The sequence below is a fragment of the Zingiber officinale genome, chromosome 3B, assembly GCF_018446385.1.
Source record: "Zingiber officinale cultivar Zhangliang chromosome 3B, Zo_v1.1, whole genome shotgun sequence".
In the NCBI taxonomy this organism is placed as follows: Eukaryota; Viridiplantae; Streptophyta; class Magnoliopsida; order Zingiberales; family Zingiberaceae; genus Zingiber; species Zingiber officinale.
The window spans coordinates 2007847-2078814 of record NC_055991.1 but is presented as its reverse complement, the minus strand read 5'-3'; the positions used below and the strand labels follow the sequence as shown (position 1 = coordinate 2078814).

Sequence of the window (70968 nt, the reverse complement as noted above, 5' to 3'; positions counted from 1 at the left end):
ATCTCACACATTGATAAATTAAAGAAATAAATATCAAATATATGTGCTTGTTATTATATTAGGATTAAGAGCACACACTTCCATAATAACCGAGGTCTTTGTTCCTTTATAAAGTCAGTATAAAAGAAACGACCTCAAATGGTCCTACTCAATACACTCTGAGTGTACTAGTGTAATTATATAGTCAAGATAAACTAATACCTAATTACACTACGACCTTCTAATGGTTTGTTCCTTTCCATTCTGGTCGTGAGCTATTGTTTATAATTTATAAGGTACTGATAACATCATCTTCTGTATGTGACACCACATACTATGTTATCTACAATATAAATTAAATGAACAACTACAAACAAATGTAGATAATTAGACCAAATGTGATTCTTTATTCATAATGAATGTTTACAAAGCTTAGGCTTTCAGTATACACTCCAACAAAATGATCTTTTTTTCTCTTTCTAAGATTTATTTCTTATATAACGTTTTCTTTATTAATTTGTCTATAGAAGTCATAAAACTCTAAAGAATAAAGTATGAATTCTGAATGTTAATTTCCTCCTTTCTTCTCCTTTGAATCTATTTTAATTAAATAGAAAAGTTTATTGTCCAATTAAAATTTTAATTTTATCAATATCATCATTCATCAATATATAAACTTACAACATAAGTTACGTACTTATCTATACTTTTTCTTAGTGGCAATATTCAATATTGATTTTTAATATTGTATTGGAGTCAATATTTTAAGATTTTTCTTATAGATTTGAAAGAGTTTAAATAAATTATCCTAATTTTAATCATCATAGAATAGATTATATCGATTGTTTCAAGCACAAACCGATCGAGCTTTATTGTTCTTTAACTATTATTTTCACTGCTTGTATTTGTTTCATTGTTAGCTTTGTTGCTGGTTTTGTTTATTTTATTTTTATACTTAAAATTTGCAGTATAAACATGTTTTTAAAAAAAATATCAATCTTGGGTTCAAAAAAATAAAAGAAAAAGAGTGGAACAGATTATTAAAACTCACAAAGGTGTTCTTCGTAAGTTTTTTAAAGCTAACCCTTCAATTAAAGATTCAATTGATGAATTATAAGAAAAAAGTCAAAAAGAACTAAATGATTATGCAACAAATGAGCAACAATCGAGTAATCAATAAAAATTAAATGATCATGCAATCAATGAGAGGGAAGAATTGAGAGAAAATGATGATTATAATCATGCAATGAATGAGCAAGAAGAATTGAGAGAAAATAATGATAATGATTTGAATGTAAATGACTTGATAATTTTATGTATCAAAAAAATAAGGTGTTAGAAAAACTTGATTTTGAAGACCTTATTGATAATTTTACTTCTCAAAATACTAGAAAATATAGATTTTTTTAATAATTATTTCATACTTTTTTTGTATTTGTAGGTATTACACCTTTTGGAGAAACTTATGAAACATATTTTGTATAGTGTTGTACTTTTTGAAGAATCTTGAGAAATATATTTTGTCTGAAGTTTATCATATTTTAAATGAAATATATTGATGTTCAAGTTTTTCTATTAAATTATATGTTAGTAATTTTTTTTCCTATGGAGGTCTCTTTTCTCTTTTTGTCCAAGAGCCCCTAAAAGTTATGGTCGGCCCTGAACAAAGTAAAGGTGGAGATACTGATAATCACATGTACGAGCTGATAAAACTTCCTAAGGGTAGGAAAGTCTTGAAAAACAAGTGGATGTATAAGTTGAAAGCTCAAGAAAATAGAACTCAACCTAGGTATAAAACTCGGTTGGTTGTGAAAGGATTTGCTAAGAAGAAAGGAGTTGATTTTGAAGAGATATTTTTTCCCGTTGTAAAGTTTTCTTTGATCCGAGTTATGCTTGGGCTTGCTTCTAACTTAGATTTAAACGTAGAGCAACTTGATGTTAAACACTATCTTTCTTCATGAAAAATTAGAATAAGAAGTTTATATAGAACAACAGGATTCATAGTTCCAGACAAAAGAAATATGGTATGCAAATTAAAGAATAGTCTTTATGATTTAAAGCAGACCCCTGACGGTGGTACAAAAAGTTTGATTCATTCATGGGTGAACATTATGGCAAAAAGGCGAATATGCTCGCTCCCAGCGCCCCCGCCAACCCCTCTCAAGGTCAACACGGAGGAGGTAAATCACAGGCGACTACTAGCCTTTGGAATAGTGACTAGCACATAAGAGAGATATTTACTTCGGTTTTGCTGAGATTCGAACCCCATACCTCATTGGGGTAACATCTTATGCGCTAGCCACTAGACCCATCCGAGGGGACACTATGTTTTCATAAATAAATATGAAGATCAGGTGATGATGTCCTTGTACTTCTACTATATCGATGATATGTTGATAGTGAGAAAGAGCTCCGACAGAATAATTGGGTTGAAAAATGGTTTAAGCGAGTCTTTTGCAATGAAAGATTTAGGACCAACAAATTAAGAAGATTCTTGGCATGCAAATCAGTTGAAATAGGTTAAAGTAGTTAATATGGTTATCTCAAGAGAAATATCCTGAAAAGGTACTTTAAAGATTCAACATTCATGAGGCAACGCTTGTTAGAACACCACTTGGCGGACATTTCAAATTGAATGTCAAGCGGAGTCCGAAAACCAAGGAGGAATGTGAGCAAATGAAGAGCGTTCAATATCAATTGACCGTCGGAAGCTTTATGTATGTAATGATTTGTACCAGACCTAATCTTGCATATGATGTTGGTGCTGTTAGTAAATTCTCGTCGAATCTAGGATGAGAGCATTGGGCTACAGTGAAGTGGATACTAAGAGACCTTCGCGGGACAACAAAATCATGTTTATGTTTTAGTGAAGGAAAATCCGTGTTGAATGGATACACAAACATTGATCTAGCTAGAGTTGTTATCAGAATAAAATCAGAATTTTCTTTTTCTCTAAAGAATTTTTTTGCTTGTAGACTTTATTCCTCTTCTTTAATTTTTTTTGTTTGTGTTGGTATTAGACTTGTTCATCATTAATCTGTTCAGTTTGTGATAGGGTTGATACCAATGTGGATAGGAGGATAACAAGGCAGGAGCTCCAAGAGGTGAGCTAATTGTATCTTCTTCAATATCATTGTTCCGACGTGATTTCAAAGAAATACCAATTTCTTTGTTTGTGTTCGATTGCAGTTGGTAGTTTTGAGTGATTCAGCTAACTGGCTCGCGATGCTCATTATGGAAGAATTGGATCCTAAAAACCTTAGCTACATCGAGGTGAACATCACACCATAATTTTGTTTTCTAATTATGGGTCGATCAATTGGAAGTCGAAGACTCTATTAATTTTGACTAGCTGCGACTATGACAATCGGAAGCTCTGCTGCTACAACGGGACAATTACATGAACTACAACCAGCCGCCGAGCTCTGCGAGCACTGTGGCGTGGAGCTAGAACATCACTGCTGGCGGTGGAAGTGGACCTAATTACAACAACATCAGCAGAAACGGACCCAAACCACCAATGACATACAAGACTTCATCAGCCATTTCTACTGATGTCTAGATCATCAATGCAGTGGAGACATAGACTCGTTTTTAGTTTATATACTAAAATTGTAGGAGCGGTATACGTGAGAGGGGTGGCGAATTACATAAATTATAAAAACTTGTTTTTTTATGATTTATAAAATATGAGTGCACAGCAGAAAAGTAAACGAACAGAAAAAAGATACAAGTATTTTTTTTACTTGGTTCAAAACATTTGTCAACTCTTACTCAAGGACCCATGATCCTTCAAATTATATCGATGGATAATCCACTAAAACCACTTCCGAAATCGTCGGAAGATTAAATCAAGTATAAGAATTAAGAACAATATAACATACTATACTATCTTAGCAATAAAGTAAGTGACAATAATGTAAAGTTACCAACACGTGATTATCGAAGTTAAGAGACCGTGTGTTGGTGTCGGTCGACCGGCAGCGGTCAGATGTAGCAGTAGCATGAAGTAGCACGACAGCAATGCGAAGATGTAGCGACCGAAAGATCGTAATAGCTCATATGGAAGTTGATTCTTGAATTCTAGCCGAAAAGTGCTTTTAAAGAGCGTTGAGGGTGCCTCCAATCTCATTTGAGGCACCTCCAACCTCAAATATGATCCCTTAAGTTTTGGTCGCGATAAGTCAAGAGGATTGCAGCTTCTATGCACTCAAGGGCACTTTCCAGACACTCTGAGGCTCCTCCGCACAGATCCGAAGTGGGACTCATGTTCACTGGATCACTCTCCTCTAGTAACTTACCTCACTTACCATGCAGAATCTCTTGACTCTCCTTTGACCCACTATATTTTTTTACCAATTGTCAGGTCCGCAGAACTAATTGGATTTCGACCAACTGTCAGGTCCCGCAGGCTCAGCTAGATTTCCTGTCAGATATCAGGTCCTCCAGACTTATCTGAACTTCCCACCAGCTATCTGTTGGTGCAACCTTAGGTCAAGGTTGACCTGACTCGAGTTGACCTGACTCGAGTTGTATTTTGATGTTTGACTTAGGAAGATTGTTGGTGCAACCTTAGGTCAAGGTTGACCTAGTTGAGTTGTATTTTGATGTTTGACACTCGTGGAAGAGTTGTATTCTTGATATGGGACAAGAATAGATGTTTGGGAGATTATTGGTGCAACCGTAGGTCAAGGTTGACCTGGTTGACCTGATTCGGGAAAAAGTCCAAGTATGGAGACTTGGCACTGGAAAAGTCCAAGTATGGAGACTTGGCACGGAAAAGTCCTAACTGGGATGTTAGGCAGTGTGGAAAGTCCTGGTGAGTGAAGCCAGGCAGTGGGAAAGTCCTAACTGGGATGTTAGGCAGTTGAAAAGTCCTGGTGAGTGAGGCAGATGGAAATCTGGTAAGTGAATCCAGTGAAAATCCTAGTGAGTGAAGCTAGGTGAAGGTGAAAGTCCCGGTGAGTGAAGCCGGGCATTCGGGAAAATCCTGGTGAGTGAAGCGGTGAAAATCCTAGTGAGTGAAGCTAGGTGAATGAGAAAGTCCTAAGCGGGATGTTAGGCGGTTGGAAAGTCCTGGTGAGTGAAGCCAGGCGGTGGGAAATCCTGGAGAGTGAAAACCCTAGTGAGTGAAGCTAGGTGAAAGTCCCGGTGAGTGAAGCCGGGCAAGGGAAAATCCAGATGGATCAAGGGTGATCGGACATCCGGTGATGGGAAGTCCAAGTAGGTCATAGGAGTGACCGGATACTTGGTACGGAGAGAAAAGTCTAAGTGGGTAAAAGGGATTGACCGGACACTTAGCGGGGAGTCCTAGCAGTCAAGGGAGTGACCGGATGCTAGGCGCAATGTACCAACAGTCAAGATTGACCGGATGTTGGTTTGGACTTGGTTTGGGCGAAAACCATGAGCTGGATCGATGGTGATCGATCCAAAGGATACGAGGTAGTGATTATAAATAAGCAGCTCATCTTCTGGTAAGAAAGTGGAGTGACCAAGGATCAGTCATAGTCCTCGGCTAGCTAGTCCCCCGACCTCTCCGATCCATCACCCAATTCCTTCGATGGGGAGATCGCCCTGCTGCGATGAGAATGGCCTCAAGAAAGGACCATGGACACCCGAGGAGGACCAGAAGCTAATCCAGTGCATTCAGAAGCATGGCCATGGCAGCTGGAGAGCCCTCCCTAAACTTGCCGGTGACAATTCTTTTCTTCCTTCTTTCTTACTTGTTTGTCTGCAAGTCTCGTCTTTGGCACGCTTGGGAGCGGCTGGGTCACCTGTTGTTGTAGGCGCTTGGGAGCGGCTGCTTCTTCCAGTCGAAGAGAAGGCAAGAAAGTTTACATTTGTATTGTACTTTATTTCTTGTTTTCCTTGTACTCTTTTCTTGCTGTTGCAAGAAGTTTCTGTGGCGAGGTTTCTCCACCCAGAAGGAGTGTTTTTATTAGCCGGTTTTCCGGGGACTCATCCACCGACGGATTGATTGGGTTCGTCCACCTTACGGACACGCCGAGGAGTAGGAGCATCATCTCCGAACCTCGTACATCGTTGTGTTAAGGTTTGATATTCTTCCTTTCGTTTCTAGTTTATTTTTCCGCTGCGCTAACGAATTGTAGGAAGAAACGAGCGATTTGGGGCGGCTATTCACACCCCCCCTCTCTAGCCGAGTACGTAGGATCCTAACAAGTGGTATCAGAGCGAGGCCGCTCTTCGACGGATCAACACCCGTGGGAGCAAAGCTAGAGAATGGATCTCTATGGAGAAGACGTCACCATTCCACCCTTCTACGAATGCAGCGACTTCGCGTATTGGAAGGTAAGGATGAAATACTTTCTTATGACTAACATAATGAATTGGTTTTGTGTACAAGAAGGCTTTTCTCCTCCGGTGGATAGGGAAGGAAAACCTCTTGAGAAGAAGGAGTGGACCGGAGAACAAATTCACAAATCCGAAATCAACGAAGAGGTAACGAAAACAATTGAATTTTCATTACCTACTAATATTTTGTGTAAGATAGGTAAATACAACAATGCCAAGGAGTTGTGGGATAACTTGGTCAAGTACCATGAGGAGAGCTCCACTTCAAGCCATGAAGAGGAGCCTAGTGAGTTAAGTAGCTCACATCATGGAGGGAGCGAATTGGGAGTTGAGGGCTACTCAACATCCAAGGAAGAAGAGGAGGAGAGTTCCTCTTGCTCAAGTTCGGAGCAAGAAGAAGAAGTTTCCACCTCCGGAAGGGTTGAAGAAGAAAGCTCATCTCCATCCACAACCCTAGGTAACTCAAACACTGTGATTTCAAGCAAATTACACATAATGTGTTTTGAGTGTAGGGAACATGGACATTACAAGAGTAAGTGTCCAAAGAGGGTAAGAAAGACTCCACCGGCGCCAAAGGTCAAGGAAGCCGGAGTCCCGAAACGCAAGGGCAAGGAGCACATCGTGTGCTTCCAATGCAAGCAAAGGGGACACTATAGGAGTCAATGTCCAAGGGAGAGGCAACCTCACAAGGACAAGAGGCCAAACACATGTAAAGGGGGAGCTAAGGCAAACCCTAAGGTAACCTCTAAGGTTCATTTTTGCAATTCTAATAAAATGCATGCTAGGAATTTTATTGCACTTGTCGATAATAACAAGCATGATAACCTTAGGAATCAATACATGTGCTTAGGAGCTAAACATGTGAATCTAGATAAGGATAATTCTAGAAAGGCTAACCCTAGGATCAACCCATCTAAGGCTAAGGATAACCTAGGTAGGAATCCTAAATCAACTAGACATATGCCTAGGAATACCTCAAGGAAGAGTGATAAATCAAAAATTGAGGTATTAGAGAAGGAGAATCAAGTCTTGAAGTCAAGACTTGATACTTTGGAAAATACTCTTAAGAACATGGAGAAGTCATCTCTAGGGTTTAAGAGTCAAAAACCCAAGTCCAAGGACAAGAAAGGTTTGGGTTACAAATCTAAGTCCCAAATGGTCAAGCCCACTTATCATAATGTTCCATTCGATTATGGAACAAAACCTAGGGCTAGAAAGACCACCACCAAGGTCACAAGGGGAGTCACCCCTAGAGTTGATCTTGATGAGTCCCAAATAACCAAGGCTTTAAAGCCTAAGAGGGTCATTAGGAGGGTTGCTAGGGAAGTTATCCCTAGTGAATATTTAGTGAACCCAATGAGCTCGAATAGGTATTGGGTTCCTAGGAGCATCTTCTCTACCCCATAGATGGGTTAGAGAGTGTCAACTCCGATTAGAAGGGTAGTTAACCCAACTTTGAGGAAATTGACACTCAAGGAGCATTTTCAAGGTTTTGAGAACCTTTGAAAATGAAATGGAATTATTATTTACTCCTTGGAAGAGTAAAATGTGCCATTATGGAAAAGAATGATTTTAATTGGCACAATTTGGGAAAATCTAGAGAACTCTCGAGGAAAAATGAAACATGCCAAGTTTTGAGGATAAATTTGATCTTTAAGTGGCATGAATTAATCTAGAGTTCAAGAAGTGTCAAAATTAGGATTTTGGCATTTTAGGGCAATCAAGGGTTAAATTTTAGGTTAGCAAAGTGGTTAAGGATACTTAGATAGGTAATCTAGGTATATTTATTTATGCTAAATCTTGCCATGATTGTTTGCCCTCACATGTCATGACATCATGTTTAGTTTTATTATCATTTGAAATGTCATGATAATGCTTAGGCTAGTTTATATGTCATGCTCTATTTAAGTTTTCAAACTCTATGCCATGACATCATGACATTGGCACATGTTTTCACTTATGATATCATTATATGCCATGTCATCATCTCTTGCATTATAATCAATTGAATTGATTTAAGGATGAAAAACACATTTTGATATTGAGATCAAATTTGTGTTTAGAAAATGCATGAGAACTTAGTCTAAGATACCTAAACCCATATCTCACATCAAATTGACTTGAATGTGGTTTGATACACCTTAGATGTGTGTGAGATATTAGGATCATGAGTTAGGATCAAGGTGCATTGTCCTTGTACCTAGATGACCCTAATTCAAGAAATTAAGGATCATAGGGAAAACTTGTGTACAAGTCATGTACATCTAGCCCTAAGATTATGGTCCTAAATTCAAATGGTTTTAAAAGCATTTTAAAATTGATTTGAAAAACCTTGATGAAGCTTTCCTAGTGATAGTATTCATCATTGAACATTGTGATACAAAGTTGAGTTAAACTTGAACTATTTCAAAGTTTTTGAACTTTGTATCAAGATTGAAAAATGGAAGTTATTTTCATAGAAAACTATTTTTCCATGATAGTATATGTTATGAGGAATGTATCCTCAAAATCTCACAATTTTTCGAATTTTCTGGAATTTTCTAGGAGTTTCTGAATTTCGGGAAGGAAATTTCAGAAATCTGCCTATCAGAGTCTGGATCGGTCTGGGGACCGATCCAGGTAAGTCCTGATCGGTCTGTGGACCGATCCAGTGAAGCATGGATCGGTCTGCAGACCGATCCAGTAAGAACCAGAGAGCTTGGTGCGATCTGGTGAATGCCTGATCGGTCTGGGGACCGATCCATGGGGTTTCTGATCGGTCTGGGGACCGATCAGGGCGTGCCGAATTTCTGATTTTTCAGCTGTTGTCTGAAATTTCAGTTATGGAAATGGTGTTTTTGGATTTCTAAAGGTTTGGAACTCACAAAGACATTGTTGGTGCAATGGTCAAGGGGGAGTTGACCTTTAGGGGGAGTTTTACCTAATTGTCAAGGGGGAGTTGACTTTTAGGGGGAGTTTTTACTCCTTAAGACTTTTGAGGATTAGTGATATGGGATTATCACTAAGTTGATTGTTGAGTTTAGTATCAAGGGGGAAATTAAGAGTTTCAATGAAAGGTATGGGACTTTCATTAGGAAGAAACTCTTGACCTTGATACCCTCCTTTTTCCTTTTTGATGTGTGTCAAAAAGGGGAGAGTGTTCATTGGAGAATTATTGGAGAACCCAAGTTAGGTTATCGGGTTAACCTAAGCTAGGGGAAGAATGTCAAGGAATGTTCGAGGAAGAACATTGGAATTCTTTTTGATGTGTGTCAAAAAGGGGGAGAATTATTGGAGAACCCAAGTTAGGTTATCGGGTTAACCTAAGGGGAGAATGTCCAGAGAATGTTCAAGGAAAGAACATTGGACATTGGAAGATGATTGGAAAACCTAAGTTAGGTTATCGGGTTAACCTAACTTGATTATGGGTTTTGTCAAACATCAAAAAGGGGGAGATTGTTGGTGCAACCTTAGGTCAAGGTTGACCTGGTTGACCTGACTCGAGTTGACCTGACTCGAGTTGTATTTTGATGTTTGACTTAGGAAGATTGTTGGTGCAACCTTAGGTCAAGGTTGACCTAGTTGAGTTGTATTTTGATGTTTGACACTCGTGGAAGAGTTGTATTCTTGATATGGGACAAGAATAGATGTTTGGGAGATTATTGGTGCAACCGTAGGTCAAGGTTGACCTGGTTGACCTGATTCGGGAAAAAGTCCAAGTATGGAGACTTGGCAACGGAAAAGTCCAAGTATGGAGACTTGGCACTAGAAAAGTCCAAGTATGGAGACTTGGCACGGAAAAGTCCTAACTGGGATGTTAGGCAGTGTGGAAAGTCCTGGTGAGTGAAGCTAGGCAGTGGGAAAGTCCTAACTGGGATGTTAGGCAGTTGAAAAGTCCTGGTGAGTGAAGCCAGGCAGTCGGGAAATACTGGTAAGTGAATCCAGGTGAAAATCCTAGTGAGTGAAGCTAGGTGAAGGTGAAAGTCCTGGTGAGTGAAGCCAGGCATTCGGGAAAATCCTGGTGAGTGAAGCCAGGTGAAAATCCTAGTGAGTGAAGCTAGGTGAATGAGAAAGTCCTAACTGGGATGTTAGGCAGTTGGAAAGTCCTGGCGAGTGAAGCCAGGTGAAAATCCTGGTGAGTAAAGCCGGGCAAGTGAAAAGCTAGGTGAAAGTCCTCGTGAGTGAAGCCGGGCAAGGGAAAATCCAGATGGATCAAGGGTGATCGGACATCTGGTGATGGGAAGTCCAAGTAGGTCATAGGAGTGACCGGATACTTGGTACGGAGAGAAAAGTCTAAGTGGGTCAAAGGGATTGACCGGACACTTAGCGGGGAGTCCTAGCAGGTCAAGGGAGTGACCGGATGCTAGGCGCAATGTACCAACAGGTCAAGATTGACCGGATGTTGGTTTGGACTTGGTTTGGGCGAAAACCATGAGCTGGATCGATCCGATGATCGATCCGGGATAAGAATATTCGATCGGTCGGTGACCGATCAAGAATACATCGATAGCATCGTGTGTTAACTGATCGATGCGGTGACCGATCGAGTCGATCAAGTCGAGCAGAGCGAGGCGCAGAGGGGCTGATCGGTCCGGGACCGATCAAGACTCCCGATCGGTCCCCGGACCGATCAGAGGTTCTGATCGGTCCATGGACCGATCGTGACGAAGGAGGAGGAATGGATCGTGCGTGGACCGATCCATGATGCCCGATCGGTCCACATACCGATTCAGTACTAGCTGCGACGCAACCGCCAGATTTCTTCCGTGTTTCTTCGCTTTCTTCGCAGTTATAAAGGCTGCTGCTGCGAGCCTGCTTCTTGCTTCTTCTTCCTTCTTCCTGTTCTGTTGAGCTTTGTTGAGTTGCTTTGAAGCTTCGCGTGAGCTTCCTATACTTTGTAGGCACTTGGCTGCTGCTTCTTCCAGTCGAAGAGAAGGCAAGAAAGTTTACATTTGTATTGTACTTTATTTCTTGTTTTCCTTGTACTCTTTTCTTGCTGTTGCAAGAAGTTTCTGTGGCGAGGTTTCTCCACCCAGAAGGAGTGTTTTTATTAGCCGGTTTTCCGGGGACTCATCCACCAACGGATTGATTGGGCTCGTCCACCTTACGGACACGCCGAGGAGTAGGAGCATCATCTCCGAACCTCGTATATCGCTGTGTTAAGGTTTGATATTCTTCATTTCGTTTCTAGTTTATTTTTCCGCTGCGCTAACGAATTGTAGGAAGAAACGAGCGATTTGGGGCGGCTATTCACACCCCCCTCTCTAGCCGAGTACGTAGGATCCTAACACTATCAGGTCCGACAAACCTAGTTGGATTTTAGCCTGGTGCCAGGTCCTCAAACCCGTCAAGTCATGTACACTTGGTAATAGATTAGATCACACAGACCTAACTTTAACCATTTATCATTCATCAAAACATAAGTTCAATCATTAGTGCTTACTGTACCAACAAAAACTGCGTCCTCAACTATCTTATCTACTCGCTATAAGCTATGTATAACATGAAGAGAACGACCAAGTAGTTGTGAAAGTCCCTGGACAAGAAGTACAAGACAGAGGATGCAGAGGCTAAGAAATCTATCATGGTCGATTCATGGACTACAAGATGGTTGACTCCAAGATGGTGATTAGCCAAGTCCAGGAGCTTCAAGTTAGGGGTGTAAACGAATCGAATCGAGCCGAATATGCTGGAAAATTTAAGGCTCGAATTCGGTTCGAAATAGGTATATTCGAGTTCGAGCTCGATTCGAAGCTCGAAAAATTTAAAATATTTGGTTCGAGTTCGATTCGAATTAGGGTTCGGGTTCGAATTCGGCTCGAAATATTCGAACATGTTCGCGAACTATTCGAATTATTACTCAAAAATAGGTTCGAAAGGCTCGAAACTTATTTATTTAATATATATTTAACTTATATTAATAAATATTAAGGCTCGTGAGCGGCTCGAACAATATAATTTGGGCTCAAGTTCGGCTCGAAAAAAAGTTCGAACATGTTCGAATTCGGCTCGAATTCGATAAATTCGAATACGAATCGAATATTTTTCGAGCCGGCTCGATTCGTTTGCAGCCCTACTTCAAGTGATCATACACGAGATACACTCGGAAGGCATCGTTATGTTGAAACCCTCCAAGTGTCTACTATCATTGAAAAGTTACTTTCCAGTTAGAAGGACTTCAAGATTTACCGCAACACAAGTGGAAGAAGATGAACGTGTAAGAACTCATTGTTAGACTTCTAATTAAGGAAGACAATAAGAGTTCCAAGAGAACGTTGTACTCTCGGGTTACTTTGAAAGTCAACGTACTTTGAAAGCCAACGTGATCAAGCACAATTAAAATTGGAAACCGAAGAATCCTAAGCTCCCAAAATAGAACCTAGAGGAGGCATAAGCAAAAAGAAGTTATCTAGGAGTTGCTTCAACTGTGACAGAGTCGGTCACGAATCTTCGGAGTATAGAAATCCGAAGACGAAACAAGAGACCAACTTGATTGAGGAACTAAATTTGCTAGGTTCAAATCTGCGACAATGGTGAATCTATATTGGTGTCGCTAGACATATATGCTACAACAAGAAGTTGCTCAACAACTTTGAAGAAATCAAAGATGGGGATATACTATTCACGGGGAACTCATCAACCTCAGATATTATGACCTAAGAAAATAGGGTGTTGAAAATGATCTCAGACAACGAGTTGACTATCAACAATGTGCTGTATGTTTCAGAAATTAAAAAAAAAATCTAATGTCTGGATTACTGTTAAACAAATATAGCTTCTGTATTATTTTTCAGTTAGACAGAATTGTTCTATCTGAAAATGGAGTATTTTTAGAAAATAGTTATGTAACTAATGAGCTAATTAAGCTCAGTGTAATGATTATTAGGGCTAGAGTTAAAAAAAATAAAAATTATTTTATTTATATGTTTGAGTATTCATAATTCATATTTGTAGTATCCAACTTATGTAGATTAATTTTGAGGTGATCGATCTGATCCTACGAAAATTCTATAGACCACAAGTATAAATTAGGAAGTGTTCACAATAGATGATCCATTAGCTTAACATTTTTAGGTCAACTATCCATTAAAAAAAATGAGTCTATGCTTCGTGTGGCGCCTCTAAACATAGCATAACTCACTTTAGTCGAACAAGAGACCCAGCTCTACCTTGCATTGTTACTTCCTGGGGCCGCCGAATCTAATTTATCTCTTCGTGTATGTTGCTGAACCTTTTAGATTTTGCATCTTTATGATTTAGATGTAGGCTATCTAGAAGAACGCAATCTCTTGATTAAAAGGTCTAGCTGAGATAGGTAACTCTGTTGGTCTTTGTTTTGCATTTCTTCATGAAGAAATCTTGTGAGATAATGGATACGTCGAGTATCCTGTTCAAGATTACTCAATAAACAATAATGTTTCTTTCCCATGTTTGTACAACCTTTTTCCTTCTGCCACCGACAACTTCTATCATTCTGTCACATATGTTATAATTCTGAAGTATAGGGAAATTTTACAGATACCAAGAATGTGATGTATGAATATGTTCATTTTGCAGCTGGCTCTCAGTGTATCGGCACTGAGATCTCCACAAGATTCTTCTGAGATTGTAGTGAATCCACCGACTGATACCTCCTCCCTCTGTCTGGAGATGCTACCCCTTCTAAGAAAGATGAACTCGCTGCTCTTAAAGCTGGATTAAGAAAGGTGAAAATTTTAACAGAATTTGTATCTTCTCGAAAATCTAAAAAAACACGTCCAGATGACGATGGTAGTGAAGGAAAGTGCCCTGCTAGGAATGATGATGCAGATTCCCCTGATGATCTTGATGAAAGAAGTTGGAGATAACAAAGAGGATACTAGTGCTAGGAAATCATTCAGTTATGGAACATTAGCTGATGTTAACAAGGTTGGCAACGAGATGATGGTAGATGGAGAATACGAGGATTGGTGCTACTACAATCATCGAAGATCAGATGTGGGTTGTTCTCATGTGGAGGATGGACTGTCTTCTATTCCTGAATTTTCTATGTCGAAGAGGAGTTATCTTCCATGGAAAAAGAGGAAATTGAGTTTTAGATCCCCTACCTGGTGGAGGGGATCACATTGACTATGATGGGCGGATGTTGAGTTCCTCTGACGAATCTCTCTCTGCAAGTGTAAGTTTCACTGAAGTCTGTTTAGTTTGATATCGTCGAGTAGCTATTGCTCTCTTGGTTTACCCTCTATAGATTTATATGTTGTTATTGGATATGAGTTCGAGATAGATAATCAAATATCGACTAAATTCTTTTACTCGATTCTCATTTTATCCCTCGTCCCATCTGCACCACTGTTCTGAATCATGACTGATAGTAAACATTAACTCCACCGGCCAATCAGCTACTTTAGGAGGAAATCAGTCCTTTCGGATGGATCTAGTGGCTAGCGCATGAAGTGTTGATCATGAAATCTGGGATTCAAATCTCAACAAAGTCGAGATAAATGTCTCCCTTATGTAATAGTCAATATTTCAAAGGCTAATAGCCGCTTGTGATTTACCTCCTCCGTGTTGGTCCTGGGACGGATTGACGAGGGCGCTAGAGCGAGTATATTCGCCTTTTTGCCATCAATTTATGAGAAAATCGGCTAATGGGCCTATATCATTTAGAAAATTAAAATTTTTAATATTTTTTTTAAAGGGGAGTCCTAAAATTCATTTATGATATTGGTTAGTGAGTATCGTCGTCGTAACATTTATAATGAGTCTTTAACCGAATTTTTCATGTTGATAACGAGTTTAAAAAATTATCGTTTTCAATATAATATGTCGTATTAATATTTGAAAGTATGAATATATTTAGAAGCCTTGAAAAAATATTTGTTTAGAGTGATTTAAAATTTTCTATATATACTAGCCACTTTTATATATATGAAATCAGTTAATAAATTTATGATATTTAGAAAATCAAAATTTTAATATTATCTAATAAAGTCAAGTATTATTGTGTAATACTTATTTGACATATTTTTTCATATGAAGAACGAATTAATTTTTTTTTTAATCTTAATATAGCATATGACATTGATGTTTGTAGGTGTGTGTATTAAGAAGACTTAGACGAGTATAAAAGTCTTGATTTGGAATTATTTAGAGTTTTTTAAGTCCATTAATCACTTTTAGATGAAACTGACTGATTGATCTATGTCATTAAGAAAATCAAAAATTCGATATTGTCCGAGGAAGGGAAGTTCTATGAACTCATTTATGGTCAGGGTCGTCTCAAAGTTCACGAGACCCTAGGCAAAAAAAATTTAAGCCTTTAATAATATTTTTTTTAAAAAAAAAAAATTCTTTGTCTTTTTTATACAGGCTTGGAATTGACAACGACGGATTTAACTTTTTTTTTTAATAAATCAGATTTAAAAATTCATGTCATGTAATTTTAATTTGATGATATTTCAAAGTTCCACTATTACTGACACAAATATATAAGAAAATTCTCATACAATTGCTAATAATCTGGGTTTGGGTTCATAGTCCATTCCTTCTATAGTTTATCATTTATACAAAATAATAAAAAATATTTCGAGGAAAAGAAAAGAGCGAAAAAAATATTACCGAGTGAGATAGGAGAAGAATGTCTTCTTAGAGAACCAATGATGAGGGAGGAAAAAAAATACATAGAGCACTAATGAAAGAATGAGTAAAAGATCAACTAATTACAAAATGAGATGAAAAAAAAAAGAAATTAGGTGTAACGTCTTATATAGTTATTTTATAGATCTAGATATGATTTTAGGACTAGAGAATATAATAATTATAATTAATATGTAATTAAATGTAGTTGTCATTGTAATTAATTGAAGAGCACTATGGAAATTGAAAGGAGCAAAATTTGAAGCAAAATAGTTGAAAAAGCACTAGAACGAAAGTAAGCTAAATCTGGAGCAAAATCTAAATGAAATCTATTTATTTTTTAAAATAATAATGGACCCTAATAAATTGAGGCCCTAGGCATGAGCCTTAATGGTCTATGCCTTGAGCCAAGTCTATTTATGATGTCAGTTAGTGAGTATTATTATTGTAATACTTGTAATTAGCATTTAACATAGTTTATCATGTCGAAAAATAAATTGAAAAAATCACTGTTTTCAATATTAGTGAGTATCACATTAATGTTTGATCAGGGCATGTGTTTATTAAAGAGACTTAGACAAGTATAAAAGTTTTGATTTGGAGTGATTCGAAAATCTCTAGTTCATCAGTCATTTTTTGACGAAGCCAATTGACGGACTTGTGCTATTAAAAAAAAATCAAAAATTTGATATTGTTAGGCCCTAGGAATGGTGTCAGTTAGTAAATATCGTCATTATAATACTTATAATGAGCATTTGACATAATTTTTCATGTTAAGAATGAGTTGAAAAAAAATCGTTGCTTTAATATAGTATATCACATTAATGTTTGAGAGTATAGATATATTAAGGAAACTTAGATGAATATAATATTTTGAGTGATTTTCTAGATCCATCATGACTTCATGAGCATATCAATCGATGTTATACTGTAGCAATCCATTGATATTCACGACCACAAAACCTTTTCGAATCGATTGGTTGGTTGAGTTATTATTACCAATTCATGGTTGCATTATTGTTTCATATCAATTGATTGGTCGAGTTATTATTACCAATCGATTGCTACATGGAAGAGATGAGGTAAAATAGGAATTGAGTATGTAATTTGATTATTTTAAAATTGATGTATGTGATTTGAATATTCTATGAAGTAAAAAAAGATGATTTCATTTACCCCGAGTGTTCTTATCGTCTGTCGCACAAGGAGATGTAGGATCATAAATTACGTAATGAGCAACCTCCTATGTGGGAGAACATTTAATTCTCATGGAAATGAATTCACCAATTGACCTTTACCTAATGAACTAATTTTGCTATCTGAATATCAACTCGACTATATTGTTAGGGCATATTGCAAAACTCTATAAATTATGATTGTGGCATGTGTTTCAAAATCGACAACAAAATAGAAACTTTAGAGTTTATTTTTTTATATTAATTTAACCTTCGGGAGTATTTAGAAAAAGCAGTAAATTTGATATTAACTTCAATTAGAAGAGCATCCACATCAGTTATCTTATTCAAAGATTTTATCTTAAATTTTGGATAGGTTAACTAAAAATCCTCTACATCAATTACCCTATTTATTTTCTAAATTTTCTATCTATTTTTTAAATTTAGATTTGATGAATAATAATTCTCTAAATTTAGGGATCGAAACCTCTACCCTAAAAATAAAATAATATTTCTTTTTAATGTCTCTCCTTCCACTCAATCTCTCTCCTTTCACTCATTCCATAAATATAATAATAAAAAATAGAAGAAAGAGAAGAAAATAATAAAAAATTAAAAATGATGAAAATTTTAAAATATTTGATGTAGTATGTAGTGATTATTTAAATTTAATAAAATAGATCATTTAGATATAGTAACCAAAAAAATTGACATGGATGCTCATCACTAATTAGTAACAAGCTTATTAAACAAGAATCAGGTAGACGAAGGGTAGGTGAGGTTTTGGTGCCCAACTCTCTCTTTTTCCATCATCATACTTCTCCTTCTCCCTCTCCAAATCCACACTGTCGGGATCTCCAATCTCGGAGATCCGCAGAGGTACAATTTTCGCCATCTCCTCGCTGTTCTTTGTAGCAAAGATCGGATTTTGGAGCGCAAACAGTTAGGTTCGGAATCGGATTCTTCTTCTTTGTCGAAATTTGCGTGTTTTATGTTGGGGTTTTGTTGAAGATTGTTTGTTTTGATTCAGATGGATAAGGGATCTAGGGAGACGAGGGCGAATCATGCCGGAGTAGCTCCAGCGGAGCCCGATTTCCCCTTGCAATGGGGGTGCCGCAAGCGCCTCCGCCGCATCAAGGTCAGGGACAAAGGATCCGCCGCAAAATCTGGCGTCCGGAGGGGAATCGCGTCTCGGAATGTCCGCCGCATCGCAGATCAAGAGTTCCCCCCGCACCCGCCTCTTTATCCCCTCAGGTAATAGATCGGAGGTTGATCCGGAAAAGTTAGGGTTTGATCTAGTTTGAGGCGTCGCCGGTGAGATATGGAAGTAACCACTGCTCGGATTCATCCACAGGAGGTCGGAATCGGCCGGGAGCGAGAACCATAACTCCCGATCCGTCTCGTCGTCGCCGGATAAGGATGACCGTTGCTACACGACCAGGGGATCGGCGGCGTTGGTATGCGAGGGCGAGAACGCCGACGAGAGAGCCTCGGCAGCCTCTCTACCTCGATTCTTCGTTTCGCTGTCGAACAAGGAGAAGGAGGAGGACTTCATGGCGATGAAGGGGTGCAAGCTGCCGCAGCGACCCAAGAAGAGATCCAAGCTCGTCCAAAAATGCATACTCGTACGCTTCCATTCCCTCCAAAAATCCGATTTTTAAGATCAAACAGTCGAAAAAAACTGATTTTTTCCTCTAATTTCTTTGACAAACTCGATCTAGTTGGTGAGTCCTGGAGCATGGCTGTCAGATCTCTCACAGGAGAGGTATGTAGTCAGGGAGAAGAAGGGATCAAGAAAGGTAGAAATTCTCTCTCTACCTTCGACCATTTTGCTCGTCTCGTTCCTGCATCCCATTCACATCTCATTTTCTTTTGTTTCCTGTTCCATAATTCGCAGAGGAGAAGAGGATTGAAGGCCATGTCCATGGAGAGTGATTCAGAATGAAGCAAAAGGGAGAGGTAATACTAATTGCTATCATCTATTATGATCGAATTGGAGTTTTTCAGACTGAAATTTAATGGTTTGACTTCCTGTTCTTACTTCAATCTCATGTAGATGCCCGAGTTGGGAAGCTTTTAGAACAAGTGAAATGAGTTCAGGCTTGTATCAATCAGACTTTGAACAATATTTGTGGATAACTTTCTTGTTGTTGCAAGGATTGCACTCAATCTATATTTAGCATTGAGATAGATAAGGTATTCTAGAGCACCTCAAAATTAATTTTCTTGAAGATAACAATTCTTGATTTATTCATTAATTTTCTTACTAAAAGAGTTGAGTCAATCTTATCCCGATTTAATCCGTCAATTACAAACTGTTGCTGTATTTTTTTTTAATTCGATTAAATCAAGATGATAAATAATATCACGGGCCCCATACTTGAGTACCCAGTATTCATCAGTGAACAGGCAGGTATCTGTGTGGGTAAGCTGTAGCGGGTGTGAATAATGTGATTTCGGTGGAAATCAACGTTGATTCCTTAAATTCCCTCCCCTGTTCTTCTTCCCTACGCAGCATTGTGTCCTTCGCCAACCCAGTTCAGTTCCCAATCCAAATTCTTGGCATTTTCCGATCAGCGTCGACTTCTCGATCTCATCTCCGGTCTCGATTCGATCGAGCATGGAGAGCTCGGGCTGTGTGGGACTCGTGGCGGTCGTCGCCGTCTCTGGCGGAGTCGCCCTCTTCGCCTGCCAGGCCCACAGGCGCCTGGCCTCCGATTTGATCAAGAAGTTCGAATACGAGATCGGTAAGCAAGTGCGCATTTCAATATTCAAAATTTTGGTCCTTTTCCCTGCTCGCGGAATCTGCATTTTGCCCCGCTTTTCCTTGATCAAGGAAAAAAAAAAATCCAATCTTTGGTCAGATCGAGAGAGCAAGAGGGGCAAGAAGAAAGTGAGGTTTGCACCCGACGTGGTGGAGCCGTCGGCTGACAGCGCGGAGCACCGGAGGCAGTCGGCGGCGGCGGACGGATTCCGGTAGAGTTCCCGAGATCGCCTTTAGATCTTCTCCGAGTCTTCTCTTCTAGCTCTTCCCTCTCTTTTCTCCTTTGTAAACAACATTTTTTTTTTAATTTCTGTAAATAGTTCTTGAAATAAAACGGTTCAACAGGACACTTTACGTTCATGATTTCAAGTTGGTCTTTTGATAAAACAGTATGTTTTTCTTTTTTTTTTCACTCAAAATGTTTTTTTTAATTGTTTTATAAGTGTTTGAAGAAGAAGATAATGAAGATGATAAAGATGACTATGATATGCATACTACGTCCACTACTCTTAAGACAAGCCTATTTGAAGTTGCAAAATTTAGCTCTGAAATAAGAATAAAACAAAAATCTAAATTTGATTCTATCCATACAATGATGCATTCGTAGAAAGTGTAGGGATTTAGCTTTGTTTAATTGATAAATATTAAATCAAACCATTATTAAAAAAGGTAATTTAATGATGGGATTAGTAAGTGGCAAGTGCAAGGGACTTGTTTATCTACCAAATTGGAGAATAATCAGTCTAAATAAAGATGCGAATATTTCATTTGATACTTTCATTAATATTATAATATATTGGTGTAAAAAACAAGGACTTATAATTTTTTTTAGTTATTAGAAAATAAAATAAGTACATGATGAACCATGTGCTGCATATAGAAGCATGCAATTGAAATCTTTGATTTCACGCAAAGGCAATGATATCTACAAACGTTTGGTGATTCGATCAACACAAACTCATATATACAACATCCCATCATCATCATTCACTACTACAACCTTTTGAGCATATGCTTTTGTCACCTCATGCATTTTGAGGATTCTTTCTCTTTTTATTAATTTTTTTTTAAAAAAATTTTGGTGAATGTTGCGGGTTTGACTCAAATGCGGTTTGGTTTTTGATTCTAGTGGATATGCTATTGATGTGAGATGATGATGTTTGATGCCACATTGCCAAAGTGTAAGCACCACATGAAAATCCATTAAATGCCTTTTTATAAAAAATATATATATATAAAGTTATTTATAATAAACACAAAAGTAGTTTAAAGATAGCGTATGCATATTTATATATTTTCATTAATTAAGTATTTAATGTTAATGGTTGGATGTGATCAACTAAGTTAGGTTATGTTATGTTATATTTTGATCCCTGTAGTTAAGTGTATAGCAGCTTAGGTGCACAGAAAATCGAGCGGAAGACGCAGCTAGCGAGAAGGACGGTATGAGATAGAGCTGACGAACTCGGTGCGTCTGAGAGACGAGGTACTGTGGAAAAGTACACCGACGAACGAGAAGAACGCGCGCGATGGTCCAAGGGAAGAGAAGTCGGGGAGAAAGGTTGCTCGAGGAGAATGTCGAAAATTGAGTTCGGGTGAGCTCTATTTTATTGGCCGAAATCACCATCGGAGCAACGGAAGAACTAGAATGGAGCTATGGAACTGCTAAAGGTGCCTTCAACAGGAGTTGAAGGCACCTCCGCGACCTTCAAGCAGAAGGTACCTTCAACGGCTAAAGGCGCCTTCAACTAGCCATGGAAGACGCCTTCCATGGCTATGGAAGACGCCTTCCATGGCTATGGAAGACGCATTCGACCATGATAAAGTTTTATCCTTTACCTTGCTGGAGGCGCCTTCCACCCTTATGGAAAGTGCCTTCAGCCTGTGAAAAAGGTTTTCTAGATGCTATAAAAAGACCCATGGATCTAGGAAAGAAAGAACAACTTGCTCCGTCTTCAGTGAAGGAGACTTTTTAAGAATATTCATTTGGGTTGAATTAATAACCATCTAAATTGTAATCAAATAAATTATAATGTCTCTTTCTTTAGCTTCTTATTGTTTAGTTTTAACTTTATACTGTTGTTACTAACCTGAATTGAAAGATCGAGAAATATATTTTAATATTTCAGATAATTCAACCCTCTCTAGCCGGAACAATATTAATTATGTTTCATTTTTGTGCGCAATAATTAATGGCTTTTAAATGTTTAATTTTATCCAATTTCAGGGGCCATAGAATGGGAATTTAGGACAACTATTCAGTTACCGTTAGCCTTGACAACCGTTAGCTTTTTTTTCCCATCGTGAGTAACAAATTATTCACGACAGCGTAACGCCGGCATCCACTTCGGAGAAACCCCTCATTTATTTATATATTTCTTTCGAGGCCAAAAATCCATGGCGAGGGTTGGTGTATTCGCTGCTCTTTTGCTCTGGTCTCTATCCCGTTTACTCGATCTCTCCACTGATTTTTGGCCAAAAGTCTTCCTTTTGTTTCTTTCTTCGTCGATCGATCCACTGGCTCGCCGGTTTTGATACCAAGTCGCCGTTTTGCTCTTGGTCTGGAGGCTCATTTTGGTGGAGATTCGACGTTCCCGTGGCGATCGGGGGTTTCCAAGTGGGATTTGTTGGGTCGTGGGATCTGAAGGTGTCGGATCGGGATGGCGTCGAGGATGATTCGGTGGAGGCCGTGGCCGCCGTTATTGTCGAAGAAGTTTCAGGTGAAGCTGGTGGTGAAGAGAGTTGAGGGGGTCGGTGCTGGGGACGAGGCAGCGGATTCGGGGAGGAAGATTGTTGCGGAGGTGAGGTGGAAGGGGCCGAAGCTGGCTCTGAGCTCGCTGAGGAGGACGGCGAAGAGGAACCGTACGAGGGAGGAGGAGGTGAGCGATGGGGGTATGGTGGAGTGGAATGAGGAATTCGAGACCGTTTGCACCTTGACAGCTCAAAAGGAGAACGCTTTCCATCCCTGGGAGGTCGTTTTTTCTCTGTTCAATGTGAGTCGAAGTCAGTCCTTGAAGCTCTAACTTTCTATTCACGTAGCTTCTTTCTATAGTTCGATTCCTAGTTCGGGCCTATTAGTACTATTGTTTGGGTGCTATGAACCCTAACAATTTACCGATTAGCTTCATCTTGTTAACTGTGCTTCATATTTGCCTGATTTTCTTTGGTTTGGGGTATTATAGTTTCTGATATTTCTCTGATGTCTAGGCTTTTAAAATTCTCTTAGATCTTTCATTTAGTCCTATCAAAGTTTTGATTTGAATTTCTCTAAAAGGATTTTCAGTTTTTTCCTCTTTAGTTTGTTGTCATTTAATTTCATGTATGTTTAGATGTAGGGCGATCTGAGAGACCTGCTGATCCTAATTTGTTTCCTCCGTGTGTGAATTATTCTTACTTTTTTCTCCTTCCAATTATTTAGCTGATTCCTGTTCTCCTTCCAATTATTGATTTATTTCTGCTGCATGTGTTCTTATTGGCTTCCCTTAATTGAGAAATCATGGCTTCACTCTTTTAATTGTGTTTATCATTTCATCTCAATGGCTGTTAATTTATGTAACACATTAGTTAGACAGTAATTCCTATATCGAAACTGATTCTGAAACAATGCGGAATGTCTAACTTCTTCTTAAGTAGCTAGAAAATGCAGTGAAATAAAGTTGTGATAGTTAATTGCCTAAAAGTCAATAATTATCTGAAGGTGTATAACTGACAGAAGTAGCTGAGTAGTTCATGGGATCACAATAGCAACAAGAAGAAGAACAACAACCCTTGTCATACTCGTAATAGTTGGGATAATTTACGTTACCTCTTTCACATACCTTAATCCTTTTCGTCCTTATTTGAGATTAACATTGGCAGTTATTTTACTTGGCCTTTAAGCAAAACCATTTTTAGTGTCTTTTCTTTCCTTGTTTGTATTTGTGAATTTTATGAAGAGATGCTAAACTGATTTTCCTTCTAGGTTTCCAACCAAAACATGAAGACCAAGGAGTCTGTGCTTGGTGTGGCGTCACTGAACATAGCAGAACTCACTTCAGTAGAACAAGAGACTGAGCTCTACCTTCCATTGTTACTTCCTGGGGCTGCTGAGTCTAATTTATCTCTTCATGTATGTTACTGAACCTTTTAGATTTTGATTTTTATGATTTAGATGTAGGCTATCTAGAAGAACACAATCTCTTGACTACAAGTTCTATCTGAGATAGGTAATTCTGGTGATATTTGTTTTACATTTCTTCATGAAGAAATCAAGTGAGATAATGGATGCGTCGAGTATCCTGTTCAAGATTACTCAATAAACAATAATGTTTTTTTCCCAAGTTTGTACAACCTTTTTCCTTCTGCCACCGGCAACTTCTATCATTCTGTCACATATGTTATAATTCTGAAGTATCTCGGTAGGGAAATTTTACAGATACCAAGAATGTGATGTATGAATATGTTCATTTGCAGCTGGCTCTCAGTGTATCAGAACTGAGATCTCCACAAGATTCTTCTGAGATTGTACTGAATCCACCGACTGATACCTCCTCGCCTCTGTCTGGAGATGCTACTCCTTCTGAGAAAGATGAACTCTCTGCTCTTAAAGCTGGATTAAGAAAGGTGAAAATTTTAACAGAATTTGTATCTACTCGGAAATCTAAAAAGACATGTCCAGATGACGATGGTAGTGAAGGAAAGTGCTCTGCTAGGAGTGATGATGCAGAATATACTTATCCATTTGATACAGATTCCCCAGATGATCTTGATGATGAAGTTGGAGATAACAAAGAGGATACTAGTGCTAGGAAATCATTCAGTTATGGAACATTAGCAGATGTTAACAATGTTGGCAACGAGATGATGGTAGACGGAGAATACGAGGATTGGGTCTACTACAATCATCGAAGATCAGATGTGGGTTGTTCTCATGTGGAGGACGGACCGTCCTCCATTCCTGAATTTTCTATGTCGAAGAGGAGTATTCTTCCATGGAAAAAGAGGAAATTGAGTTTCAGATCCCCTAAGCCAAAGGGGGAGCCATTGCTTAATAAAGCAAATGAGGATGGCGGGGATGACATTGACTATGACCGGCGGATGTTGAGTTCCTCTGACGAATCTCTCTCTGCAAGTGTAAGTTTCACTGACTTCGGAAGTCTGTTTAGTTTGATATCGTCGAGTAGTTATTGCTCTCTTGGTTTACCCGCTATAGATTTGTATGTTGTAATTGGATATGAGTTCGTCTTGGCTCAAAGTCCGAGATAGATAATCAAATATTTCGATATCGACTAAATTCTTGTACTTGTTATTCTTGTAGTTTAAAGAATTTGTTTATTTTCTTGCAGAGGCACAAAGGGGATGATGGAAGTGCTCTGAACTCATTATCTGATTTCGGCGATGATCGTTTTGTGATTGGTAACTGGGAATCAAAGGAACTAGTTAGCCGGGATGGCTACATGAAGCTCACCACCCATGTTTTCTTTGCATCCATTGACCAGAGGAGTGAGCAAGCCTCCGGTGAGAGCGCATGCACGGTTCTCGTTGCTGTCATCGCTAATTGGTTTCACACAGACCACAACATCATGCCCATTCAATCTCAGTTTGATAGCCTCATCCGAGAAGGCTCTCTCGAGTGGAGAAACCTTTGCGAGAACCATGTTTATCAGGAGCGGTTCCCCGACAAGCACTTCGACCTGGAAACAGTTCTTCAAGCTAAGATCAGACCACTTGCTGTTGCTCCAACAAAGTCTTTCATTGGATTCTTTCATCCTAAAGGCACTGACGCCGACAGCGACTTTGAATTTTTAAATGAAGCTATGTCCTTCGACAGCATCTGGGATGAAATCAGCCGAGCGGGATCCGACTGCTCCAGTGATGCAAAGCCTCAGCTATATATCGTAAGCTGGAACGACCACTTTTTCATCCTGAAGGTGGAACGCGATGCTTATTACATAATCGACACCCTTGGAGAGTGGCTATACGAGGGGTGCCAACAAGCTTACATCCTCAAATTCGACAACAGCACAATTATTCATTTGGTTTCTAACAACAAGAAGAATGGTAACCCCGAATGCGAGAATACAGACCAGGAAAGGATAAATGTTGCAGTAGAGGGGGATCTGGTATGCCGGGGAAAGGGTTCTTGCAAGGAGTACATTAAGAGCTTCCTCGCAGCGATTCCGATACGCGAACTGCAAGCTGATGTCAAGAAAGGTCGTATGTCATCCACTCTACTGCATCAACGTCTCCAGGTCGAGTTCCACTTCACTGAGTCAGCCGGCGAGCTCAGCTTGGATGCTCATTCCGCATCACCGGAGGAGGCTCTTTGCCAGGTTTCATGGCCTCTTCAGCCGGCTGGAGCATTTGCCCCCGCGCCTGTACTCGTTATTTAGCATCCATGACGTTTCGTAGAACACTGCTTACATGAACTCAAGAGGAGAAGGTGCACGTAGAGCCATCAAACGTTTGTTTCTTCGTCCATCTCTCACTCGAGATTTCAACTAACTATAGGTACTTTGCTGTGAGTTGTGTGTCGAACACACTTTTGTAAAGCTGTGCTCTATTCCTCCGTATCATGTCGTCTGAGTCGTCTGTGTTGTAGTAGTTACGAAATCGAATTTTAGGCATCAATAACTCATGCTCTTACACTAATGAATTGATAAGATCGGGAAATATAAATAAATAAATATGTATTTAAATATGTCATATAATTAATTAGGTAAATCTTAATTGCCAAAGCTTAAGATCCATTTGTAGTTCAATCCAACAAGGATTCGGTCTCTATGCGCGTAAGAGAATTCCTTTTTGCAATAAATTATTTACATAAAGAAGAAGAAGAAGAGATAAACCCGAAGTTGCTTTTTATGGTGGCCGCATAAGAATCAGACCATGAGGGGGATAGGCCCCACTGTTTGTAATTAATAATCTAGTAGTTACCTAGGAAGTGCATTTACTCCCTCTAATTAATAATGCTTTAGTCCTTGGGAAGTGAATCATCTCCCTCTAATTAATGATGACATTTTCAAAATAGCTTTGTGCTCCATTATTAGTATTTTTTTTATTGGGTGTATTAAGTGTGTTAAGGTCATTAACAACTGAGCATACAAATTATCATTGTCTAACTTAAGTGACAAGAGTAGGAAGATTCAAATAGGGAGAATATTTCGAGATTGATTTAGGCTAAATAACTTTCAACCCCCTGTATTTTTCATTCAAAAGTAGTTTGCCCCCTATATTAAAAAAAATGACACTTAGCTCACCTATGTTTTAAAGAAAAAAGAAAAAATAATAATAAATTATCAAAATAACCCTTACTTTTATTTAAATGTTAAAATTATGGTTAAATAATTTTAAGCCCCTTTTATTTTTCATCCAAAAGTAATTTCTCTCCTATATTGAAAAAAATGACATTTAGCCTCCTATGTTTTTTTTAAAAAAGAAAAAAATAGTAAATGACCAAAATAATTCCTTTACTATTCTAAATGTTAAAATTATTCTAATTAAAACATCCTTATTTAAGGTAACCTTAGATTTTTAGACAAAAAGACAAGTAAAAAATAAAAAATCAAAGCTTAATCTTAATCAATTCTGATTTATATATAGGTAAAAGATTTCACTTGTTCCTAAAAAAAACTCTCATAAAATTTAGTCATAATTTAACATTTAAATAGCAAAGTAAAGGTTATTTTGATCATTTATTATTTTTTGTCTTTTTTTCTTTAAAACATAGGGGGATTAAGTGTCATTTTTTAAATATAGGGGGGCAAATTGCTTTTGGAAGGAAAACATAAGGGGTTTAAAGTTATAAAAATAAATAATTTATTTAATGATTTTGTTAATAGTGTTTTTATCCTCACGGGTGTGATAATATGGTAAAATATTAAGCGGAGCAAAATATTTTGGAAGTCCATTATTGAGTATATATAAATAATAAATAAATTTTTTATATCCATTAAGATTTGAAAATGTTTTTTTTCCCTATGTTTTCTAAAAATGAAATCTTGATGATGCTCAAGATCATCTTTCATTAAACAAAATCCTCAAGTAAATTGTCTTTACAAGGTCCCTGAACTAAATGGTGGGCCTCTTCAATAATTTAGATATGTAGACCAGGTCTTCTATGAGGTCACATAATTGTTCAAAAGGCTAACAGTCCATTGAAACATATTTATAATTAATTAAATTTTATGTGACAAATTGTCTATCCTTTACATTCTAAGTTCTAGAAATTAAAAATATGATTAGTTAATGTTTATCAAAATTTAGTCAACTTGGTTTAATTAATTAAAATCAATCAATTTGCATAATCAAATATTAGCAGTAGTTAATTTGCCATGTTTCTAATTGAGAAGTAGCTATTTTCTTTACAAAAGAAATATTTAAATAAATTAATTAAATACTCACAGACAGAAAATAAATAAATAAATTATAGTCAAATAATCTCAACAACAGTAGAAGTTAGAAATATAGTCATGAGAAAGAGATGCAAAATTAGGTGTAACTGTAAGTTATAAATAAATTCGTTGAATTGTTCATATTTATTTAATTTTATATATTTGAGACAAATATAAATAATCTCTTACCAATTAAACATCATTTATAATCCAACTTGGAATTTAATCATTAAATCATGCTCAAAATCATCTTTTTTGATATTATTGACTTAAATAAACAAAATAAAATAAAATTTCATTTTTTTTGGTGGGAGAGGGAAATGGGGTTGCTTTCTCTTGTCGTTTAATTAGCTCACTAATTAATTAATATTAAACAAAGTACACTGCACTAACCTAATCCAAGTTGCCTTTAAAGAAAACCGAACACTGCTAAAAATAGAAGAAAAAGGTGATTGAAAAGATAAGAAAAAAAGATGTTTAGTGGACAGTGGTGGGTAATCCATGCGATAATCCACCATTAAATATTGATTAATCCCTAAAGCTTCTTGTTAGGACACGAAGCGTTGGTTCTTCTATATATCCGTGTAACATGCTTCCTTTTGACGCCCCCCCTCTCTCTCTCTCTCGCTCGCTCATCTCCTGCTTCTGCTATTGGCCGCCTCCGCCGCACTTTTCCGCATGTCTTGGGGGATCCCAACGGCGGCTAAACTGGATGGAATTTGAGCGATTGCTCTCCAATCTCTGCGCCGGGACGAAAGTGTGCGCTTTCCGTGTCCGTTTTGGATTCCTGTGAGTCCTTCTTGCCGCTTCCTCGATTTCTTTGCGCCGCGTTGATATTTCGTCGGATTAGTGGGGGAAAAAAAATCCTCCTTGGGATGATTTCTCTTTCGTTGCATCAGTTTCGTATGAGTTTTCATAGTAAAACTGGAAATTTCAAAGGTTTTTTTTTTTTTTTTTTTGTGTTTGTATCCATCGGCGGCAGCTTGAAAGCTTGAAACCGCCTTTTGGAGAAAGCTTTTAGTTTCCTTCGTAAAGAAGGGTTTCTGATGCTGATCTGTCCGGGTTTGGTTATTGCTTCCCTGATTGACGATGTTCCTTTCAAACTATGTTTCCTTCTCGGTGCCAGCGGCTTCTTGTCGTTTGTTTGCTGGCCGCATTTCACTCTCAGCGGTTTAATTCATCGTCTGGTTTTAATTTAAAACTTTGATTTTCGAATTGCAGGGTGATGGATGACCACAATTGATTCTAGCATAGTTGGGATTGGACTTCGTGTTCGTGGTGCACAATAGATTTGGGCCTTCAGATTTATGTTTGTTTGGTATTTGAAGTTGTCACGATGCAAACATCACCTTTCTTCAAGGATTATGGAATTGATCAGCAACAGACATTCCATGCTACTTTGGTCCCTTGGTTGGTAAGATCTCAACCTCCCTGGTTAGAACCTCTTAATCTTCCGAAGTCTCTAAATGTCGGCCATATCAATGGAGAGGATCAGGTTCCTGCCGTGCCTGGAAGAATGAATCACTTTGTAGATCCAAGGCAGGGGTCAGGGCTGGGGCTTGAAATCCCACAGAAGGATGAACATATTGCTGCTAGGTTCTCAGTATTCCCAGGTAATTTTTGCTGCTACATATCCATTAGGGGACATGATTTCTCCTCTTTTGAATCCTGCTCAATTGGGGGCAAGAGTGTAATAACAGATTTCCCAATTATCCCTAGTAATTCATTTATGTAAATATGAAAGACAGCTGCTTCCTTCATAGTTTTTAGTTGGTGAAGTACTGATGAGTAATAACTTTCCTTGTTTATATCTCTGAGAGATTTGTTATGTCAAGTTAGTAGGGCTGTTGTACAACCTTCTTGCTATTTATTTACTGATGGCCTAGTAATATGATTTTTACTGTATTTTTGCTCCTTTAGCTGTCAAGGATTCAGTAAGAGAGCAGAAGACTCAGCAATACTTTGTTCCTTTTCCTCTGCAGTCATCATTACCTGAAAATCCAAGTCAATTCGATGAGGGACTTGGTCTATCTATGGTAGGTAATTTGTTTTTGTCATGCTATAATTCCTTTTGATTAAATAGTTGTTTTGAATAGTATCATAATACAAACATCTTCCAATTTTTATCTCTGTGCAGGTTTGTCCTACTCATCCTTGTCCTGATCAGTTTTATGGCTTATATTCAGCATATGGTGCTCAAACAATGGTTTGTTTCCCATTTTTCTTTCTTGTTCTAAAGACAACAGGGATTTCGTTTTGCTTAGTTCCCATGACGAATAACATAAGAGTGAACAAATACACAACTTCTTAGTATTTTTGGTATTTTTAGAATTATTTAGTTGAAAGATTGGTTAGCTGATTTCCAGTGTTCCCAATCTTTTTCTACTTTGTTTATGAGCTTGAAAACTGAAGTTTCATTGTTAGTTATGAAACTGAACAAAATAATATTATTTATCACCGTCCTTTTGCCTATAAGCAAGAATTAACTGTGAAGTATAACTATCCTTTTGCCTCTAAGCAAGAATCAAGTGTTAATTATCTCTGATCTTGTCATTTGGGAACAACCTGTTTGTGTATAGCAAGAACTGAGTTTATCTAGTGGTATTTGGTTCTCGTTAGATGCTAGGCTAGCAATATGTTCTGCCATTCATATCATCTATTTGATGCTTATCCCCGTGCATTGTTTCTTTCTAGAGATGTTTAAAGAGAAATGCCACATATGCATTTTTTTTATAGTATTTTGTTAACTTTTCACATGAGTTTATTTTTTATTTTTTAAAAAAACTGTTGTTGGGATCACAACTATTTTTGATACCATAGGATAAGGCTAAAGACTGCTTTAACTACTTACTAGAACTCAGGTCACCTTAAATTATGCACTTATATAATGTTGAATAGAAGTACTTAGATGCATTTAAGATAGTATGGACATGTACTTAGATGACTAATAAATGTTTAAGTTAGGCGATGCAAAATCAAGGATTTAGCGAATGAACACCTTTTGTAGAAATCACTGAGGATTGACACAATTATCAAACTGCATATGCTTTTAAGGATAGTAATCATGTGGATCTTCTAAATATCCTGTATGGAGTTTAAGTTTGATTTACATTGAGACTTCTTCCCGAGTTTATGTAGGTTGCAGTTCTCTAGTTCAGTTCAGGTTCTTTAGATTAATTGCACATAACACTTTCTAATTTTCGATGAAAATTCTCAAAAATCACTGTAATTCATGCATTTCAAGTTCAACATCATAATTTTGTTGTTTTCATTTTTCAGCAGGGTCGCATGCTTTTGCCTATGGATGTGTCTATTGAAGGACCAATATTTGTAAATGCAAAGCAATTTAATGCAATTCTTCGTCGTCGTAGAGCTCGTGCAAAGGCTGCGAAAGAGAACAAATTAGCTAAAGCTCGTAAGGTATGCCTTTACCATTACTGCTATACTCTATTGTATGAACATTCAAACAACTAATCCTTACCTAAACTAATTTCAGCGAACCCTACCATTCTTGTTAAAGTGCTTCATACAATTGTTATGAAATGGTTCTCAATTATTGACTGGTGACTCATCCTTACAACCATAAAAGAAGTGAAGTTTGGCTAAGTAAATTTTGGCAGTGCAGACTATTCTTATTAGTGCACTTGCTTGATTATTCAAGTCATTATTTGACATCTCTTACCGTGTTGGACAGTTAAAATGTATTGTTCTAATAAATTATTAAAATTTGGTACTACTCGGCACTCATCCCTTGGCATGTAAAATTTAATTCTGTCACTGTGCCAATCATGTTGATGAATATGTACATTCAAGACTCTTTAATATGCTACAAAATGCATTAAGATAAATTGAAAAATATTTGTTATTTTTTTAAAGCTTTTGTCTGTACAATATAATGTCAAAACTGTATCATTTCAAATGAAACATAAAGTGTAAAGTTAGGTATAAGATTCTCTCGCTCTCTCTCTCTCTCTCACACACTCTCTCTCTCTCACATTTAGCTACTTAGTCTTCTTTCTTCCCTTACAATTCTCCACTGATACCATATGTCGAAACACTGACATGATACTGAAATAGATTTTGAAACTCTTAACATGGCTCAAGATTTTGAACCTTGATTGTATTGTTCCATGCTAAAGTTTCAACCTCAATTGGAATGCTGCAATTTCGGTATCATTTCATGTTGACCCTAAACAACGTGCTGAGATTACTCATATGGGTTTCAATCCTTTAATCTTCATCTACTTAGTTTGCTTGCTTCCAATATAAATCTAGGTAGTAACTCAATTAAAATTTTTGTCGAGCATGTCTTGAGCAATCAGTGCTAACAAAAGTGTAGCAACATGTGCTTCATAATGAAATTTACCATTGCCAACACAACATTGATCTAGGTAGGTTGATCGGTTCAGCCATGCTGACTGGTACAAATTGACACTTGCAATCATGATCTTGAGTTCCTTTTATAATGTTTTTTTTCCCATTACCATCATGTTGTCAATAACTAATGGTTTCTTAAATATGCTAGTTACAAACTATGAAATGAGTGGTTTATATGCCCAATAACTTGTTCTATCCTAATTCAGTTTAGTTTTCTGCAGCCATATCTGCATGAATCCCGTCACCTTCATGCAATGCGCCGTGTAAGAGGTTGTGGTGGTCGGTTTTTGAACACAAAAAAAGACGGCAATCTTAAGGGTAACAATCCCAGCCCCAAGGGGAAGGCACCTCCGCTTTCTGCAACTGCTGCTGTGACATCTCCAAGCTCTGAAATCCTGCAGTCTGATAGCTTAAACCTCAACTCAGCAAGTGGTGGTTCACATATAACAGGATCAGAGGTGAGCAGTGTTTATGCTCAGGAAGATGTCGAACAATATCACATCCATGGGCACTTACGCCCATCCGTCTTCCAATCTCTCTCAAACATGATGGATGGAGTGCATGAGGGAGACAATATCACCCATGGCAAATGGGGTGCAGCAGCTGATGGCTGCTGTGGCCTCCTCAAGGTCTGATGGAAGTAAAATGAAACCCAGGAGGGCCGTTTCTAACTGCAGCATTTGGTCATTTCCCTTCCTGTGCTTCATGCAACCTGATGTCAAGGTTGCTTCAAGGCAATTCATTCTTGGCTTATGAATCCGCATTAGGACTTGAGAGAAATCACCTAAAGGGTTAAAAGATTGCTAAGTCCTCTTTGCACCTCAAAGTTTGTAGAAACTGATACTGACGTGGCTGAACCAGAAATCTGTAGTAGTTAAGTACTTCATGGTTTGTGCTTTTGGAGTTGTGTTTATTTGCTTGGACTGTTGAATGTCGTGTTGTGAAGTTGGCATTGCTGTTTGATTTTCTACTGGTTTGTAAAAAACGTTTGAGGTTGTAAAAAAGTTGGTTTGGATCTTTGTGTTTGAATCTTTCTGTTTGTGTTTCTTCTCGCAAGTTGAACTCGAGTGCTATGTAAAGTATCAATAAGATAGAGTCGTGATATGTAAAAGCATCCATAAGTAGGGATGGCAATGGGGCGGGGCGGGGGCGGGTTTGCCATTCCCATCCCCGCCCCATTCTTATTTTTTCGGGTTCGGGGTTTCCCCATCCCCGCCCCATTTCCAAATTGACCCAAACAAACCACAGACACCAGAAACAGTAGAATATTAACCCAAACAAATCACAGACACAGAAACACCAAAATGGTAGTCACTGTATCATCAATTGCAATCCATGGAGGTGAAAGTTTAACTGCCATGTATTAATACCAATATTATCATCAATATTAATATTAATATTAATACATGTAATCTGACCTGGCATGAGCTATTCTAATGTCTGTGGTTTGTTTGGGTCAATTGATAATATTAATATTAATATTAATATCAATATTAATAATATTATTATTAATAATATTTTCAAAAAATTTAATATTAATATTAATACTATTATTAATACTTTTTTTAAAAATCATATTATTATTTATTAATATTAATAATAATAATATTCGGGGCGGGTCCACCCCAAACCCGCCCCATCCCCGAAAAATCGGGGATCCCCATCCCCATTTCGGATTTTCCCCGCGGGGCCCCAAACCCGCGGGGAAAATTGCCATCCCTATCCATAAGATAGAGTTTATGAGAGTGTAAATTGAGGAAAGTCGAGATCTCTAAACAGATTTAGATAATTGAAGGTGGGACACTCCTCAATTGGTTGTAGTGTTCACTTAGACTCGAGAATCAACTGAGTATAAGAGTTTAGAAGACATAGTATTTCTATATTTGTGTTCAAAGTCTGAAACATGTTTATAAAATGAAGCATATTTGAAAACATTGTTGATTCTGTCCGAGAGTCGAGGCGATGGATGTTGGGGATATGACGTTCTTGCTGATCATTGGTAGACTTTTCGTCAGTGAAACTTACAACCACAACAATGTCAGTGCCGAACCAAGGAGGGGTTCCCCGGCGATGACCTTCCGACGCTCAAGTCAACCACTGACGATGTAGGAGAAACGGGGAAACAAAATGGCAGGGTAACTGTAATTTCAAAGATTCATTCCTTTATTTGTATTCCTATTCCTATAATCCAAACATTAACAATGATTCTCATTCCCATTCCCCACTCCTATTCCCCTAAACCAAACGTCCCCTTATATTCCCATTGTTGTAATCCAAACATTAATATTGATTGCTATTCCCATTCCTTATCTCTATTCCCTTAAACCAAACGCCCCCTAAGATTTTACTCTCGTGGACAATATCATCGAGAATAATGTGTATGACTATCTAATGATTTGTAGGAAACCTTAAAATAAAGGACAACAAGTTCATGATTGTAATGGGTGATTAAGCTCGATCTCAAGTTTTGCTAACATTTGTCTCATGTAGACTCAGCGATTCTTCCTCCTCGGGCAAAGAGGATTACCCGATCGGACGATAATACCGGGGTGTGATCATCTTAATTTTGACCACCGTCGTGTCATTGATCCTTCTGTTGAGCAGACCCGGCCTTACCAACGGCAAAGAGGATTGCAGATCCTTCTGTGATATAACAGTATGTAACTAATAACTGATTTTTTTTTATTATAACGAAACCTGATTTTTTTTTTTGTTATTATAACGAAACAACGACTGCGGAGAAATTAGAAATTAAAAGAAAAAGGGCGAAACAAAAAATCAAGAAAAGATCAACACGGGAGAAAGCCAGGAGGGTTCTCTTCCTGCTTCCTCCTCTCATTTATCTTCGCCCGCTTTAATTAATTTCCCTAATAATAATTCCGCTCCTTCCGATTCGGATTCGGGAGAGAGAGAGAGAATAGAGAGAGAGCGATCGGTGGTGGGAATCGAAGCCAGCGAGGAGAGAAGAGGCGATCCACCTCCTTTCCTAGTTCCTACTCCTCTCCATCGTTAAGCTTCTCCGCCTCGATCCGGCCAACGCGAGCTTCTCCGAGGGATTAGGAGTCTCCGGCGACGGCGGTCGGGCTGAATTAAAACACCCTCATCGAGTGCGGACGGCGATGCCTACCGCGCCAAGGACGATACCTGACGGTTGGACCGAGTCGTAGGTCGCGGCGCTGCCGTATCTCCGCCGTTATGGAGATCGATCCCTCGATGGTGACGGACAAGGACCGCGATCCGGCGGCAGGAACCCGCCAAGACCTCGAGAATGGGACCGCCTCGCCTCCGCTTCCGACGGTGGAGACGGGGCAGCCGCAGCCGGTCGTGGTGGGGCCGAGGCCCGCGCCGAGGTACTCGGTGGTGAATGCGATCATAGAAATGGAGGAGGACGGGCCGACGTCCAGGTGCGGTCACACGCTTACGGCTGTAGCGGGTGTCGGGGAGGAGGGAACACCTGGGTACATAGGGCCGCGGCTTATTCTCTTTGGAGGTGCAACGGCGCTCGAGGGCAATTCAACGGCCCCACCATCTCCGGCAGCAAATGCTGGCATTCGTAAGCCATACCCCTCGTCGTCTTAATCTCAAATTCTTGTCGTGCGGATTGCTAATGCGTTCTTGATACTGAGAAGTCTTGGCTTGTGTTCAAAACATAGACAATTATGTAGGCTATGTCTCGAATTTCATTGATCTCTTAGAAACACATCCTAGTTATTCGGGATAATTGAAGAAGACGGGGAGGAACCACTGTGATGGAATTAAGCTACTTTGAGATGGATGAAAGATTGAATTATTTCAAATACTGTTTTTGCTTCTCCATTGCAGGCCTTGCAGGTGCAACGGCTGATGTTCATTGTTATGATGTGATAACTAACAAATGGACAAGGTATTCTTTAACAGAGTGCTAATTGATATATTCTTTACATCATATGGCATAATATTTTAGCTGATTTCACTTATCTAATACTAAGAACAATCTCTATGAGAACAACTATTGGGCAGAGCTTTTCAATCAAATTTAAGCAATAGGTTGATATTATTTAGCTTAAGAGCATAATGCAGTTGCGTTTCTCAGGCTGACACCTCTTGGAGAACCCCCTTCACCTAGGGCTGCACACGTTGCAACTTCTGTGGGTACTATGGTGGTAATCCAGGTAATCATGTATATGTATGTTCTAGTGCATCGCGGTTCTTTATATACTATACGCTCTTTGATTATTTAACTAAATTAAATTTGTTTATGGAAAATAAGGTAGTTTTTGAAGTAGATATTTCTTTAATCTCTTAGGGTGGGATTGGTCCTAATGGTTTGTCAGCAGAGGATCTTCATGTTCTGGACTTGACTCAGCAGCGGCCACGGTGGCATAGGTTATTTATCTAATCCAGTAAACTTAGTTATTTATCTTGTCAACTTTTTGATTAAGTGACATTCTTGAATATAGGGTTGTTGTTCAAGGACCTGGTCCAGGACCACGCTATGGTCATGTGATGGCTCTAGTTGGGCAGAGATTTCTATTGACAATTGGTGGAAATGATGGTAGGACATTTTACTTGTGTATGTAGAAACATGTTTTATCAACTATTACTATATGCATCCAATCATTCATGGTTCAACTTATGAGAAACAATACATTATTGTCAGGGAAACACCCTTTAGCTGATGTTTGGGCCCTAGATACTGCTGCCAAACCCTATGAATGGAGGAAGTTGGAACCCGAAGGTGAAGGTCCACCCCCATGCATGTGAGTTAACTAATTGGGACTTTAAACCAAGTAACCAACTTCTAATTGAGTGACAACTTGTAGTTACATCACAGATTTGTGTTTGAAATTGCTTAGTTAATGATGCTCTTTTCTTGTAGCAGACCCCAAATGGTCGGACAAACGCTACTAGCTGATGATGGTGTTTTTTATTTTTATTTTTTTTATTGCATTCCCTTTCATCCATTTTTTGTTATTTGTTCACAAAAATGCTTGAAACAATAAAATTTGTGATTCAAAATAAGATCATAGGATGCTTATATACAGAAAGTGAATTATTGTATATTTTATCTACTTAGTAGTAGATATTAAGTTGTTTGCATAGATCTATTTAATTCCTATCAGTCCAACCATTATTTGGAAAGTTATGCTGGCTTTTGGTTCATCGTTAGTATGCTTAGATTTTTTTCCCTCCATATTGGTTCTTTTGGTCTAGAAAATTCTATTGCTGTAACTTTTATGCTGTTCATGGATTATTGCAGCATAGTCCTTTTTAAATATCGTTTAAGCTCAACGAACATATCAATTTGATATAATACCCAAAGCATCTTTTATAATTAACTTTTAATGTTTTCTATTTTGAGGAAGATAAGACTCAAAGACATTGATCTATATAGTATGCATGTTCCATATAATTAGCTTAATGTATCTCCCTCCACTCTAGTCTGTATTTGTTGGTTTCTCCAAAAACAATTCTTGCAAAACCAGAATTCAGAAATCAAATCAGCCCATCACATAATCCCCATATGCCTTTGAAATTCTAAGTTACAACTTACAAGTAGCTGAATATCCAATGGCAGGTGCACAAATGAACAAGTGGAGAATGGTTTCCTGTATGTGCGCCTGAAAAGAATATTCATGATAGCAGTTTTAGAACATATCTCTTTATGGGCAGATCTGAAAAGGGTCCTTCTTGGGAACATATTTATCAATACTTTACGTTGGATGGAAAACATGACAAATTGCTTGCTTGCTGAGTTACAACATGGATCATATAATTATAGACTAATGCTTTTATTAAAATATAATAATAGTACTTCCTACCTTATCTTTCTAATCTGTTATACTTCATTGACTACCACTGTAGGTGTCCATATTTATTGGATGTCTCTGAAGTTACAAACTATTTGCTTAAGATCTACAGGCACTTGTTTTATCTTGATTCTTGATTGTCTACCAACTAGAAAAGTGGTTTGTATTTAATATTTTTCTATATCATCTTGTACTTACTGTCTTTTGTTCACGGTACTTCCTACCTAATGCTTTTCTTTTATGGAACTTCTGTTAACCATTTGATGTTTACTTCAATTGTTCATGAGTTTGCTGCCACATTATTTAGTCAATTATGAACTGATTTAACTACACTGCTGTTAGCAATAGACAGTTTGGATCCAGTTGTGGTTTTTTGGGTGCAACAACTTGTGATAACTGTCACGTAACCAGTTATAACTAAACTTAAAATCACATGAGTAGCACCACTGCAGTTTAGGCTTAACTGCACATAGTTTAGGCATACATGTGCACGTATACGAATAGTGATTGTTCTAACTTCATTTATGAGGTACAATTATTGCCAATTGCTCACAAATTTGTAAAGTTGATAGTCATTTTGTTCATGTCTCAGGTATGCAACTGCAAGTGCACGGTCAGATGGTATCTTTCTAATCTGTTATACTTCATTGACTACCACTGTAGGTGTCCATATTTATTGGATGTCTCTGAAGTTACAAACTATTTGCTTAAGATCTACAGGCACTTGTTTTATCTTGATTCTTGATTGTCTACCAACTAGAAAAGTGGTTTGTATTTAATATTTTTCTATATCATCTTGTACTTGCTGTCTTTTGTTCACGGTACTTCCTACCTAATGCTTTTCTTTTATGGAACTTCTGTTAACCATTTGATGTTTACTTCAATTGTTCATGAGTTTGCTGCCACATTATTTAGCCAATTATGAAGTGATTTAACTACACTGCTGTTAGCAATAGACAGTTTGGATCCAGTTGTGGTTTTTTGGGTGCAACAACTTGTGATAACTGTCACGTAACCAGTTATAACTGAACTTAAAATCACATGAGTAGCACCACTGCAGTTTAGGCTTAACTGCACATAGTTTAGGCATACATGTGCACGTATACGAATAGTGATTGTTCTAACTTCATTTATGAGGTACAATTATTGCCAATTGCTCACAAATTTGTAAAGTTGATAGTCATTTTGTTCATGTCTCAGGTATGCAACTGCAAGTGCACGGTCAGATGGTCTTCTGTTGCTTTGTGGTGGGAGAGATGCGAACGGCGTGGTCAGTGGATGCTTCTCTCAAATCAAATTCCTTATCCATTTTAGTTTGATTTAGCAAACTGTGGAAAGTTTGCAGTCAATCTTGGGAAATTATTTTCAAGCCAAGCCTGATTGTTGTTTATCCGAACAGAAATAAAATTTTTCTTTGTTCTTATTTGTATCTGAAGAGTTATTTTGATCACTGTTCTAGATTTAACATGTTATTCCTTCAGCCTCTATCAAGTGCATATGGTCTTGCAAAACATAGGGATGGTCGTTGGGAATGGGCTATTGCTCCTGGAGTTTCTCCATCTCCAAGATACCAGCATGCTGCTGTGGGTCTTTACTAACACTCTCACGCTTATTGTGTCTGTTTATGTGCTGGAGTACAGTTGATATAATTGTCAATAATTTTTGTAGGTTTTTGTCAATGCTAGACTTCATGTCTCTGGAGGAGCTCTTGGTGGTGGACGTATTGTAGAAGACTCTTCAAGCATTGCTGGTATGCTTATACTTTGTAGCCACAAAAAGGATGTTGTTTTTTGGAGTAGACCTAAATTTGCCTTAGTCAATACTTGAACTGGCATAATCCCTCCATGATGTTGCCAAATAAAAGATTGGTTGGTTGCTATTTAGCAGTTGAAAGTTATGAACTTTCGTTCATGCTTAGGCAATATGCTTTTTAGTCTCTTAAGATAATTTGGAAGAAGGTTTTTGTATGTTCTACCAAGAATGTGGCTTGCAAGTTATACACTTATACTACATTTAAGTTGACAATTGCAATGAAACAATTTTAACTTTTTGGTGCATAAGGATAGTCTGTTCAGGCAACACCTCCACAATGTCTTGTTAAATACCAATTAAATGTTTGATAATAAAGTTTGGTATTTCAATTTTCAAGCATTTACAAAGTGGACTCAGGGAATTTTACAAAGCTAAGTTTTGCTCACAATAGGCTTACCTTTCCCATTATTTGTCATTCTCCAAGGAAACCGCTTTTGATGGTGCGAATGCTCACTCTGCAGCACAATAATTCTAGACAATGTTTGTAACAATTCCTCGTTAATATTAAAAGATACAGAAGCACCACACACAGGTATAAAGACCAAGCAAGAATTGTTTTATTACAAACAAAATATTATTGTTCAATTATGCATAAAGTCTTAATGCAATAAGGTGCCCCTGGGGCTATGGTGCAGCGGTAAGGGTGTTCAGTTGTCTCCTAGGTACCCATAGTTCGATTCCTAGTCATAGCATATTTGTAGGGATTTTTTCTCCAAATGGGACTTGCAACTAAGGGATCTTGAGCCGCCCGTCACAAATGCTTCCCGATTTACCTTGGTGGCCGGTGGGAAACTTCCGTGGTACCAGGCCGGTCACTCCAGGCTCGACGTTCCCTAGCTTGGTTAATCATTTTTTTAATGCAATAAGGTAAAGTATCAATAAGTTTCCTAAATGCTACAATGAAAGTGCAAGTAATAATGACAATAAGGTAATGAAAAAAGTCACAAATTTTCAGCTATAGGAACACTGATCTCTTGAGCAACAAATATAGCAGTATGCCTAATAATCTAACTTAATCCTCTACCACCCACCTTATACTTTTTTTGAAGGTGTATTAATAAAAGATGTCAATTAAGCTAGTAGGATAAACTCACAAGAAATGAAAGCAAACAAATAATTAGGTGCAAAGCCAGAAGATCAAAGGCAAAAGTACTATAATATCGCAAGTCTATCACTACAAATATGCAAGACCTTTAACAGGGTATCATGTATATCTCCATGCTCATGCACACTACTTAATATCACAGGCCTATCACTACTCATGTATATCTCAATGCACATGCACACTACTTATGGTCATCAAAGATTGGCTTGTAACAATAACAAAACCATATCATACCAATTGATGGGTTCTGGATCATGATTAGGATAACCAATGTTCTTTTGCCTTTTAGTCTCAAGCATATGCCCGTTTACATAATCTTCCTAATAATATAGATTCATTTACGGCATGTGTTTCCATGGTTTAGTGCTTGACACTGCTGCTGGAGTTTGGTGTGATACCAAGTCTGTTGTTACAAGTCCCAGAAAAGGGCGATATAGTTCTGATGCAGCTGGTGGAGAATCGTCTGTTGAGCTGACAAGGCGTTGTAGACATGCGGCTGCTGCAGTTGCTGATAAAGTTTTTATTTATGGAGGATTACATGGCGGTAAGAATCCAAACATTTTTCTGCTTTACAAATTTTACTTCATTCAACTTGTATCATCTGAAAACAAACTACAATCTCTCTTCACTTTGGTTTTCTGCTTGCTATTTTCTTATTTATAATATTACGTGGACTTTTTAGGCTATTCTGTTGCCCTTGTTAGTGTCCGGTGAATTATTTACACTTAAATGCTGTGATCTCGAATCATTTGATTTCATATTCTGGCTCCAAGATTTGCATGGGTCAAATTAGTCCAGTTGAGAATGCTTTAACTAATGCTTTCAGAGATATTCTACTCAGGGATTTCAAAGACCATGTTGTACTGCATACTAGCAAAATTTACCAGCAAAACATCATTCTTATTATTGATCTATGAATAGGGCTGAGCATTCGGTGAAAACCGAACCGAACAAATCGAAAACCGAACAAACTGAAATTTTTTTCGAATCAACCGAACCGACCGAATTTTCCTATGAAAATCGAACAAATCAAACCGATTAAATATCGGTTAATTCAGTTTTTGACCAAATTAACCGAACTAATTGAAATTTTTAAAACTAAATTAATCGAATTTAAATTTTGTTTAATTAATTACATATTTTGTTTAATTAATTACATATTTTGTTTAATTAATTATATTTTTAAATAAAAAATAATCAAATTAATATCCTTACTCGGTTTAACTGAATTACGAATTTTAAAACCGAAACCGAACCGAATTAGCCAAAAACCGAATCGAATTTCAAAATTTAGTTGGTTTGGTGCGGTTAATTCGGTTTTACTGAATTTTTACTAACCTGTATCTATGAATCATAAATTTGTAGTGTCAGTGTTTTGTGCTCTGATGCATATCAGATGTCACTCCAGAGAGTCTGATACCAGTTGTTTAGCTTTTTTATCCAGTATCACGCATCACCTCATGTTAGTTGTGACTCGCATTTGTTATCACATCTTTTAGGACTTCTTGAAAAAGTAGCTCATTTTGTTAATGCCATCCACATCTGGTATTACACTAGGGATAACTGTGTGATTGTTCTGTTTTAAATTCAATACTTGTTGGACGTGTTGGCTTCTCATTACCTAAATTAACATTTTCTTGGAATAAATAGGTGGATACAACTGATATTCCTGATACCATATTATTGATTGCTGGCCTAAATCGCAGTTGAATCTCTGAAGTTAAGATTAAAATTCCATATTTAAGAATGTTTGTGTCACCTATTGGATCTTATGAGGCTTAATGGCTATACAATACTGTTATCAACTGAAATCATTTGGTGGTGTTATTAAAAGTTCTTCAAAATATGCAAGAAATACTCCAATAAGAAAGCCAAAGAAAGGAGAATGAGTCATGTGTTGATTTAGTTACTTTATGCAAGATCTCTGTTTCCGAAAACAACTTCTCTTTATACATTTTGAAAACCAAAAGTGTATATTTCAACATTGGTGCAACTTTTCAATAGTCATGCCACTGCTGAAGTGTAGTGTCCATAGGCGAGTTTAGAGAGAGAGAGAGAGAAGAAAAATACTACTCTCATTTAGCTTCTAAGCTTTAATAGTCAACTGCCTTTAATTGAGCCCTACCTCTTTGCGTCAATCATAAATCTTAGAGAAAAACACTGCTGAAGTTATGTGGCATCTGCGCAGAGAACAGTTACCCTTTACTTTTCTTCTTGAGCTGCCATTTTGTCTCGAACTGTCTGTCATAAGCAAAAACTCTGTATCTCAAGTGAGTTGTGTATGCCCATGCAAACTATTTCTGGGTTTTCGAACTATTCATTTATCATGCATATTTAGATGACTCACTTTGATTTTCATGCTGGTAATATATACACACAACACATCTTTTTTGCTTTTGTTTCAGCTAAATATACTTTTTTATGCAGGGATGCTTCTTGATGACCTACTTATTGCGGAAGATTTAGCTGCTGCTGAAACAAGTGCAGCTTCCCACATTGCTTCTTCAGGTTCCACTGCAAATGTACAAATAGGAGGATCACCAGGAAGATACATGTTCTCTGATGAAAGATCAAGGCAAGCTACTCCTGAAAAAGTTCCTGATGGTGCAGCGGCGATGGCTCCTTCAGTGTCTCCTCCCGTCAATGGGGATATGTGCACCAACGTGAGCCCCGACAACACCATGCTTCAAGGACCAAGGTGGTATATTAGTTTAGATTTGGATTAACATTTTCTGTGCTTCTTTATCGGTGCTATTCCAAGATTTGGATATACAATCTGCTAATCACTGACACATTTGTGATATTCCAATGTGTTTCCTGGTATTCTTTTTTAAACAGCTTATGAAATATTTGGGTTCTGTAGATTGAACAAAGGTGTTGAATATTTAGTAGAAGCATCAGCAGCAGAAGCTGAGGCAATTAGTGCTGCTTTAGCTGCTGCCAAGGCACGACGAATTAATGGCGAGCATTTACCTGATCAAGCCTATGATTCAGAGTCTACTCCACGTGGAAAACAACTCCCAAGTCTCATATCAGACCCTTCACTTTCAAATGGTACATCTTCAGTTGGGGTTCGATTACATCATAGAGCGGTCAGTATTCTGTGACACTGAATTATGCCCCTCCTTCGAGTTTTAACTGACTCTTCACAGTTATTGAAGTTTATCATATGGTTGGAAGATAATTATTAGAGGGGTAAGACAGTAGCTATTTCGGGTGCCATCACACCTACAATGCTCTTTTGGCAGGTGGTTGTAGCAGCTGAGACAGGAGGTGCATTGGGTGGTATGGTCAGGCAGCTCTCAATTGATCAGTTTGAAAATGAAGGCAGAAGGGTCAGCTATGGCACACAGGAGAATGCAACTGCAGCTAGGAAACTATTAGATCGTCAAATGTCTATTAATAGTATACCCAAAAAGGTAACTATAAACTTACTACTGTAAGTAAGAGGGATACTGCTTTTGTACTCTTGCTGTGTTCATAGAGGCATTACCTTTGCTTTTGTTTAGATGTCTATGGACCAGCCAGTGTTATAGGGTTATTCAATCTTGATCCTTTGTAAGCATATCTAGTTAACTAGACAGTTCAATAACAAATAACAAATAATTGTTTTCTGTTTTTATGCTTTCATTTTTGATTCATGATATTAAATAAGTATATAATGACTGATTCTGGTGTCTGTGAACTGTCAAGCCACTACTTATCAGGAAAGGGAGTAGCAAACCTTTCGCATAGGCTAATGCACAGTTTAATACAGACATAGCTATTATAGATTAGGTTTGAATTCTCAAAGTTAAGCAGTGCAGAGAATATTTGCTAGTACCAGCACTTATCAGTACTTTAGAACATGGTTCATATTGCTAACCAAATAGATACTTCATACAAGAGCAAGAACAATGTATCTAATATCTATAATGTCTTGTTGATTATGCGTGTAAAGTAAATCTTCTATTGATGATAGCCTAATGTGTTCAATTTACAGGTTGTTGCTCATCTTCTGAAACCACGTGGTTGGAAACCCCCTGTACGCAGGCAGTTCTTCTTAGATTGTAATGAGATCTCTGAGCTTTGTGATAGTGCTGAAAGAATATTCACTAGTGAGCCAACTGTTCTACAAATTAAAGCTCCTGTCAAAATCTTTGGTGATTTACATGGTCAGTTTGGGGATCTCATGCGCTTGTTTGATGAGTATGGTGCTCCTTCAACGGCAGGGGACATTTCGTAAGCACTTTCAACTTTCACTAATATTATCAAGCATGACTAGATTTCTACCATGTTTCCTCCATGATTTCCACCAGGTTTTCTTCATGTTTCAGTTAGCACAGAATTCTTATCTATATCCTTCCCTTACGCTCTTAACACCAGATATTTAAACGCTAGACTTAAGTTTGCTTTGATCTATTGCTTATGTTGCAGTGTGAAAGCAGCTACTGACTGCAAGTTTTTCCCAGATGATAATGTGCAGCTTTTTTTGACCTGTATTATTTTGGTTTGCACTTGTACTCTTATGACTTCAGTTATTCAGATCTTAGGTTTAAGTTTGCTTTGTCCTATTTGCATATATTGCAGCATGAAAATAGATGCTGATACACAGTTTTGGCTACACACTTGGGTGCATCTTTTTTTAAATCTGTAGTGTTAATTTTAGTTCATATTTTCCTTTATCTGCTTGTGACACTGTCTTATGTTTTTGCCACTTTCAGTTATATTGATTATCTCTTTTTGGGTGATTACGTTGATCGTGGCCAACATAGCCTGGAAACTATTACTCTTCTCCTTGCATTGAAGGTATTACTTTCCCCTCAAGCTTGTCAATGTGATCAGTCTTATCCAAGCAAATATTTTTATGAAAATATTTAGCATCAAAGAATTCTTGAAGGTATTACTTTGCACTCTTCTTGTACAGGTTTATGTTTACAAATATGTTGTATCTTTAAACTTTTCAAAATTTTCTGAATCAATGTTACAGATTGAATATCCACATAATATACATTTAATTCGTGGAAACCATGAGGCAACAGACATTAATGCTTTATTTGGGTTTCGTACCGAGTGCATCGAGAGAATGGTACCACTAATTTCTGTTTGCTGTCATTATTTAGTTTATCAAGGAAAAATTGTGTTCCATATCATTGTTTATTGTTTGGAAACAGGGAGAACAAGACGGAATCTGGGCATGGCACCGTATTAACAGATTGTTTAATTGGTTGCCTTTAGCTGCTTTAATTGAGAAGAAAGTTATCTGCATGCATGGTGGTATTGGCCGTTCCATAAATCATGTAGAACAGATCGAAAACCTTCAACGACCTATCACAATGGAAACTGGCGCAATAGTTCTTATGGATCTGCTATGGTCATACAAATAAATAACTAAAAAGAAATGCCTTTGCTTGATATATTTATTTCAGTGAATAGCTATTTCCTATTTCTTATTCATGCAGGTCTGATCCAACAGAGAACGACAGTGTTGAGGGGTTAAGACCAAATGCCAGGGGGCCTGGCTTGGTTACTTTTGGGGTGAGTGATTATATGTTTGGCTCGGATCATTTTCTACTCAATTCCTGTACAATGGTTTCAAATGTTTGATCTTTTGATGTGACAGCCTGACCGAGTTATTGAGTTCTGCAATAATAATGACCTCCAGTTGATAGTAAGGGCACATGAGTGTGTCATGGATGGTTTTGAACGATTTGCTCAGGGTCATTTAATCACTCTTTTCTCTGCAACTAACTATTGTGGTGAGGATCCATAGTTTTGTTCAATCTATTGTTTGTCTATTAATTCCCCTAATTTTCTTTCAATCCATATATCCAGGAACAGCAAATAACGCGGGGGCAATTTTGGTTTTGGGACGAGATCTTGTGGTTGTCCCAAAGCTAATTCATCCCTTACCTCCTGCCTTCCATTCACCTGAAATATCACCGGAGCGTCATATTGAGGATACATGGATGCAAGTATTGCTGCGTTAACTCTTTTGATGTTTGCACTTTATTGTTGCATCTATCTGCATTCTTTATGACTTGGAAACAAAATTGTTTATCTCCTCAGGAAATTAATGCCAACAGACCAGCCACGCCTACCCGAGGCAGACCTCAAGTGGCAAATGATCGAGGTTCTCTAGCCTGGATATAGTAATCATCCCAAATATGGTATACTAATTCCCCTCCCGTGAACTGAGGTTCCTGGTGGTTCAGCTGTTGGACCTACTCTTTCGAACAAGCTGGGTTTATAAACTGGCCATCAAAATTCGTAAAGCTCTTAGATATTTCAACATGTAAAGTTGATTGAAAGTTGCTTACCGACGTGTTTGGAGTTTTCACCATGTAACTTAACATGTGAATTGGCCAGTTTACTGCACCAGGAAAGTGATCGGAGATTGCCCCAGTTGACACAAGCTTCGCCACTGTATATTCTGCTGCTGGATAGGTGACTATATGTATTGCGTCGCCAGTTGAAATCGCCAATAGTGTTTTTGTGGTAGTTATTCTTTCCTTGTCGAGACAAACCGAGGTTAACAATTACTATGAGCCATGTATAATAACAGTCTTTTCCCTTATTGCACTTCCGTCGCTGTAATTTCTTTGATGATTTTGTGTACAAGATAAGTTTTGAGCGTAACGTGTAATTGATAAGGATGCGTTGGTTTGCAAGAATATGGATTTGATTGGTTTTTTATTTTCACATTTTTCCCTTTTTTTCTGTGGATTATTGCCACTATGAAGATTTTAGCAGTATTTGAAGGGTACACGAGGTAGATTTTTATTATTTTCTTAATCTGTGTTTAGACAAGTTTAAGAAGATCGATAGAACTCTTAGATGTGCATACTTAATTGTCCTTATCTGTTTATAATTTTGCTTTTTCATTACATGCACTCGGAAATTTGATTTTATTCATTAGTGATACAACTTTATATATACTAGAGATATATATAGGAGAGTGGCAAGGTAATATTGACATCAACAAAAGCATTGGAGACCAATTCCTAGGAAGAGCATTTTTGTTAACGCTTTTAGAATTTATTCAAGTGGTCGAATAAAAAACTTTCATAAAGCTCATCCTCAATTCAGCAAAGAAGAGTCTTTGTCTTTTTGCCATTATCACTGTCAGCAATGATATACAAAGGGAGTTCTTCTGTTTACTAGATATTCTGCTTTGATGTTTAAATTTATTCAAGAAAATTATTTCATGTTTCTATATTGTTACAATAATATATATATTTTTTCATTTCCTCGCATGCACAGTTTGAGTTATAACTAATTAAATTAAATACGCTACTCAAAGAAATCACTCATCGCATAACGGATTTTTTCGCGCCATCTTCATTATCTGCGGGCATTTTCGTAAAAGTTAGCAGGAGGATCCTCTTCAAGACGCACCCTCTCTCGAAATTGTCCCTTGGCCATCGTGACCCTTCATTTATTCCGTTCGAAATATCTGCCGTCCATATGTTCGGCACCAAAGATACCTCAAAAAATCGTCAATCGATGAACGAGCGGGCAAAACGATTTCATTGCGACAAGAGTAATTCTTTGTTTTGGACAGGAACTTGATAGGAACTTCTATAAATAACAAAGGCCAGCACCTCCACTACCGATTCGTTCCTTTTAACCTCTCTTTTAGTTCTCTCTCCGATGGATCCTGGTAGCTGGTGTTCGAGGTTAGGGTTCTACTTATTTTATCTTGGTCTCGGCTTTGCGTTCTTTGTGCTTGTTGATCGTCGAAGTATGCTTTCGTATTTAATAATGGTTTTTTATTTTTTTATGGAATATGAATTGCTCTTACAAGATAATACTAGATCGTTCTTTATGCTGGCGATCCTGTATACTGGCTGTCTTAGAAGTCGGTGGATCTAATCTGCAATCGATGTACGCTTAAGAGGTACTTGTTCTATGTACTTGTAATGTGGTACCAGAACCCACGTTTAGGTATACTGATCGCGGAGGAACTAATTAGATGTGGTATTATCAGAAGCCTCGTGCACTAGCGCTTAGCTTTTCTATCGAGTATTGAAACTAAATCGTACTAAGAATCTCCAAACAACCATTTCTAAAGTCGAAACAAATTGGGTGGTGAATGTTTGCATTGATTTGGTATGCATTTTCAGTTATAAACAATTCTTTGCAAAGCATTTAGGATGTTTATCCAAAATCCATCAGCAATTCTTCCTCCATGATACCCGCATAAGAGAAGACAGAGTTAATTAGTACTAACGTCGATTACATCTGGAGAACGTTCGGTGTCTATATACTGCTATTGCCATGCAATTAAAGTTATGTACACACTTTGGCATTGTCTTTGATTGTTAGAGCAATGCAGCAGAGGGGCAGCACTTGGGTCTGAGGAGCTCTTGGCTTTACCCTTGAGAATAGTTTAGCCACCTTCCTATGAGAGGCTGATCTTTTGCTATCCTTCTGATCTGACTAGTCAAGTTCTTAGTTCATTAGTAGCACTGTCACTTCTGCTTGAATTTGTGCTGCCAATCACCAAATTTTTTTCCGCGTCATCATAGTTGTACGAAAAGAATAAAAAAGAAAATCGAGTAATGAAGAGCCAATCAAGCTCTGAATGTTTGAAATCATAGAATAGTCAGAGCAAAATGCAAGTGCTATGCATGGGGATGTATTATCATAATAGAACTTCAAATAGTTGAATATCACTTTAGTGCAAAAAATTAAATGTTGTTGCTTATGCTTTGGTTGATGCATATAGTTTAAATTATGGTTGTATTTTACCAAAAATTACCGACAGTGACTATCTATCTTGATAATACTATGGCCTCAAATTGTTATATATATTTTTTGGACTTCAACATGTGCCTCTAATTAAGTGAAATTGTTTGCAAGACTAAATTGGAGTCTATACTTTGTCAGTGCCAGAGTAAACTCTCTGCAACATTTTTTTTTCTATTAGCCACTTTAGATTTCTTGACAAAGCAACCAAGATCAACATGTGCTTCTTGGTCCTTTAGTACATGCCCCCAGTATTACTTTTTTCCATTTATAAAACGTTAAAGTTCGGTTCATATGCGAGATACTTCCATGTGTTTACTCTAGTCATGCCATTGTGCTTTGTCTATGAATGCCACAATTATTGATAAAGGACTGCTATGAGCTGATTGCAATCATCTGTATTCTTTTTTCACTTAATTGTTCCCTTTCTCTTTCTGTTTGATCACCTCATATTTGCTTATTCCATTGCAGGGAATATTTGGTTATCAGCATTTGATCTTCATTTTCAGCATCTTAATTCTCTTCCCCGAGCCCATTGATGGAACCTTTTTGATGTCATTTTGCTGTAAGTTAACCACTCATTTTTTTATTCTTCTCCTTGCAAAAGTACTTGTATGGGTTGAAATAGACTTTTCATAATTTGTTCGAGAAGTTCACTTTTGCAATAAAGGAATATGACTTCAAACAGGCTTTTACTTGCGATGTGACATAAATTAGTTGTTTTAATTTATGTTGATGACCTCATTCTTGAAGGAAATAGTCTAACTTTTATTTCTAACTTCAAGTGATTGGATAAAGGAAAGATTTAGGAAATTTGTAGATTAACTTAGCATTCCTTGTCATACTTCTTTATGATGCTATAGGAATGCCCTATCTCCTAGTAGACCAAGAAACAGATGATTGTCTTAAGATCCTTAGCAGAAGTAGAGTACCTGTCAATTACAATAGTGACAAACAAGTTGTTATGGATAAGGGCTTCAGTGACATTGACCACTCATGACCAACATCTTTATTGTGATAATAAAGCCACTCTCCACATCGAGGTCAATCTCATGTTTCACGAAAAGGCCAAACATATTGTCCAAAGCCATGTTTAAATTAGAGTAATTTCAATAAGTTGTTTTTTAACCAAGTACCAATTGGTTGACATCTTAAGCAAGGCACTCAGAGGAGATTACATTTCCTTTCCATAGATAAATTGGGCATCTCCAATGTGTATGCTTCAACTTAGAGGGTCAGTGTTAAGCAAGCATTAGATAACTAACCCACTTTTAGCCACCTATATAGACAATTAGCGATTTTTTTCTTCCCACATTAGTTCAAGAAGAATTATTAGACACCTTAAGTGACAAGTAGCCAGCTATAGTTGAAAATTAGAGATTCATTTCATACCATTCTTCATAATAATCTAATATAAGCATATATTTTGATGATGTTAAAGAAACAAGTTCTTCCCTCAAAACTCCTTCCTCTACGTTTTACTCTTCTCTCTGTAAAACTGTCAAACTTTACATAGTAAAACGAGCGAACAAATCCTGAAAGGATCTTGACCTCTTCTTTTTAGAAGGTAATCTCTGAATGAAATGAGAGTCTTACACTTGTAAAGAAAGTGAACCTTAAGTGGTTATATCAAGTAATTGATTTGAATGATAGAAACTATTATTAGATAAATGTTGTGAGTTATCTTAATTGAGTTTTAATTTTAAGTGATATGTTGTTTGGAAGAATATTGAGGTTGGGAATCAGATGCACAGATGCACCTACATGTCAGATAGTGATTCTTTGTGGTTGCAGTAGATATTTGTGTGTGGGCTACTAAATTGGCTGACATTCCAATTAGGAATTGTTGGGATGGTGTTGATATTATATGCATTGTCCTATTCTAATTACGAACTGTGTGGGTGGTATTGATATTGGAAACATTGTCCTGTTGTGATCATAGTTTTATGGTGGATATCAATTGTAGTTTTATGGTGGATATCAATTGTAGTGAAGAGATATTTGATGTGAAGTGTTGATCAAGGCGAATAATCAACATTGAGTACAATATGAATTTCTGGTTTCCAAATTGCTTGATTATATTAGCGTGCTAAGATTGTTCTTTGGTATGGATCATGTGTTGGTATTGATATTCAAAATGGAATCTGTAATGATATTGACTGTAGCGGTGATTAGTGTTTATGTGATGATGATGGTGATTATAATGATCTATATGGACTATGGTGCTATGATAATTTTTAATAGATAGTTGGCATTGTTGATGAAGTGATCTGTGATGATTTAGGTTGCTTTAACTGAAAATAATTATCTAGTTTATGACTTTGATAGTGATGATTATATATTATCAATTGGGGAATGTCGAACAATGTGTTGATCAAGGTGAATTATTAAAATTGGGTGCCATAGATTTGTGGAGACATGTTGTATTAGTGTCTCAAATGTTGCTTTTTGATGCAACTGATTTGTTGGCATTGATCTTCAACATACATTGTATAATAGTATTGATGGTCGATTTGGATATTGATTGTGTGGATTGTTATCATGTAATAGTTTGTCAAAGTAGTTGACATTGTTGAATTTCAAGATCCACTGTATCATGGTGGTTACATTTGTTGAGGTTTGCCACTTAAAAATAATTGGATCATCTATTTCAGCGATAGTAGCATTGAGCCAATGATAAGATGTTGTGGTGGTAGCTCAGTAATTTTATCGAAGTAGAGTTGCAATGAGAAAAAGAAGAGAGACCATTTCATAGAAGCTAAAGTTCTTCAGCAACAAAACCTAGAAAGCTCATAAAAAGATAGTTGGGAAAAAAAAATATACTCGTAGTTCCCTAGACAATACATGCTTAACAGGTAATTTAAGATCAACAAGAAGTCCATCATCCTTGATGTTCTCTGAATTCTTATTTTCTGACGGATACAATTGCTAGAAAGAACATGCATGCAAATCAAACAAGAGATTAAAACCACAAAGTAAACGCCAACATAAAGTTCAGAGTCTCTAGGAGGGGTGACACAAAAAGGAAAACACTCACACAATTGCCATAGATCAAATGATTTTGAGATTAACTAAGTAACACCAAATCTCAAAGTTCATATTTTGTATATAAAAATAGAAACTTGCATGCTTTCCATCTCAGCATAGATAGAATATATGTATACATGGATTGGCATACAGAATGTACTGAATTCTAAGGTTTGAGAAGGCCTAAAAATTTGAAATACTTGATGATAACTACAATATTAAAGCTCATGCAATTACAAATAAGCAAAAGGTCAGATTATATTGAATATCAGGGATTAGACTTGCTTACGCAAAGCCATATGTCATAGATTTTGTAGTATAATTGTATTGCCCTAGAGCCATTTTCAATTAGGACATAAAAAGTTAATGCATATCCCAGCTAGATTTATGATATAGATGAAAAAAACCCCACCTTTATGATATGTGTAATCCAACTATTAATTATTAGATTCACTCGGAAGCATTGACCATATAATACCACTATAATGATTTTAATGGGGCAACGTCACTTTAGTGATTTTAATAAGAAGGTGCTGTTGGATTTTTGCGCAATATAAATCAGCCAGGTCAAGTAATTGCAAAAATATCTCCGTACGAGGTATTTCATTAAAACAGTGTGTGGAAAACACATCTACATAGTCAACGGCCAAGTCACCATGACGGCGACTGGTTGTTTTTTACTTCTTTCTTTATTGGAAGGTAGATGGGTTTGACTTGTTAAAGTTCTCCACTTCATACTTTATTCGTAAAAGGAGGCTCATCCCCATGAAAAAAAGGGGCATAGAGAGGAGAGGTCAGAGGAGGAAGAAGAACAAGGAAATAAGTTGATGTTCCAAAAGAGAGTTTTATCAGATAACTAGGAATGGTTTAATCCTTTTGTAAACCACCATGGTGCCACTTAATTGCTAAAACGAGGCTCATTTGCTTAATCTTTTCTTTACCTCCTTAGTAACTCTTGCTTCATTTGATGTACAGATGGTTCCAATGAATCAAGTGAGATGAATTAAGCTAAATTAAGAAATTATATTTTTATTTCATTCTCAGTCAAATGCCAATTTCGGTAGCATTATAATTTTTCCAAAATATACTGTGTTGGCGTTGACATGACAAACCCTAGTGGCTTGATACGATGTGATCGACTCCCAGTTGCCTGTTCCACAAATCTCAAGTGTTCGCTGTCATCACGTCTCCAATCGGCAGTCTCCAGTGTTGCTGCTGCCATTGTCATTGTCACGCCAATCAATTTATTGTAATGGTAGATTATGTTTATCCCAAATGTTCCTAACAGTCTGTTCTTAGAGAAATAAATCATGAAGTTAATTTATAGTTGATCGTCAAATGACGAGGGTGAGGGTGGGAGAGATTTTTTTTCTTTGAAGACATGCACCTGTTGTCTATATTTGGATTCATGAAACAACAATAATTCCTGGTCTTATGGGTTCACTAGTTAGGTAGATTGCTGGAGAAGTGGCTGACCAAAGTGTCCAATCATTTGACTTAATTATTCCTAGTCAACTTCCAATTGTTACGTTAGCCAATTGCTTTCACTCTATAATTGCTTATCCTTGCACAGATTAATCATGGATGGTCTCTCCAATCGTTGAAGTGGGAAGGGTTTGAGTGGCCACTTGTTGACGATGTCATTAAAGCAGTTATAGTTGCTTGAATGCTCGTGGTATTATAGGACAGCCAAGGCTTATGGGAATGCAAAGTAGATAAAGGGATAAGCTCATGGGTTGACTTCCCAGTAGATGGAATGGCGGCTTAGTTTAATGTTTGACTCATGCAACTTGCACGGTCAATGCTTTGTATAACGTAGTATCTTCCACCACGCCACGCTATGCTGGTTCTTTTCTAAGTGTCTTGGATTGTTTAGTCAAATTAATTAGGCTTAGTTACGCAATCCCTTCTCACTCCAGCTTTGATTCATCTGGTTGGATCATTCATCCAACTCGAAGAAGTGAACTGAGCCTATTATGAGCATCTTTAGAAGCTTCACTAACTACATTTGCCCGTGCATTCGTCTCCTTGATGGCTTCCCCTGCAATTCATCACATATTTTTAGAAGCTTCACTGTGCATTTTTGTGCTTCGGATCTCGTCGTGATCTTCTCTGCCGCGATCCGTTACCATCATTGGCAGTAGCCATGATGGTGAACTCTTGATCAATCAATGCAACAAGGACATGCACGATGAGCAAGACTGACGCCTCTGTAATATGAACAGTGCAGATGAACAAGAACGAAAGAAACTGGCTGAGCTCGGGCTCAGCCACGTTACAAACCCAATAGTAAGGTACTATCCTCTTCTTTCTGCCTCGTGTCCTTATTGACCACCACCAACAGGAGACCTACCCATTCAAACAGTGTCCTACATTGCATGGTGCGGTACTCTGCTGTTAATCTCTATCATTCCCATTATAATTAGTGCTCTAATTAATCTCTAAGCTTGCGACTCCAGCTCCCTCTTGCTTATGAAGGTGCCGTGGAAGCCGTACGGCACTCGTGACGGCAGCTCCACTGCCGCCTCCAGCTGCATGTTTGCAGCGTTCAACACCAGCAGCTCCGACTTGGACGTCCGCTCGTCGTGCATGAATGTCACCACGCAGCCGTCGTCCTCCTGGGAACTCGAGTCCCTCGCCACGAAGCAGGGTTCGCCGCCGTACCGGCCGTCGCCGAAGATGAACTTTCGCACTTCTCCGGTGGAGAGGTCGACCTTCGCGAGCCCGGAAACTCTCGGCCATGGCTCTGCGATGGCGAGGTAGGCGTAGCGGGTCTTCCTCCCCAGCTTGTTCCGGTTCACCATCCCGGCTTCCAGGTTGAGTTGGTTCGCCGGAGCTAGAATTGGGCGGCGCGTGGACTCGCCGGTCCGGAGGTCGAGTCGGATCTCCGAGAGGATGCTCGTGAGACTCTCCTCGGACTCATTGAAGATGGAATCCGGCGGCGTCATGCACGAGCCTATCACCACCACCTCGCCGGTGACCGGCTCTTCCCACGCGTTCCACAGGTGGAAGCAGAAGCAATCGGGCACGTCGATCCACACCATCTCGGCGGAACTGGCAGCGTACTTGGGCAGTATGCCGAAGCGTGCCGCCTTCGCGCCATCGTAGATGACCGGAGAGCCGCCGCGGAGCATCTCCGGCAGCTTGAACACCACCTGCTGGTCCGGCACCACGACGTAGTTCTCTGTGATAGCGAAGTCGTGAATCATGGTTGGCTGGTCGAGGGGGATCTCCACCTCGGAGGACTTGTCGCCGTTGGGGGTGAAGTAGAAGTATTTGAGGTAAGGCTTGCAGATGAAGTCATAGCTGAGCGAGAAGAGTTCCCTCGAGACAGGGTCCAACTTTGGATGCGCGATCATGGAGGAGCGCAGCTGGCCTTCGAAGTCGTACCGCCCCACTGTCTCGAGGTCGCCGGAAGGGGTGATGCGGACATGGTAAGGAACGTCGTCCTCTGACATGGCAAGGAGGCGGTCGGCGAAGTAGACGAGGCCAGCGTTGGCCACGCCCGTCCCTCGATTACCGTCCACGAGCCCGAAGAGACTCCGCGCGTAGAAGAGTAACAAGCGCGCGATGCCGGAGTGACCATGGAGCTCGCCGATCGCCTTGGGGAACACAGGCTTTCCTAGCGCGCGCTCCTGCTGGAGGCGCTCTGTCTCCGTGTAGCGGCAGGCGTACGATGCGGCCGTGCCGTTGAGAAGGGAGACGAGGTGCAGCATGCCGTCGCCGTCGAAGAAGTGGTGCCCGGCGACGGGATCGAACAGGGGATTTGCGCCGTTGCGGACGTAGACGCCGTCGATGAACGGAGGGATTCGACCGCGAACAGGGAGGTCATAGCAGGGCGGCTGCTCGTCGACCGGTGCGAAGTTGCCGGCAATTTGCACGGCTGGATCTGCAGTCCTCGGGAGAGGGCGCGGCCGCTCGAGCACCGCCGATATGAACATTTCCTCGGCGGCATCGAGAGCGGCCGCTGCCAGGCGCTGGAGCAAGTTCCACTTCAGCGCGGGCTTTTTGACAACAACTCCGGTAGTACCGGTAGCATCTTTGTTATAAAGCCGACGGTAGGACGGGGTGACAGTGGCGACGGAAACGGCAGCGTCAGAGCTGAGAGAATTTGCTGGGGAAGAGCACCGAATTACCACCGTGCGGTTTGACCGGCGATGGTGTTTGTAGTTAGAAATTGAATTGGTTGGTGAGTGCAGTGTGAAACCGGTAGCAGAAGCCATGGACGTCGCAGTTGGCGACCGATCTGTATCCTGTAAGCTCGGAGGAGTTGTCGGAGGAGAAAGGCAATTTCCAAGTGTGTGGCAGTTGATATCGGAAAGGGGTCTGAGGGGTGGCTATTTATTGACCTTGGGAAGAATTAGCCACGTGATCAATATTCTCTAATCTAATTTTAGTTGTCCCCGGTATTATAATGTCGCGGTAGGACATCTAAATTGTCATCTAAATATCCACGATTTGAATATCAGTTACGATGTATTTGTAAGAATTTTTCTTCAAATGGAGACATAACCAAAGGATGCTGAGTTTTTGGGCTACCCGTCACGTGCGCTTCCCGATTTACCTTGATGATCAGTGGAAAAATTTCATGGAGCTGGGCCGGTCATCTCAGAAATAGTCAATGAGGCTAACTGAAATTATCATTTTTTTCTAATATAATTTTAGTTGCCCAAAGTTGATTATTACATGACATATTTATAGAATTGAGCAAAGATTGATCGAATTTTGATAAAAATGAGGAATTACTCTTATACGATTATTAATTTCGGGGGGTAAATCATGAAGCACTTATAGTGAACGACAGCAAATCCTTAAAAATGCTCCATAATTGCGGTCGAATTTTGGTTGGAATCCGATCATAATTATGTGTAATCCCTCTTTGGATTCACATTCTTATCCAGGTTATAATTTAAGTCGGGATAAACGACTGGACATTATCTGAAGGTCGGCGATGGGCGGGCGATCGGGTTGTCATGTGCTAAGAAGTTATAATTATTAAATTTGATACTATTGACAAGTAATTATTAATGTTATAAGAAATATTATACCAAATGTTATAAGAATTTGGTATAAGAATTACAAATTCTCTATAACATTTGGTATAACATTTTCTATAACATCGAATTATTGACTAGTTGTATCAAATTTAATAATGGTAACTTCTTTGCACTCGACATTCGGTAATCGACAGTCCCATATTTATGAATTTGTCATATGATCCACACCTATAAAAACGCCCTGTAATTATGGTCATATTTTGGTTGGAATCTGATCGCAATTTACGACCCTTCTCTAAGATCATTTTTCTATTCAGATCGTAGTTTGGATCGGACTAGATAAGTTGAAAATAACTCGGAGGCCTCCAACGATGGACATGTGTCTTGGCTGTCGGGTGCCGAGAAGTTACCATTATTACATTGGATACACTTGACAAGTCAATATTATAGAAAATATTATACCAAATATTACATAAGATTTGCTCCCGTAGCATCGGACGGCCTACATGATTCACAGCCCACAAAGTTGAGTGTCACCTGATTAACGATTCATGCTATTTCGTTACTCGCTGCTCCATTGACTGACTAATGTCCGGAAGACTGTGATGGCAGTAATGCTTATTCTTATTCTATTTATAATTAGTCGATTTCATTGCTTTTGTCTGGTAACATGTAATGCATTTTATTTTCCTTTTCTAAATTTCATTGCTTTACTTATTTAGTTATTCATTTATTTTTCATAAAAGCTATTTGGAACTCCCACATTAATGGAGTTTTAATTTTTAAAAGAATATTAGATAACTTTATATACATTGCTTACCAGTAGTTTTAATATACGCAGAGTGTAGTAAAACAGGTAGAAAAGATGTAGACATGCACGAGTATAGTTATAGAATCGTGCACGGCCAATTAATTGCAACAGACAGAATCATCCGCATGGAAAATGTTGAACAACTTGGTGCTTCTACGCTAAGCATTGCCCAAAAACAGTGATCAAAACTAATTGGTCAAAAAAATTCTAGTGACCAACACAGAAGTCTATGGCACCACTGACCTTTAGTTAGTTTAATATAGTGAGAAGGTCAAGTTCCACAAGTTAAGTCAGTGAGGTACGTGCTTTACTTACCACATTCGATTTATGTTCTTCGATCGGTCCTCTACCTCTAGTCAGCTCACCTCACTCGTGATGGCTATCGTATCGATCTGGCAAAGAGTCCCTCAACTTGTGAATTCTTAGACTTAAGTATTCAGCTGAGTTAATGCCTTATCCTACATTTGGTCCAGTCTTTGTTGCTTATTAGAAACTCTATTTAGGAGCTGTTTGAGTCTAACAATCAACATGCACAGATTGGAGGACTGTCGCATTCCCCAGCAAACATTTGACGAACATTTTCCATGCAACTTTACACATTAACTCTTGATGCCAAATGTATGTTCCACGAACAGCGCACTGGCAAAAACAACACGAGTTAAAGAGAACTCGTCACATTGCTGTCAAATCTTCCTTTTGTCCATAAATAGCTGGAATACTGGCCAAACGAATATATGGTCGAGTTAAAGTATTCAAAGACCTACAAGCAAGATGACTGAAAATGCCTACATGCATTCCTTGTGCGACTCCCAGACGTAATTTGCATGCATAGCAATTGCGTTGCACGCCCACATAAGCATGCAGGACTACTACACCTTCCACCTCAGGATTGAAAGGTGGACATGTGTTTTTGTTTTCCTGCAAGTGGTTTAGTTGGAATGTAATTGCTTTTTCATGAATCCAGAAGATCAAATGGATTAGGATTAGCAGAAAGTTTAGTCCAACACGTGTTTCTGTCATTGCAGTTTGTGGTGCCCTTCTTTCTCCACTCTGTCCTTCCTCGAATTGGCTTAAACTTTAGGACGTGTCTTCGTATAAACTCTGTATGCAAGCAATAACTAGGTTGATACTTATCTAATTGTACAACAACAACCCTTATGTCATTAGATGGGGTTGAAGTTGATTATAGGAATCTTTTTATACTAACGAATTTTATCTTTTACTATATCATTTTTTATTTTAAATAAATTTTATATTATTATTATTATTAATTAAGTTTTTTTTATCTTTCTCATTTTATCATTTAATATACGTATTTATCATAATTTTATGTACTTTTCTAATTATAAGATTTAGAATTTTATTTGAAGTAGAAATTTTGACTGTTGGTTCAAAATGAGAGTTTTGCTTACTGTACTCGCAGATGCATAATATTTTTTTTTTTTAATAATTCAAATGTCTTAGTTTCTCTCCATTAATTATGGAGATAAACAATCCTCTCATTTAATTCATCTAATAAATAAATTCAAGAGTATAATTCATGAACACACCTCCCATATATATTGGTACTTGTCATAAATGTTAGGTTTGATTTGTAGTTAGAGAGAGGAGGGGGAGGGGGTGAATAGCTCGTCGCGCTTATTAACTTGATGCTTTGTGATGATGATGCAGCGGATAGAACTCAAAGCAAAACTTACAACGCTAACATAAAGGATTTATTTGGTATCCACCTCAAGAAGAGGTGACTAATCCAAGGATCCACACATGACACACACTCCACTAAGAAAATATTCTTTGATAACTACCGGAGGTGGAGAAAGCTCGTATAAGAACTCTCATAACATACAATTCAACACAAGAAGAAAATATAAGTACACAAAGGAAAAACCAATTCTTGCTTGACTTTGTTGTTGAAGAATGCCTCTTGAATCTTGGAAGTGCAGCAACACTTATCCCAAGAGCTTCCAAGAATTGGTGAAGAGTGTTGGAGAAGATCGCGTGAAGATTAGAAGAAAAAATTGTGAGAAGAAAGCTCGTCATGGCTTTATACTCGGCGCTTCCAGGGCTCCCAATCGATTGCCACATCAGATCCGCTCCATCCCAGCTGTTCAAAGCTCACTACCTGCACAACGGTCATATCCTAATCAATTGACCAATCGATTGGGGAGACTTGAATTGTTCGACTGATCGATTCAGAGTTCCTTTGTGCTCTCGCTTTCTCGTGAGAATTTCCGCCCCAATCGATCGCTTGATCGATTGGGTTGCTCTCTGTGCTCGTGATAAACAACTCCCAATCGATCGACTATTTGATTGAGTTCGGTCTAATTTAATCACCTGATCAAATTGACCAACCCTAACTTGCTTGAGTTTGTTGGGACCGAAAAGTAGCTAGAGGGGGGGGGGGGGGGAATAGCTCTTCTCGTTTGCTCGTCTCGTTTGGTTGCGCTTCGTTGCTTGTTTCTTCAAGAGATGACAGCGGAAATACAAAGAAACAACATACAACGCTAACACAGTTGGTTTACTTGGTATCCACCTCACAAGAGATGACTAATCCAAGGATCCACACCTACTCACACACCTTCCACTAATAAAACTCTCCTTTATGGTAACTACCAAGGGCGGAGAAGCCCTACAAGACTCAATACAAGAAGAGAGGAAAGGGATACAAGAAATACAAGCTTACAAGTTTACAATGAGTGTAAAACCCTAACCCTAGTTTCTTTTCTTGCTTTGATCCGCCTCTTGACTTGGAAAACTTCCAAGATCCTTCAAGAACTGGCGACTAAACTTTGAGAGCGCTGTGGAGAAGCTTGTGAAAGATTGGAGATGAATCTGCGAAGAAGAAGACACATAAACTAGCCGTTGTGTCGCAACGGCTAGGGCTTGGATCGATCAGGCACACTCCTGATCGGTCCAGGAGTGTTCTGATCGGTCCCCAGACCGATCAGCCATCTCACAGAGCCGCACTGATCGGACTCTGATCGGTCTGTGGACCGATCAGGCCTTAGGCTGATCGGTCCCCAGACCGATCAGCCAACTCTTGTGTGAGAGTTGGCCTCGTCTCTGATCGGTCTCCAGACCGATCAGTAACTCTCACAGAAAGCTACTGATCGGTTACTGATCGGTCACCAGATCGATCAGATAACTCAATGTATCACTGGATCGATCCACTGATCGATCCAGCTCTTGGTTTTTACCCAAACCAAGGCCCAAGCCTTCCACACCAACATCCGGTCAACCTTGACCTATTGGTACATCATGCTTAGCATCCGGTCACTCCCTTGACCTGCTAGGACTCTCCGCCAAGTGTCCGGTCAATCCTTTAGACCCACTCGGACTTTCTCCTTCGTGCCAAGTATCCTGTCACTCCCTTGACGTACTTGGACTTCCCAACACCAGATGTCCGATCATCCTTGATCCATCTGGATTTTCCCTTGCCCGACTTCACTCACCAGGACTTTCACCTAGCTTCACTTATTAGGATTTTCACCTGACTTCTCTCATCAGGATTTCCAATCTGCCTGGCTTCACTCACCAGGACTTCCAAACTGCCTAGCTTCACTCACTAGGGTTTTTACCTGGCTTCACTCACCAGGACTTTTACCTGGCTTCACTCACCAGGGTTTTCCATCTGCCTGGCTTCACTCACCAGGACTTCCAAACTGCCTAGCTTCACTCACTAGGGCTTTTACCTGGCTTCACTCACCAGGATTTTCCATCTGCCTGGCTTCACTCACCAGGACTTTCCCTTGCCTGGCTTTACTCACCAGGACTTTCACCTGGCTTCACTTACCAGGATTTCCCGAATCAGGTTGACTCACCTCGGGTCAACCAGGTCAACCTTGACCAAAGATTGCACCCACAATCTCCCAAGTTTGTATTCTGTCAAACATCAGAATAGAACTTTTATATTCTCGTCAAACATCAAAATACAACTCGAGTCAGGTCAACTCGAGTCAGGTCAACCAGGTCAACCTTGACCTAAGGTTGCACCAACAATCTCCCTTTTTTTGATGTTTGACAAAAACCATAATCAAGTTAGGTTAACCTGATAACCTACTTAGGTTTCCAATGTTCTTCCTTGAACATTCTCCCCAAACTCTAATGTTCTTCCTTGAACATTCTTTGGACATTCTCCCATTCTCCCCCTTTTTGACACACATCAAAAAGAGTGAATCAAGGTTAAGAGTTTCTTCCTAATGAAAGTCCCATACCTTTCATTGAAACCCTTAAATTCCCCCTTGATACTAAAGTCAACAATCAATTTAGTGATAATCCCATATCACTCAAGTTTTTAGAGTAAAAAACTCCTCCTAAACATCAACTCCCCCTTGACTAATAGGTAAAACTCCTCCTAAAGATCAACTCCCCCTTGACCATTGCACCAACAATGTCTTGGAGAGTTTTAAACCTTTAGAAATCCAAAACACAAACTGTGTTTTAACTTTCAGCTGAAATTTCAGACAACACAGTCGAAAATCAGCATTTTGGCACGCCCGATCGGTCACCAGACCGGTCAGACCTCACTGGATCGGTCACCAGACCGATCCACACTTCCCTGGATCGGTCCGGTGACCGATCCAGACCTCCTTGGATCGGTCCGGTGACCGATCCAGACCTCCCTGGACCGATCAACATCCCCTCTGATCGGTCCACAAATCTCTGATAGGGATTTCTGATTTTTCTCCCGAAATTCAGAAACCCCAAAAAAATCACAGAAAATTCCAAAAATTGTAAAATTTTGAGGATACATTCCTCATAACATATATTATTACGGAAAAATAGTTTTCTATGAAAATACTTCATATTTTCAAAGATTGACACAAACTTGAAAACTTGCTAAAACTTTAGTGTTTTCTTCAAGTTTTATGTCTAACTATTCAATGATGAGTACAATCAAAAGATAGCCTTCACCAAGGTTTTCCAAAATCATTTTGAAAACATTTTCAAAACCAATTTCCCACCATGTTCCTTGGGCTTAATGCACATGACTTGTACATTAGCTTTCCCAATGATGGGAAAACACATAACTATGTGTTTTGATGAACTTAAAACTCAAAAGAATGTACTAAATCAACATATTGAGTTTTGCTCATCATCCTAACATCTCACTTGTATCTAATGTGCACTAAAACACATACAAGTCATCTTATAGGTCTTTGTGAGATGTGAGATTTTGGTTTTGCCCTATTCTAGGGATCATGCATATCTATCTAGGCATTTGGAGTGGTAAACATCCACCACGGATGTTACTTGTTGATTCACTTGTTAAACAAATGCCACTTGTTTATTTCACTTGTTGTAAACAAATGCCACTTGTTGAACTAATGCCATTTGTCCTTAAATTTAGGAAATAAAACTTAATGCATGATTGATGTTATGACATACATCAAAATGCAATAACTTTCAAAAGAAAGTTCCTATACTACATGATGTATGTATGACATGACATGGTATTTTTGTATTTTTCATGATAAGTCATGAATGCAAAATACAAATAAAATATGATGTCATGGCATATTATGGGCAAACAATCATGGCAAGGTTTAGCATAAATAAAAGTATACCTAGATTCCCTATCTAAGTATCCTTAATCACTTAGCTACCTTAAAAGGTTAAACCTAGATTGCTCTAAATGCTTCAAAAAAATGTCAAAACCTAAATTGACATTTCTATTTCTCTTGATTTATTTATGCCACTTAAAAATTAAGCATATCCTCAATTGTTGGCATATTCCATTTTTCATCAAGAGTAATCACATAAACCAAGGCCCGGATTGCCTTAAATTTCCAAGAGAATACCAAAATCCCAACTTGGTATTTCTCAAGGTTTTCCCAATTTGTGCCATTTTAGATAGAATCAATCTTTCCACCATTAGGCACATTTTACTCTTTCAAGGAGTAAATAATCATTTCAATTCATTTTCAAAGGTTAACAAAAACCTTGAAAATGCTCCTTGAGTGTCAATTTCCTCAAAGTTGGGTTAACTACCCTTCTAATCGGAGTTGACACTCTCTAACCCATCTATGGGGTAGAGAAAATGCTCCTAGGAACCCAAAACCTATTGGTACTCCTTGGATGCTCTAGGTATTCACTAGGGATAACTTCCCTAGATACCTTCCTAGTGACCTTGTTTGGCTTCTTAGAAGTCTTGGTCACTTTTTCTAGGTCAACTCTAGGGATTGCTTCCCTTGTAACCTTCTTTGTGACTTTCTTAGACTTCTTAGACGTCTTAGTCACATTTGTTGCAAAAATACTCTTAGGGATAACTTCCCTTGTATTTTTGGCTTGACCACTAGACCTAGGGTTGGTTCCATAACTATATGGAACCCTATGGTAAGAGATTACATCCTTCTTAGCCTTTGGTTTGTATCCCAAACCCCTATGGCCATTAGATGATCTTTGTGCTCCTAGACCTAGGCTATGCTCATTTTGCCTTTTTAGGATATTTTCCATCCTTTTTTTTATCAAGCCTTAACCTCAAGACTTGATTTTCTATCATTAAATCCTTAGATTTTGATTTTTCATTACACCCATGAGCATTTTTGTTTCTAGACTTATAACTATGGTCCTTAGTGTGATTGCCTAGATTTTTATCTATCTTCCTAATCCTAGGTGTGGTAGTCTTAGCATGATAAGCTACATGTTTTTCTTTAATTTTATCATGTCTCCTATTTTCATGGTAAATAGCATTAAAATGATATAAACTTGAATTAGCATGCTTTTTACCATTATGCAAGGGAATAGGCTCAATGAAAGTTACCTTCCTTTTTACCTTAGGGGCTCCCCCTTGAATTGAGCTTCCTCCTTGAGCCTTGATCATCTTCTTTCCCTTGGGGCATTGACTTCGGTAATGCCCCTTTTGATTGCAAGAGAAGCATATAATATGCTCCTTGCTCTTCTTTGTATTGGGGATGGTCTCCTTGGGCTTCACCTTGCCCTTTTGTGCCACTTGGCCCTTCTTCTTGGCCAATTTAGGGCATTTATTTTTGTAATGCCCATGTTCCCTACATTCAAAGCATATGATATGATTTTTATTATTAATTGAAATGTTTATACCTTTGCTTGTAAGGGTGGCATCTTCTCCTTTTGATCCGGAGGTAGAAGCTTCCTCTTGATCCGAAGATATTCCTCCATTCGATTTTGCTTGACTTGCGGAGGTGGAAGCTTCTTCATCCTCATCTTCTCTTGACCCGGATGTGGAGGATTCTTCTTGCTCTAGCTCCGGTGTCAATGAAGATTGCTCCCCCTCAATCCTAGAGGTGGAGGCTTCATCTTCTTCTTCATCCTCTTGTACATGAAACAAGGAATATGCTCCTTCCTTGCTCTTTTGATTGCACTCCTTTGAGGATGAAGCTTCTTTGACTTCCTCTTCTTCGGAAGTTGAGCATCTCTCAACTTCGGAGTCCTCCTCTTGATCTTGCTCCAATGAGTCGCCCTCTTTGGATTCCTCTTGATTCGGTACAGTGGAGGGGATCTCATGAATCCTTGCCAATTTACTCCATAACTCTTTGGCATCTACAAATTCTCCTATTTTCTCCAAGATGTTGCTCGGCAATAAATTGACCAAAAGCTTGGTCACTTTGTCATTGGCCTCACATCTTTGGATTTGGTCTTTGCTCCACTTGCTCCTCTTGAGTACTTTGCCCTTGGAATTTGTGGGAGCTTCAAAACCTTCCATGAGAGCAAACCATTGCTCTATCTCCACCATCAAGAAGTTTTCGATCCTTGATTTCCAAAGATCGAAGCTTGTAGATGTGTATGGTGGAGGCACCCTCGTGTCGAATCCGAGTCCATCTCGGAATTCCATTTGAAGTTGAGCTTCTTGTGATGAAGTCTTCGACTTGTAGAATTGCTCCAACTTCTTCACCCTCTAGCTTTGCTTGTTTTGTTTGCCCCTTCCGGCGATGATTCCGGTGAAGAGCGGCCTCGCTCTGATACCACTTGTTGGGACCGAAAAGTAGCTAGAGGGGGGGGGGGGGTGAATAGCTCTTCTCGTTTGCTCGTCTCGTTTGGTTGCGCTTAGTTGCTTGTTTTTCAAGAGATGGCAGCGGAAATACAAAGAAACAACATACAACGCTAACACGGTTGGTTTACTTGGTATCCACCTCACAAGAGGTGACTAATCCAAGGATCCACACCTACTCACACACCCTCCACTAATAAAACTCTCCTTTATGGTAACTACCAAGGGCGGAGAAGCTCTACAAGATATTGTCAGAGCGAGGCCGCTCTTCACCGGAATCATCGCCGGAAGGGGCAAACAAAAATTGTAGGATCGAAAAGAATTTAGATATCTCCACAATGACATGATATTGTCCACTTTGGGCCTAAGCCCTCATGGTTTTGCTCTTGGGCTCTACCCAAAAGACTTCATGCCAATGGAGATATCTTTCTCTTATAAACCCATGATCTTTTCCATGTGTTTTCAATATGGGACTATGTTTGCAACCTTGCAACCCCAACAATCCCCCCCTCAAACAAAGGACCATAGACTTCCCACGTCCGATCCTTGACCCACCAGGTCTTCCTGCCCCTCGGTCTACCCGACCTACTAGGACTTCCTGCCCCTCGGTCCACCCTACCTACTAGGACTTCCTTGCCTAGCCGCAACTAAGACTTCCTGCCTAGTATCTGGTCCTCTTGATCGAACATAGGAGCTCCCACTTTCTTTGTTCGAGGTCAATATTGTACTCACATGATTCAATCAGACCATAGCTCTTGTGCACAGTCGACGGTTAAACCTTCTGGCAGTCTGGGCTCTGATACCAATTGTAGGATCGAAAAGAATTTAGATATCTCTACAATGACATGATATTGTCCACTTTGGGCCTAAGCCCTCATGATTTTGCTCTTGGGCTCTACCCAAAAGGCCTCATGCCAATGGAGATATCTTTCTCTTATAAACCCATGATCTTTTCCATGTGTTTTCAATATGGGACTATGTTTGCAACCTTGCAACCCCAACAGAGTCAAGTCTAGGGTTTTCAAATCCAACATCCTGTCAATCGTGACCTGTTGGGACTTCTAATGCTAACATCCGGTCAACCTTGACCTGCTAGGATTTCACCACCAAGTGTCTGGTTAAACTTTTGACCCATTTGGACTTTTCTTCTTGTGCCAAGTATCCGGTTACTTCTTTGACCTACTTGGACTTCTCAATACCAGGTGTCCGATTAACTTTGACCCACCTGACTTCCCTTGCCCGGCTTTACTCACCAGGACTCTTCATCTGCCTAACTTCACTCACTAGGTCTTTCATCTGGCTTCACTTAAAAGGATTTCTAACTTTCTAGCTTTACTCACTAGGTCTTCCATCTGCCTAGCTTTACTCACTAGGTTTTTCATCTGCCTAGCTTCACTCACTAAGTTTTTTACATGACTTCACTCACTATGATTTCCAACTGTCTGGCTTTACTCACCAGGTCTTTCAACTGCCTAGCTTCACTCACTAGGACTTTCACACCAAGTGTTCGGTCAACCTGACCCACTTGGATTTCTCTCTTCTGCCAACATTCTTGTTGGACTTATCCTAGCCTAACCTCCAGTTAGGGCTTTCCTAGTCAAGTATCTGGTCAACCTTGACCTACTCGACTCTTCTTCTTGTCAACCTGGTCAAACATTGACAAGTGGGGAATTGCACTAACAATCTTCCCAAACGGACGATTGCACCTGTAATCTCCATATATTGTTAAACATCTAAACCCAAATCAAGACTCAAGCTTGAGCCAACTCAAGCTTAGTTAACCTAGTCAACCTTGACCCAGGGAATATTGCACCAATAATCTCCCTCTTTTTGATGTTTGACAATATTTTTAAGTTAGGCTAATCAAATAGCTGCACCTTCTTCTTCATGCCAAAGCATGAATGAGGGTTTCCTTCGCTTTCTCCCTTTCTCCCTTTCTCCCTTTCCTAGAGGGCAAACTCCCTCCTCGGGTAATGAAGACCTAACTTAAACTCTATATTCTCCCCCTTTGGTACACATTAAAAACTATTCCCCTGAAAAGTTACTCATACGTTGTTCACAACACTACAATGAAGGTCCCATACTCTTCATTGTATTAAATGCTCACCCTTGAGCATTAAACCGCTTCACAATGCTCATCCTAGAACATTCACTCAAGCGAAGGCTTAACCACCTTCCATGGTTTTGTGAAAATAGTTTTCATATCTTTAAAGAGTAGCTCCTCCTAAAGACATGCTTCAAACTTCTGTCATTCCACCAACAATGACTGGAGTTTTTAAACCTTTAGAAAATCTAAAATTTGAAGTTTTGAGGTTTGCATATCAATATTGAGTACAAACCTCATTTTAAACTTCAACTTATTCTTCCTTAACCATTGCTTCTTGTTTTCATCAAGAAAACTATCCTTAAAAGTGGATAAACATATTACAAGGGGTTAGGAATGGTTAATGTGACTCAAAATGGCTTAAATCGCTGAAATCAGACTTTTACAGCCAAAATCAGCCTTTTCAATTGATTAAAGTTGGGACTCAATCGATTGACGCCTATTTAATCGATCCACTGATCGATTTTATGATCTTCTGCTCGCGAGAAACTCAATTTCAATCGATCGGTTGATCGATTGAGACTTCTCAATCGATCGGCTAATCTGATTTCCTGAAATTCCATTTCAGCGAAATTCAGAAATGCCCTAAAAATTCTACAAAATTCTAAAAATCATAAAAATTTATGTAGACATTATTTAAGACATATATTTTCATGAAAAAATAGTTTTCTAAGAAAATATATCTTATTTACAAAGATTGACACAAAATTGAAAATTTGTAAAAATTTCAATGTTTCTTTCAAATTTGTGTTTAACTTTTCAATGATGATCACTATCAAAAGATAGTCTTCACAAATGTTTTCCAAAGTATTTTTAAAATATTTTTCAAAATAAATTTCTAACCATGTTCATTGGGCTCAATGCACATGGCTTGTACATTAACTTTCCCAATGATTGGAAAACACATAACTATGTATTTTGATGAATCTAAAACTAAAAAAGATGCACAAAATCAGCATCTTAAGTTTTTGTTCATCATCCTAACATCTTATTTGTATCTAATGTGTACCAAAACACATACAAGTCAACTTATAATCTTTATGAGATGTAGCATTTAATTCTGCCCTAAACTAGGGATCATGCATATCTATCTAGACGTTTTAATTTATGAACATCCACCTAAGATGTCATTTGTTGATAAAATCCTTTATTATTTGTTGATATGATAATTTTTAATTTGTTGGTAAATGTCATTGTCCTTAATTATAAGAAATTTAAAATAATGCATGATTAATTATGGCATACATCAAAAGAATAATTTTTAAAAGGAATATTTTTTTTCAACTACATGATGTATGTATGATATGACATGATATTTTTGTGTTTTTCATAATAAACATGAATACAACATGATGTCATGACATATGATGAGCAATTAATCATGACAATTTAGCATAAATAAACATACCTGGATTATTTATCTACGTATCACTAAATAAATGCTAAATCTAAAATTGCTCCTAGATTGCCCTTATCCCCCTAAGCAAATGTCAAAATCCCAACTTGATATTTCTTTTGTTTCTTTTCCAATTATGCCAATTTAAATTAATTCCAAATCCTTGAAATTTGGCACATTTTACTCTTCCAAACAATAAGCAGTTTATCCTTTGCATTTTCAAAGGTTAACAAAAACCTTGAAAATGTCTCCAAATGTCAACTTTACCAAGGTTGGGTTAACCACCCTTCCCATTTAGAGTTGACACTCTCTAAACCCATCTAGGGTGTAGAGAATATGCTCTTAGGAACCCAAAATCTATTGGTGCTCCTTGGATGCTCTAGGTACTCACTAGGGATAATTTCCCTAGTTATCTCTCTAACGACCTTTCTAGGCTTCTTAGAAGCCTTGATCACTTCCTCTAGGTCGACTATAGGGATTGCTTCCCTTGTGATTTTCTTAGTGACTTTGCTAGACTACTTAGAAGTCTTAGTCACGTTAACCTTTGCAAAAATACTTCTAGGGATAACTTCCCTTGTATTTTTTACTTGACCCTTAAACATAGGATTAGTTCCATAACTATATAGAACTCTATGGTATGAGGCTACATCCTTTT

The 70968-nt window shown here is 38.5% G+C and overlaps 5 protein-coding genes and 1 long non-coding RNA gene across 9 annotated transcripts; 5 read left to right on the top strand and 1 right to left on the bottom strand.

Moving 5' to 3' along the window:
* The first annotated feature begins 17782 nt into the window (after nucleotides 1–17782).
* LOC122055487 lies at nucleotides 17783–19174 on the top strand. The gene is made up of 6 exons (XM_042616947.1): nucleotides 17783–17942; nucleotides 18094–18317; nucleotides 18418–18688; nucleotides 18785–18862; nucleotides 18961–19022; nucleotides 19120–19174. Exons 2-5 carry the CDS (start codon nucleotides 18094–18096, stop codon nucleotides 19006–19008), a joined length of 621 nt encoding a protein of 206 aa, XP_042472881.1. The 5' UTR covers nucleotides 17783–17942; the 3' UTR covers nucleotides 19009–19022; nucleotides 19120–19174.
* Nucleotides 19175–22197: 3023 nt separating this feature from the next.
* LOC122055486 lies at nucleotides 22198–26511 on the top strand. The gene is made up of 4 exons (XM_042616946.1): nucleotides 22198–22820; nucleotides 23789–23935; nucleotides 24280–24939; nucleotides 25152–26511. Exons 1-4 carry the CDS (start codon nucleotides 22488–22490, stop codon nucleotides 26196–26198), a joined length of 2187 nt encoding a protein of 728 aa, XP_042472880.1. The 5' UTR covers nucleotides 22198–22487; the 3' UTR covers nucleotides 26199–26511.
* Nucleotides 26512–28810: 2299 nt separating this feature from the next.
* Nucleotides 28811–33595, top strand: LOC122055484 (nuclear transcription factor Y subunit A-10-like). 3 transcript variants are annotated; one of them, XM_042616944.1, is made up of 7 exons: nucleotides 28811–28988; nucleotides 29421–29613; nucleotides 29695–29812; nucleotides 30120–30235; nucleotides 30337–30405; nucleotides 31482–31619; nucleotides 32798–33595. In XM_042616944.1, exons 2-7 carry the CDS (start codon nucleotides 29536–29538, stop codon nucleotides 33209–33211), a joined length of 933 nt encoding a protein of 310 aa, XP_042472878.1. In that variant the 5' UTR covers nucleotides 28811–28988; nucleotides 29421–29535; the 3' UTR covers nucleotides 33212–33595. The 3 variants fall into 3 exon arrangements, with proteins under 3 accessions (XP_042472878.1, XP_042472877.1, XP_042472879.1); XM_042616943.1 differs by having other exon boundaries at nucleotides 31479–31619; XM_042616945.1 differs by lacking the exon at nucleotides 28811–28988 and having other exon boundaries at nucleotides 29478–29613; nucleotides 29687–29812; nucleotides 31479–31619.
* A 1767-nt stretch (nucleotides 33596–35362) lies between these two features.
* LOC122055483 (serine/threonine-protein phosphatase BSL3-like) lies at nucleotides 35363–47963 on the top strand. Its single transcript, XM_042616942.1, has 21 exons — nucleotides 35363–36129; nucleotides 36399–36459; nucleotides 36649–36727; nucleotides 36862–36941; nucleotides 37016–37110; nucleotides 37216–37315; nucleotides 39566–39635; nucleotides 39847–39948; nucleotides 40034–40115; nucleotides 41647–41826; nucleotides 43710–43980; nucleotides 44146–44374; nucleotides 44531–44701; nucleotides 45265–45503; nucleotides 45986–46070; nucleotides 46252–46350; nucleotides 46436–46635; nucleotides 46724–46799; nucleotides 46885–47020; nucleotides 47097–47236; nucleotides 47331–47963. The coding sequence occupies exons 1-21, from the start codon at nucleotides 35772–35774 to the stop codon at nucleotides 47412–47414; spliced, it is 2937 nt and encodes a 978-aa protein (XP_042472876.1). The 5' UTR covers nucleotides 35363–35771; the 3' UTR covers nucleotides 47415–47963.
* An 856-nt stretch (nucleotides 47964–48819) lies between these two features.
* Nucleotides 48820–54420, top strand: LOC121968000. Of its 2 annotated transcripts, none has more exons than XR_006107894.1 (3): nucleotides 48820–48940; nucleotides 50484–50577; nucleotides 54186–54420. It is a non-coding gene; the product is annotated as an uncharacterized LOC121968000 (long non-coding RNA). The 2 variants fall into 2 exon arrangements; XR_006107893.1 differs by having other exon boundaries at nucleotides 54157–54420.
* An 884-nt stretch (nucleotides 54421–55304) lies between these two features.
* On the bottom strand, nucleotides 55305–57501 carry LOC121967999 (9-cis-epoxycarotenoid dioxygenase, chloroplastic-like). The gene has a single exon (XM_042518525.1). It carries the CDS (start codon nucleotides 57260–57262, stop codon nucleotides 55481–55483), a length of 1782 nt encoding a protein of 593 aa, XP_042374459.1. The 5' UTR covers nucleotides 57263–57501; the 3' UTR covers nucleotides 55305–55480.
* Between the last annotated feature and the right edge of the window lie 13467 nt (nucleotides 57502–70968).

Excerpts from the sequence above, each read along its gene's own strand:
- LOC122055487 (XM_042616947.1), top strand. The coding sequence starts at position 18,094 with ATGGATAAGGGATCTAGGGAGACGAGGGCGAATCATGCCGGAGTAGCT. Across the intron at positions 18,689-18,784 it reads TCGTCCAAAAATGCATACTC|TTGGTGAGTCCTGGAGCATG; the intron begins GTACGCTTCCAT and ends AACTCGATCTAG. Across the intron at positions 18,863-18,960 it reads AGAAGAAGGGATCAAGAAAG|AGGAGAAGAGGATTGAAGGC; the intron begins GTAGAAATTCTC and ends CATAATTCGCAG.
- LOC122055486 (XM_042616946.1), top strand. The coding sequence starts at position 22,488 with ATGGCGTCGAGGATGATTCGGTGGAGGCCGTGGCCGCCGTTATTGTCG. Across the intron at positions 22,821-23,788 it reads TCGTTTTTTCTCTGTTCAAT|GTTTCCAACCAAAACATGAA; the intron begins GTGAGTCGAAGT and ends TTTTCCTTCTAG. Across the intron at positions 24,940-25,151 it reads ACGAATCTCTCTCTGCAAGT|AGGCACAAAGGGGATGATGG; the intron begins GTAAGTTTCACT and ends ATTTTCTTGCAG.
- LOC122055484 (XM_042616943.1), top strand. The coding sequence starts at position 29,536 with ATGCAAACATCACCTTTCTTCAAGGATTATGGAATTGATCAGCAACAG. Across the intron at positions 29,614-29,694 it reads CTACTTTGGTCCCTTGGTTG|GTTCCTGCCGTGCCTGGAAG; the intron begins GTAAGATCTCAA and ends GGAGAGGATCAG. Across the intron at positions 30,406-31,478 it reads CATATGGTGCTCAAACAATG|CAGGGTCGCATGCTTTTGCC; the intron begins GTTTGTTTCCCA and ends TTCATTTTTCAG.
- LOC122055483 (XM_042616942.1), top strand. The coding sequence starts at position 35,772 with ATGGAGATCGATCCCTCGATGGTGACGGACAAGGACCGCGATCCGGCG. Across the intron at positions 36,130-36,398 it reads GGCAGCAAATGCTGGCATTC|GCCTTGCAGGTGCAACGGCT; the intron begins GTAAGCCATACC and ends TCTCCATTGCAG. Across the intron at positions 39,949-40,033 it reads CAAGATACCAGCATGCTGCT|GTTTTTGTCAATGCTAGACT; the intron begins GTGGGTCTTTAC and ends TAATTTTTGTAG.
- LOC121967999 (XM_042518525.1), bottom strand. The coding sequence starts at position 57,262 with ATGGCTTCTGCTACCGGTTTCACACTGCACTCACCAACCAATTCAATT.